At 35.9% G+C, this 60,908-nt stretch overlaps 5 protein-coding genes across 9 annotated transcripts; 2 read left to right on the forward strand and 3 right to left on the reverse strand.

Moving 5' to 3' along the window:
- Positions 1–26,178: 26,178 nt before the first annotated feature.
- Positions 26,179–35,391, reverse strand: LOC110440616. Of its 2 annotated transcripts, XM_021483772.1 has the most exons (3): positions 35,259–35,391; positions 32,412–32,519; positions 26,179–28,112 (listed from the first exon to the last, which is right to left on the reverse strand). In XM_021483772.1, exon 3 carries the CDS (start codon positions 27,665–27,667, stop codon positions 26,438–26,440), a length of 1,230 nt encoding a protein of 409 aa, XP_021339447.1. In that variant the 5' UTR covers positions 27,668–28,112; positions 32,412–32,519; positions 35,259–35,391; the 3' UTR covers positions 26,179–26,437. The 2 variants fall into 2 exon arrangements, with proteins under 2 accessions (XP_021339447.1, XP_021339448.1); XM_021483773.1 differs by lacking the exons at positions 32,412–32,519; positions 35,259–35,391 and adding an exon at positions 28,264–28,303.
- A 532-nt stretch (positions 35,392–35,923) lies between these two features.
- On the forward strand, positions 35,924–41,827 carry LOC110440598. 2 transcript variants are annotated; one of them, XM_021483745.1, is made up of 2 exons: positions 35,924–36,044; positions 39,578–41,827. In XM_021483745.1, the coding sequence occupies exons 1-2, from the start codon at positions 35,979–35,981 to the stop codon at positions 41,213–41,215; spliced, it is 1,704 nt and encodes a 567-aa protein (XP_021339420.1). In that variant the 5' UTR covers positions 35,924–35,978; the 3' UTR covers positions 41,216–41,827. The 2 variants fall into 2 exon arrangements, with proteins under 2 accessions (XP_021339420.1, XP_021339421.1); XM_021483746.1 differs by lacking the exon at positions 35,924–36,044 and adding an exon at positions 38,130–38,250.
- Positions 41,828–42,520: 693 nt separating this feature from the next.
- On the reverse strand, positions 42,521–45,951 carry LOC110440562 (maternal protein exuperantia-like). Its single transcript, XM_021483703.1, has 2 exons — positions 45,664–45,951; positions 42,521–45,402 (listed from the first exon to the last, which is right to left on the reverse strand). The coding sequence occupies exons 1-2, from the start codon at positions 45,860–45,862 to the stop codon at positions 44,654–44,656; spliced, it is 948 nt and encodes a 315-aa protein (XP_021339378.1). The 5' UTR covers positions 45,863–45,951; the 3' UTR covers positions 42,521–44,653.
- Positions 45,952–46,034: 83 nt separating this feature from the next.
- On the reverse strand, positions 46,035–49,671 carry LOC110440543. Its single transcript, XM_021483676.1, has 3 exons — positions 47,409–49,671; positions 46,483–46,742; positions 46,035–46,126 (listed from the first exon to the last, which is right to left on the reverse strand). The coding sequence occupies exons 1-2, from the start codon at positions 47,884–47,886 to the stop codon at positions 46,504–46,506; spliced, it is 717 nt and encodes a 238-aa protein (XP_021339351.1). The 5' UTR covers positions 47,887–49,671; the 3' UTR covers positions 46,035–46,126; positions 46,483–46,503.
- Positions 49,672–52,274: 2,603 nt separating this feature from the next.
- On the forward strand, positions 52,275–56,041 carry LOC110440615. 3 transcript variants are annotated; one of them, XM_021483770.1, is made up of 3 exons: positions 52,275–52,365; positions 52,925–52,992; positions 54,050–56,041. In XM_021483770.1, the coding sequence occupies exon 3, from the start codon at positions 54,068–54,070 to the stop codon at positions 55,703–55,705; it is 1,638 nt and encodes a 545-aa protein (XP_021339445.1). In that variant the 5' UTR covers positions 52,275–52,365; positions 52,925–52,992; positions 54,050–54,067; the 3' UTR covers positions 55,706–56,041. The 3 variants fall into 3 exon arrangements, with proteins under 3 accessions (XP_021339445.1, XP_021339444.1, XP_021339446.1); XM_021483769.1 differs by having other exon boundaries at positions 52,948–52,992; XM_021483771.1 differs by lacking the exon at positions 52,275–52,365 and adding an exon at positions 52,467–52,607 and having other exon boundaries at positions 52,948–52,992.
- Positions 56,042–60,908: the final 4,867 nt, after the last annotated feature.

The raw sequence follows: 60,908 nt of genomic DNA on the forward strand, positions 1-60,908 counted from the left end.
ATAGTCCAAATCGGAATCTGACGTGTTTGTAGTTAACTTCTCAGTTTGTTGCAAGCTAAGTTTTTTCAAAAGCTGATTCCATTCGATCTTGAGATGTGTTGATACAAAGCCGTCTGTTTCATGCTCAACTGTATCGAGATCTAAGGAAGCCCGAAATGAGAAAGGAAATAGATTAACTGTTTGTTCACTTTGGAGTTTAATGACAAAAAATAGCAAGTCCACATAATGCAATCACACATATGGCTACGACACCAACCACACAAGAGCACCATCTACGTCCAATCTTGGTATACGCGTTGTAAAAACACTGACGAACAGCTGAAAGGCAGGTTCTTGATCCTGAAGAAAAAGAACATTCTTGAGAACTATTATCATTACCTTAAACTAAATATTGTCTTTGAAATAATTTAGATTGAGTAAATACACAATGCATCTCAAGCACACACGCATGCGTACACACATAGGGAGATATTAGCCAGGTGGCATAGTACTAGTGTATAGCGACTGATAAGGCAGCTTCTGCGAATTCCTCAAAATTGTATTGATTAATGTTGTATATGTGTATTGTATTGATGGTATATATTGTATATCTATGTAATGTAAAGCGCGTTAGTGTGGCTTATTATAGCTAGATAAATGTTGTATATTATTATATTCATATGACTATTAATACATTTTTGAAAAAAAGAGACTTAATTGGTTTGTACTTGTAATACATCTTAAATGGGTTTTCAATTGGAAAATATGAAGCAATTTATAATGTTTACTTGTACCCTCGGGACGTTTCACATATCGATAGAGAGCGTGTGTACATTGTATAAAATAGGTTACTGGTAGGGTGTAGATCTTGCCCCAAATATACAGAGAAAAAATGAGACAGAAGAAAAGCGATGGGAGCCAAACCTTATGTAAAGGCTGGGTCACAATAACATACGTTATGGTACGTCTGAGGCGTTTGTCCAGATTATAAGGAAACACCATTCCAGGACCCCTATGAGACCATTGATAATACTAAGACAGTAGTCATACATTAAATAGAAACTAGAAGGAGTTGAGATACACAGATACACATCTGGAAGAACATCAAAAGGACATAGAGAAAATAAGCAACACCAAGTTTACCACAATCACACGCAAAACATACGCCGCATGATACAATAAATCGGCATTAACAGATCACAGGAAACACCATTTCTGTATTTAAGAAAATATAAAAAGTTCAGCTTAAATATGTAGCTAGAATAAAGAAACATACTTTTAAAAAAAGGCTATATGTTCAAACACGAAACCGTATATACATGTATTGTTAAGCCATTCCTCTATTTACACCAACCACGATTGTCATCGCTCAACGTCCATCGTCCGTACAAATGTGTGCAAGCAATAATCGTCCAGATTTCTATCGTTCCCACATCGTGCACACACCGTTCGCACATCGTGTAACATTGTGCGTTCCCACAACTGTATATTCAATTAAATTTAGCTTTAAATTACCATATATCTTGTTAAATAGTGCCTGTTTAAACAGATTTCGCTCTTTTGTTGGAGTTAAAATAGCAGTTCTTTAAATCTGCGTCATATCTTTTTTTTTATCGCCAGGTGTATGCAATCGCTGTCTAAATAAACTTGATCAACGAAATTAAAAACTCCACGAAAGTTAGTGATTACTCCGCCTACTTTGCATTAACTGAGTTATTTCCATCATTTTTATTGTATTTACTTCAATCCCTCTTTACATAGCAGACAATTCACGATTCATGTTCTTATTAAGCGTTTGGGTGATCACATCTTCCTCGTTGAAGGCAGGAGGCCTGGGAACATTGATGGACACACCTGACATTGACTGGTATTGTGCGCTTACGTGTATCTCGGGATCTTTTACCGAGTTCTCTTTTCAATCTGTGACCCTTACAGTGACTTAGTTACATCTACCATTTCGTTGATTGAGTCCCATCCTTCATACCATTCCTTTATACAGTAGGCGTTGCATGATCAGTGACCTGTCTATCATGTTACACAAAATCTTTTATAAAAATACTTTCAAATTCAATTTGTTTGTGCTCTGGCTTTATACATTTTTTTTTTATATATTTAGCTTTTGAACCGAAAGTTTGATACCACTTGTTAATTTACATATCTCCTGGAGTCAAATGAGCAATGTAACATGTAACTTTAAATATGTATGTTTCAGGAGAAAAAGTCAATTTATCCGGTTGCTCAAGTTTTGTAGTGAAAACAGTACGGCATGCAATGATGGCTGTGGCTATTCATCAAATCGCCTTATTTATATGATCCGGGTATGCTCTATCCATTTTTCTAGAAATACCCGACAACATTCTAGGTATTTGACATAACAAATACTTAACCGGATTATCTGTCGCGAGATCCGGCTTGGCTTGGCTTGATCTTTATTTCAAGGTTGACTATTGTGATATTGAAAAGAAGAGACCAGTTCCTTTGACGTATTTCCTGTAACAACCTGACATGTTCATTCTCAGAATCGTCTCAACTTTTGTACATGTATGATATATATTAGTTAAATAGCATTCAGTAAACTGACATTAAGCTGATTCTTAGTAGCCTGTGAAGCTTCAAGATGAACTCCGGTGAACACCCCCTCATTGATTTTTACTTGAACATTAAATCTTTCATTAAATTGTAATATGATACTATCTGCAAAACGTGTTATGAAGGTTATGATTTCATTTCATTTTTGTTATTCATAATATAAAGATACTTTTAAATTCAATTTTTTTGTACTCTGGCTTTATACATATTTTTTTATATTTGGCGTTTGAACCGAAAGTTTGATACCGTTTGTTAATTTACATATCTCCTGGAGTCAAATGAGCAATGTAACATGTAACGTTAAATATAAAGGGTTTTTTTCAGGAGAAAAAGTCAATTTACCCGGTTGCTCAAGTTTTGAAGTGAAAACAGTATGTCATACAATGATCGCTGTGGCTATTCATCAAATCACCTATTTATATGATCCGGGTATGCTCTATCCATTTTTTCTAGAAATACCCGACGACATTCTAGGTATTTGACATAACAAATACTCAACCGGATTATCTGTCGCGAGATCCGGCTTGGCTTGGCTTGGCTTGATCTTTATTTCAAGGTTGACTATTGTGATATTGAAAAGAACTAGTTATAATAGACCGGTTCCTTTGACGTATTTCCTGTAACAACCTGACATGTTCATTCTCAGAATCGTCTCAACTTTTGTGCATGTATGATATATATTAGTTAAATAGCATTCAGTAAACTGACATTAAGCTGATTCTTAGTAGCCTGTGAAGCTTCTAGATGAACTCCGGTGAACACCCCCTCATTGATTTTTACTTGAACATTAAATCTTTCATTAAATTGTAATATGATACTATCTGCAAAACGTGTTATGAAGGTTATGATTTCATTTCATTTTTGTTATTCATAATATAAAGATACTTTCAAATTCATTTTTTTTGTACTCTGGCTTTATACATATTTTTATATATTTGGCGTTTGAACCGAAAGTTTGATACCACTTGTTAATTTACATATCTCCTGGAGTCAAATGAGCAATGTAACATGTAACGTTAATTATAAAGGGGTTTTTTTCAAGAGAAAAAGTCAATTTACCCGGTTGCTCAAGTTTTGTAGTGAAAACAGTATGTTATACAATGATCGCTGTGGCTATTCATCAAATCACTTATTTATATGATCCGGGTATGCTCTATCCATTTTTTTCTAGAAATACCCGACAACATTCTAGGTATTTGACATAAAAAATACTCAACCGGAATATCTGTCGCGAGATCCTGCTTGGCTTGGCTTGGCTTGATCTTTATTTCAAGGTTGACTATTGTGATATTGAAAAGAACTAGTTATAATAGACCGGTTCCTTTGACGTATTTCCTGTAACAACCTGACATGTTCATTCTCGGAATCGTCTCAACTTTTGTGAGAAATGCAATGGTTGTTTATCGGTATGTGCTATTTTTGGGTATAATTCATAAATACCTCACGTACATAAATGCTCTCCGAATGCTATATAAGCTCTGACCAGGATAATGGTTTGTATAATGCACTTGTACACCATGGAGGATAAGGATAATACGCCTGTGACGGCAGATGAAAGAGAACAACCAAATATACCATGCAGTCAGAAGATTCGTGAAGACCAGCGACCTCAATGGAACGCTGGACAGGGGTGGAATTTGCTTAATATACAACCTTTGTATGTTTTGATAACAATAGTCATTGCTTTACTGTCCGCTATCGTGGTAGCAACAGTTACATATACCGACACATCGTCAAAAAAGCAGTTGGCAACACGAAATGCACTGAGCGTGTCCTTTAAAGCAACACTCGTCATACCGAGCCCGAACAGTAAGGGCAGGGTTAAAACTTTTCTCGATGTTGAATGGAACGCTGAATACAAGAATATCAGTTTTCAAAAAACGTCTGAATATCGTCAAAGCCATCAGAATAGCGTAAAGGAATTTTCAACAAGAGTCATCATTGCAGATAACAAAGCCGCTATGGGGATGTTACATAAAGACGAAAAACACTTTCACTGTTTTCAGCACGTTAAGCACTCGCTGTGGCTAAGTGTTTTTCAGTTAATATTGACAACTCCTTCATCGTTTGATTCGGTTAACAAGGAAAGCGGCTCTAGCGGGACAAGCTACAGGTGGAACGGTTCTGAAATATATACACTGCTGGAGTACTTCATAGAAGGACCAAGACTGAAATATATAAAATACAATGGTGCACAGGCAAATGTTACTGACTGGAGCATCAGCAAAGAACGAACCATATTTGTACCAGACAATACAGAAAACGGGCCTTGCGAAGAATTTCGACCATCAACGTCGCCGGTCTATCAAGATTTCATGTTTTCTGACCACAGCAGTTCTGTTGAAAAATACAAAGTCGAAAAGAAGGAAAAAATGAAAGAATCAAAAACGTGTTTGTTCATACACGGAGCCGGAGAGATCCCAAGTGGTGACTGGAACCTTACTAGCCTTCCAAGCTACTGGGGCGATATAAAACAGTACACGCCGGACTGTGCCTTCCATCGATTCATCCATTACGACAGCGTTCACAACGCCTGGGATGATGAAAAGTTACAAGAAAGGATATGTGATTTTGCAGCTACAAATGGCATCATTCAGGACAAGGTGATATTCACTCATTCTATGGGAAACTTAGTTCTTGCTGCCGCTCTGCATATGAAGAAATGTGAGTTTGATAAATCAAATAGTCGTTGGTATTCTATACAGGGGCCATGGAAAGGCAGCCGGGAAGCTGATAAACTAATTCAGATATGCAAATCAAAGAAAGAGTTCGACGAAATACTACGATTTATTTTGCACGAACTACATTATAACAATTACTGCAATAGCACGACCCTTCAGGCAATGCCGGCTTACCAATCTCTGACAAGCACATATATGAAATCGAATAAAATCGATTTTGCTTGTTTGACTCAAATAGCGAATTCGTTTATATCAGGCGTGATGTGTGGTACTAGTGCACTAGGACTGTGGCGGCAAGATGAATTCCATGCTGTTGCCCTAATGGTTATACAAAACTTTGCAGGACTTGAAGAACCAAACGATGGTATGGTGGCTTTTGAGAGCTGTTCTATAAAAGGCGAATTTGATAATGACTGGAAAAATAAATTCTACAAGGGGGATTTTAATCACGAACAGGGCACTTGTCGGTTCGGAAAGGTCAGTGATTCGTTTCGCAATTCACATAAATATCCCAATCCATGTATGTGGTTTTCTGAGATGCACTAATAAAGTTCGAATCTTGAAAATGAAATCTGAAAATGTCATGAAATACCAATATTATGTTCATGTTCAAAATTGCATTTCAAACTTATTCAGGATTGAAAAAAATGTGACAAGTCATGATTTTCTTGACGCCAAAACGCGTCAATGCTTTTTTAAATTTCTAAATAAACATGCAACTACGGTGACTCTTTTCGAAACTGTAACATTACATTCGGGTTAATATACGTGTACATTGTCTGACATGTCGTATGAATAAATACAAAGATATTCTCATTTATTCATAAGCTATGAATTCTGACAATACCAATTATGTTTATAACTATGAAATCATATATCTGGGCAGTGAATATGACGTCATTACAATGATGTATAATATTATGATAGCATTGGCTCTACTTTCTGTTGCTATTTCCATGCATTACGATGCCAATACAAACAATAACTTGTATATTTTGTCTTTGAAAAGTATGTTAAAAATATTGTAGATTGAAGACATCAATATAAAACTTGGCGAGACACATTATCACATCCACGGGCCTCATGTGGAACAATATTTGCTAAACGCTTTCATTTGATTTGAACATAAATTGTAATTAAAAACTAATTTTGAGAGCTTTCTAAAGTAGTCTGCTTAAAAGATATCTTTTAACAACAGTTTTATAAGTATGTTTTTTTTGTGTGAACATTTTATATCCAGGACAAACTTTTTCAGCGTTTTGGTATGTTTTAGTTATATTTTCGCGTTTTTGTGTTTTTAACTAACGTCTGTCTTTTATGATTAAATCTTTACTGCAGTTATAATTATTGTGTTGTTTAATTATTTATATTTTGACTATGTCCAGTATAATTTGAACATGGCACGGTAGTCTAGTGGTAGGACGCCGGGCTCGTGACAGAAGGGTTGCGAGTTCGAGTCACGGCACAGCACGGCACTGTGTTGTTCCAGTCTACTCAACTGTAAATGAGTATGTGGTTGGGCATTGCTAGAATTGTAGAATGCTGTGAGCGCCGAAATGGCAGCACCGGCTGAATGCTCCCCAGGGAGTTGAGAAAGAAATTGGCTATAACCACGGATAATAATTTGTGAACCGCTTTGAGACGACCTACAAACAAGGTTGTGATAAAGCGGTATATAAGAACCTCGAATTATTATTATTATTGTGTATTGTGTATTGAAATACTCTTTACGTGTAAACTGATACTTATGTTCTCTATCATACACGCAACCCTGGCTCAATACTTATTCAGGTGACATCAATGTATCTGAATACTTATATGTTAATCTTTGTATATATTAATCTTTGTATATATTATATTTGTAATGATATGGTACACCTGTACCAAGAATTCAGTTGAATATTTGTATATGTACATTGACATTGATGCTGCATACATCAACATTATTGTAAACACATGTACTCTTGGCTGGAGATCTATAACGCTACGCTGAATAAATATTGAATGGAATTGATTTTGTTTTAATTATTTTTGTGTGTGAATATTTTATACCCAGGAGAAATTTATTCATCTGTTTCTTATGGGTTTGTTATGTTTCGAATTTAAAATGAACAACACTTAATCCGAGCACGTACATATGGCATCATTTGACGCTATGGGAAAGATAAAGTTTCGCGGCAATCATTGATCATGTTTACAGTGCCTTAGATAATATCAAACAAGACTAACATGTGTTTCCCGAGATACATTATAACATAGGCGGCCCACATGTGGTGCAAACAAATGTTTACACTTCCGGAACAACTGTATTTGATTGTATTGATAAGTTTATATTTTTTATTTTTTATTTTTTGTAAGTGCTTTTTTACATATACAAAATATAGCACGTTCTCTCACACTCACATCTACACGTTTCAAAAAACCTTGTCATCATCCTTCACCTGATTTCATCATCATCATCATCATCATCATCATCATCATCATCATCATCATCATCATCATCATCATCATCATCCATAATATATGAATATCATCATACACCCTACTCTTACAGCATCGTCATCACATCACTGTCATCATCATCGATAGCGACATATTGTCGTTGTCATCATCCTCATTCAACACTATCATCAACTTATGATCATCATCATCATACATCATCATCTTACCTCCTCATCAACAATACATCATCATCATCCACACTATATGATTGTCATTATGATCATATACAATCATCTCAAATCCTCATCAATAACATATTGATCAGCAATATGTGATGATCATCATTATCGTCATCACTGACTATCATTTATCACCATCATCACCATAATCACCATCATCAACCATGTATGATCATCCTCAACATTATCTTCCATCATCTTTCATCATCAACAATATAACATTTCATCATCATCATCATCATCATCATCATCATCATCATCATATTCTCATCAGATGAACACAAATGCTTATATCTTTTAATGACATATATACAACAAAATCTTGTAGTTTTTTCACTCTCGCACCACACACTAGTACATCATCAGGGGCGTTTCTAGGATATTTTGAAATGCACTAAAGTAACGGTTCCTGACTTGGAGCATGTATATTTTATAGTTAAAGTGTCGGGGTTTGACATTTTTTATGCCGAATTCTCTCCATTAATTGTCTATGGTATATCAAAATGATTGAATGGATCTTGGGATGATTTTAAGGTCTTTTGACGCTTTGATAACGGAGAAAGACGAAATAGCTGTAAGATGCAGTTTTATTTAATTTGGCTTGCTATCTCTATTACCAAATTTGAAAGGTACTTGCTCAGTGGAGGATCTGGGGGAGGGGGCTCATCCTGTCGTAAGAATGGTAAAACTTATACCCCGGCTGCGCTGAGAACTGCAGAAATAGTTTTTGAGAACATTTTTATATCAACAAGCCAAAATATTGCAAGAAGGAGATATCTAGTCTTCAACCGGTTATGATATCTTTGTACAACTATCTCATGATAAAGACCACAGATGCGTACCTAATCTGGTTACTCCAGGTTGCTCCAGGTACCTCCCAAGATGTTCTTACATACCACATCTGGTTGCACCAGGTGAAAAAAGTATAGAAATTATGTCCAATGTTTACTTTTTCAAAGGTTGAGGTCAAAGTATAAAAGTATATGGTTTATAGGTCACAGTGAGCTTCTTTCTGTAATTGACACTCCGCCATCCCAAAATATACTTGAATATCAAATCTGGTCACTCAATGTGAAATGGTATAGAAGATATGCCTTGTTTTGATTTGTCTGAAACTCGATGGGATGAAAGATTTACACATAGAACACTGGCAATACATCTAACACATATACTACATGTATTTCAAATCGTCTAGCTGAATTGCCTCATTTTATTTTTTATATTTTGTAGTTGTTGTATACCTTACTTCATGGTTCTATCCTTTTAACTACTTCGTGTAACAGCAGCAGGGTTGAACAGGGGGCATTAATGACTTGCATAAAAATAAAAATAAAATTATAGCAATTTCTCTGTTTAATATATCATTAGGGCATCGCTTGCCTATTATTAATTATTTCTGATTGACTTTTTAATAAGAGCATTGTATAGCTAAAAATAGCAATTAAATATTTATATATGTTTTTATCTCCCCTATACCATCTGCTATATATGCATTGGGGGTTTATGCTATGATGAAATGAAATATGCCTTTGTTGCAGAGGTATAAAATTGTTCATTTTCTTAACCTTAAAACGTCAGAAGAAAAAAGAAATCAGCTTTGCTCTGTCTGACGACACATATAACATAAATTCTATAATTCTTAGAGTGAAACAGTACTTATTCAAAAAGAGCCAATTTCAGAGTTCATATATTCGTTTGAAAATGAGTGTAGAGAACAAAATTCTTTAAAAAAATAAATACATTAACAATAATACAAACAAAATACACATAATTTAAGTTTTGAACACTGTTGCAAGGGTTATAGTTTAAGATGCCTTTATATATACCCCCCCCCCCCCCCCCCCCCAACGAAGTTAGGTGTATACTGACTGCCTGCCTGACCATCCACCCACCCGCTTACCGAAAAACCAGGCGATTTCAACAAAACTTCACATGTATGATCGGTACATCATGTATTGTTTAGTTGCTAATATTCACGAGGTTATTTAATTTCGCGAATTTACGAAATTAAAACCTTCGGTAATATTTTGAGATCTTCGCCATAACGTCCCCGTTTCACACGTCCGTGATATCAGTTGAGCTGAGGCTACTTGGTGAAAACATCATTTTGAAGGAAGTACACAAGATGAAAAAAGTTCACTTATGAATAGGCATTAAAAAACAGTAATACACGATAGATGAATCCTTCAGTCTAAGTTTATTGTAGACCACAACGAATCTATGTATGCATACTATCAACACCGTAGGCATTAGTAAGTAAGCTTACACATATATACTTAAATAGGACAAGCATAACAAAGAAATGGGTACAGTTTAAATCCCGGCAATCGAGAAAGCCCTTTTCAGCGTTTCTTTGTCCTGCTAAAGTTTTTATTTTTCGAGGTGGTCCGAAACAGACCTACAGAAATTGTGATTCGCGAAATTTAACCCAAGAGAATAAGTTCCGGACACAAAATCGCGAAATTTTAATTCCGCAAAATTTAACATACTCACCTGACATAAACATTTCGATTTGGACTTTTTTCTAGAGTTATTTCCCTTAGTCTGTCTAGTCATTTATATAATTAAGCTCTGTCCACATTTATCCTCCAAAAATATGTTCAAAATGAAAAAAATAACACAAAAACACACTTCTGTGGTTGAGCGAGGTCATTGATGCCTATGGTTTGCATTCATAATTTTTTAAAGCTTCCATTTAAATTCTTTGGAAAGGTGAAATGTATGATGAAAGTGCTAAATTTGAACTTAATTTGTTATCCCATTATATTTGTTATTTGGCTTACTTTCAACGAAAAACTTTGATTTAATTTTTTCCACCGAGTAACATAAATATAATATGCTGGAATTGTTTATGAAAATTGTTTGTATCAATTAGATAATTTCTATTTACGAAGCTTTTCGTTTGAAATCGACATGTTTAATTCGTTTGAATAATTGTCAGATTGACTTATGCATTAACTATGTCCGTCGTATACCTTTTAACTGAATTATATTACGTAACAGGATTAACTGTTCTTATCGGGTTGATAGACTGCATTCAGTTTCAGACAAAGGACAGCTAAATTGGCTTACCTGGTTTGGTACGGCCTCGGTATGAATGTCACTCAAAAACTAATAACTCTGTTTTTACTTAGCGACATGATTATGTTTGTAGTATCAGTTAGGACCCAGGCCTCGGACTGTACGGGTGTGTGTTTTTGGATAACCAGAAGTCACTCAACGACCTAGAGAAACTTATTGTAATAACTTACTAATTATTAGGATTACAGCAGTGGTTTCATCTACCACCACAGTTATATAGGGCTACACTAGTGAGTAGGATTACAGTAGTGGTTTCATCTACAACCAGTAGTGTTATAGGGCTACACTACTCAGTAGGATTACAGTAGTGGTTTCAACTACAACCAGTAGTGTTATAGGGCTACACTATTGGGTAGGATTACAGGAGTGGTTTCATCTACAACCAGCAGTAGTGGTTTCATCTACACCTACAGTGTTATAGGACTACACTAGTGAGTAAGATTACAGTAGTGGTTACATTTACACCCACAGTGTTATAGAGCTACACTAGTTAGTAGGATTACAGCGGTGGTTTCATTTGCACCCACTATTATTATAGGGCTACACGAGTGGGTAGGATTACAGTAGTGGTTTCATCTACACCTACAGTGTTATAGGGCTACACTAGTGAGTAGGATTACAGTAGTGGTTTCATCTACCACCACAGTGTTATAGAGCTACACTAGTGAGTAGGATTACAGTAGTGGTTTCATCTAAACCCACAGTGTTATAGGGCTACACTAGTGAGTAGGATTACAGTAGTGGTTTCATCTACACCTACAGTGTTATAGGGCTACACTGGTGAGTAGGATTACAGTAGTGGTTTCATCTACAACCAGTAGGGTTATAGGGCTACACTATTGGGTAGGATTACAGTAGTTTCATCTACAACCAGTAGTGTTATAGGGCTACACTAGTTGGTAGGATTACAGTAGTGGTTTCATCTACAACCAGTAGTGTTATAGGGCTACACTAGTTGGTAGGATTACAGTAGTGGTTTCATCTACACCCAGTAGTGTTATAGGGCTACACTACTCAGTAGGATTACAGTAGTGGTTTCAACTACAACCAGTAGTGTTATAGGGCTACACTAGTTGGTAGGATTACAGTAGTTGTTACATCTACACCCACAGTGTTATAGAGCTACACTAGTGAGTAGGCTTACAGTAGTGGTTTCATCTACACCCACAGTGTTATCGGGCTACACTAGTGAGTAAGATTACAGTAGTGGTTACATCTACACCCACAGTGTTATAGGGCTACACTAGTGAGCAAGATTACAGTAGTGGTTACATCTACACCCACAGTGTTACAGAGCTACACTAGTGAGTAAGATTACAGTAGTGGTTACATCTACACCTACAGTGTTATAGGGCTACACTGGTGAGTAGGATTACAGTAGTGGTTTCATCTACACCTACAGTGTTATAGGGCTACACTGGTGAGTAGGATTACAGTAGTGGTTTCATCTACAACAGTGGTGTTATAGGGCTACACTATTGGGTAGGATTACAGTAGTGGTTTCATCTACACCCACAGTGTTATAGGGCTACACTAGTGGGTAAGATTACAGTAGTTGTTACATCTACCACCACAGTGTTATAGGGCTACACTAGCGAGTAAGATTACAGTAGTTGTTACATCTACACCCACAGTGTTATAGGGCTACAATAGTGAGTAGGATTACAGTAGTGGTTTCATCTACAACCAGTAGTGTTATAGGGCTACATTAGTGAGTAGGATTACAGTAGGGGTTTCATCTACAACCAGTAGTGTTATAGGGCTACATTAGTGAGTAGGATTACAGTAGTGGTTTCATCTACCACCACAGTTATATAGGGCTACACTAGTGAGTAGGATTACAGTAGTGGTTTCATCTTCACCCACTAGTGTTATAGGGTTACACTTGTGAGTAGGATTACAGTAGTGGTTTCATCTTCACCCACTAGTGTTATAGGGCTACACTAGTTGGTAGGATTACAGTAGTTGTTACATCTACAACCACAGTGTTATAGGGCTACAATAGTGAGTAGGATTACAGTAGTGGTTTCATCTACACCCAGGAGTAGTATAGGGCTACACTAATTAGTAGGATTACAGCGGTGGTTTCATTTGCACCCACTATTATTATAGGGCTACACGAGTGGGTAGGATTACAGTAGTGGTTTCATCTACACCCAGTAGTGTTAAAAGGCTACGCTAGTGGGTAGGATTACAGTAGTGGTTTCATCTACAACCAGTAGTGTTATAGGGCTACACTATTGGGTAGGATTACAGTAGTGGTTACATTTGTACCCAGTAGTGTTATAGGGCTACACTATTGGGTAGGATTACAGGAGTGGTTTCATCTACAACCAGTGGTGTTATAGGGCTACACTATTGGGTAGGATTACAGTAGTGGTTTCATCTACACCCAGTAGTGTTAAAAGGCTACGCTAGTGGGTAGGATTACAGTAGTGGTTTCATCTACAACCAGTAGTGTTATAGAGCTACACTATTGGGTAGGATTACAGTAGTGGGTTCATCTACAACCAGTAGTGTTATAGGGCTACACTTGTAGGTAAGGTTATAGTAGTGGTTTCATCTACAACCAGTGGTGTTATAGGGCTACACTATTGGGAAGGATTACAGTAGTGGTTTCATCTACAACCAGTAGTGTTATAGGGCTACACTTGTAGGTAAGATTATAGTAGTGGTTTCATCTACAACCAGTGGTGTTTTAGGGCTACACTATTTGGTAGGATTACAGTAGTGGTTTCATCTACAACCAGTAGTGTTATAGGGCTACACTAGTCAGTAGGATTACAGTAGTGGTTTCATCTACACCCAGTAGTGCTATAGGGCTACACTAGTCAGTAGGATTACAGTAGTGGTTTCATCTACAACCAGTAGTGTTATAGGTCTACACTAGTCAGTAGGATTTCAGTAGTGGTTTCATCTACAACAGTGGGGTTATAGGGCTACACTATTTGGTAGGATTACAGTAGTCGTTTCATCTACAACCAGTAGAGTTATAGGGCTACACTAGTCAGTAGGATTTCAGTAGTGGTTTCATCTACCCCCAGTAGTGCTATAGGGCTACACTAGTCAGTGGGATTACAGTAGTGGTTTCAACTACAACCAGTAGTGTTATAGGGCTACACTATTGGGTAGGATTACAGTAGTGTTACATTTGTACCCAGTAGTGTTATAGGGCTGCACTAGTTGGTAGGATTACAGTAGTGGTTTCATACACACCCAGTAGTGTTAAAGGGCTACACTAGTGGGTAAGATTACAGTAGTGGTTTCATCTACAACTAGTAGTGTTATAGGGCTACACTATTGGGTAGGATTACAGTAGTGGTTTCATCTACAACAGTGGTGTTATAGGGCTACACTATTGGGTAGGATTACAGTAGTGGTTTCATCTACAACCAGTAGTGTTATAGGGCTGCACTAGTTGGTAGGATTACAGTAGTGGTTTCATCTACAACCAGTAGTGTTATAGGGCTACACTAGTCAGTAGGATTACAGTAGTGGTTTCATCTACAACCAGTAGTGTTATAGGGCTACACTAGTCAGTAGGATTACAGTAGTGGTTTCATCTACAACCAGTAGTGTTATAGGGCTACACTAGTCAGTAGGATTACAGTAGTGGTTTCATCTACAACCAGTAGTGTTATAGGGCTACACTAGTCAGTAGGATTACAGTAGTGGTTTCATCTACAACCAGTAGTGTTATAGGGCTACACTACTCAGTAGGATTACAGTAGTGGTTTCAACTACAACCAGTAGTGTTATAGGGCTACACTAGTCAGTAGGATTACAGTAGTGGTTTCATCTACAACCAGTAGTGTTATAGGGCTACACTACTTGGTAGGATTACAGTAGTTGCTGTTTCACCCAGTGTCAGATGATCTTTAGGATATAATACAAAAACACTACAAATCAGGCGTTGCATTCCGAAAACATCTCATTCTTCACATTATCCATCTTTGTGTTCTCATACGGTATTTAGTTATTATATACTCAATCACGATCTTATTTGGAATCATACCATTTCCTTGTGCATTATGAATATCAACTTACCAACTTTATTTATTATTCTCATTAGCGTATTCTTTGAGGACATGACATTCTTGGATGTGACCGATGCGTCTATATACCAGAAGATTAATATCCTTCCAGATCATCTTCTCTTCTTACTCATTTACTTTTTCATCAGTTTTTTTAAAATAAAATATCGTATTTAAGTTTTAATTCGAATTACTTAACTTGCATCCGTATTATCTTGTTTTTTGAAAAGAGGATACGATAGAACGTATATGCCGAGGATGCAATGTCTTGACCAAAATATCATAAACGATCTTGCCTCACACCACCAAAAGATCATTATCAAATCTACAAAAGATGATCTTTTACCTTCATTGCTTTTCATTTACCTTTATATGTACTATTACATAGTCTCATGTTTTAGAAACTTTTAAACAAGAATACTGTGGTTTTTCCCCCCAAATAAAATGATAACTATAAGAAAAAAACATACCACCAGAGTTTATCTTTGGACTATTATTGATGTGATTTTGTTGTCGTTAAATCAAATTTATATCAAGTTCCTTAAAATTAACACGTCGTTTTCCTGACTTTGCTTTTTACATTCTATACAGTTTAATTAATTAAAATTCTCATAAATTTTATTTCATTTCAATATTTTTCTTGAAAAATCAAAAGGAATAGTCAACAGGTAACAGAGAACCTCTTCTAGCCAGAGATATGTACACACCTTTATACACAAATACTGATTCATAATATTCATAACGATCAACGATCCACCGAAGTGTTTAACTAAAACTTTATCAAACATCTAAGGATTCCGAGTCTTGTCCAAAAGAATCAACCCAATACCGCTTGATGAGCCTCATTGCAATATTTTGAACTTCGCCAATAGCAAATTTTAAAAGAAACACAACATTAATGTCTCTTATGAACTCAGGCGAAAGCCAGTAAACATTGACCGTGCAGGATATGTATATCGGATCCACTAGCATGGTCAGCTACACGTGCCCACACCTCATCCCCGACCTCCGGGTGTGCAGCGGCTGTTGCAGATCCTGCACCTCCGTAACCCGTGCCTTGGGCAATTTCCGCGGAACCAATAATGGCAATGATGCATATTAAATCAGAATCAATAAACTGATGCCCAGACACATATTTCAACCAAGAGAATACATGAACTCCAGACCTTGTACATGTAAATACTCCAGTGTTGGTGCTGTAGTGGGCGCCTCCAGAGTTTGTGATAAAGTGATCATAAATGACTGGTGAGTTTTGGACTGGATCGTAGATTGTGTGAGTTAGGATAATATGGAACGCCACAACGTTGTCAGACGGACCTGTTAAGAAAGGAAATTATTAGTTGTAAAGGGCAGTCGAAAAACTATATTATTATTACATATTACAGAGCTCAACACGTAGGCAACATAATTAATCACTGACCCAAAATTTTTTTACAAGTTTGTAATTTTTAAATCACTTCATTTAAATAGAATGGTGGTTACATGAAGAATGGAACACGAAAGAATGTTAATAAGCAACATTAAACTGCCACTACTCACTGACACGAGCAATCTTTCTGTGATGTCTCGATTGGATCCGAGTTCACCTACACGTCTCTTCAGCTCGTTCACATCTTTGGAATACAGATGCTCCAATTCGTCCATTCGTTTGGTCAGCTTCGCAAGTTGGTCATTAGTGGAAATGGTTTGGTCAATGGAAACAGGGTGAACCATTGGGTATTGGATCATGTAGGCAGTGGTCATTATTTCACTCATTTCTAAGATCAACATGCACAACATCCATATTACCGTTTTTGTACATCCCATGTTTGTCGTTAATGCACATATACACACTAATATTAAAATCCCCTTACTCTAGATTTTTCAATGGCTTGCACTGATAAAGGGGTCGTATTTATCTGTAAAAGAAGGGGAGTGGCATTTTCTCTATGACGTATACATTTCAAGATATGTCACTTGTCCTGGTCTCATGGAGATTAGTCAACTTTACCGTCGAATGGATAACTAGGACAAATGGAATCAAGACATGATCAACATGATAACCTCTCTACGTAACTGCGATCTTTTTATTGGATTGAGATAGTCAATATTGCAACAATGCTCTTGGTTCCAATTTGTATGGTTAAAGGATTTTAAACATCCAACGTAATGGAGATATTATCGAATAAAGTGTACAGCTTAACACTGGTAGAAACAGAATCACCCTAGTTCTAATTCTAGCCTTTCAATCAAAGTAAACACGTGCTTATCTTTGTGACCAACTGATATATCAGAGTTCATTCATTGCTTTAAGGAAACCTTAACTTTCTATGTAAGTGTTGAAACATCTTAACTTATCGATAACCTTGGAAATCAGTGGGCAAGTGGAGCAATAAAGCAAATAATGGTAGGAACACGATCAAACATATTTAGAAAAAATAATCGCAACTGACACTTTGACGTTGAAACCTAGTTTAGTAGTATGCGCATCGCAGTTCTGTTCGTTACTACGATTATTCAGATTTTTGAAGCTAGATTTTGAATCATTATTGAAAAACCAGTCTATGTTGTGTTCAGTGCTGATCACATGAATTTTACTAGCTTTCTGGAGTATTCATAGCATCTTGCTGGCTTTTATTTTCACCTCAATTTGCCCGATTTTATTATTATCATTATTTCCTAACCGTTCATAATTGACACCACTTAATTACTTAAGAATATCCATATGATTAAAACGGAATCATCACTACATGTGTGATAAGGTGTGATTTGAAGATTACAGAAACATATCTAGAAACCCAAAAAAGGCATTGACTATTTTGATTTTTGATTTTGATGCAAAAAGCCAAATAAAGTAAGAATTTAAAATGAATTTTTATATTATTATGGAGCCATATGGTAGTGATGCCAAATTAAATACCTCGACACAGGTTCAAAGCTTGGGTGGTCATTAACAATAATATGCTGGTTCTGTAAACGTAAGAAAGAAAAAATGATATAGATTCCTGTTAAAAGTTATATATATTTCATATATCAGATACACATATGTTACATACTCTTTAAAACACAGGAAAAATTATAAAACATTGCATAGTTTTTATATAATATCAACATTTCAGTGTTCATCTTTTCTATAAAAAATACATCGTTAATTTCACAGCAATGACATAACCGTTGCCTTATTAAAAAAGACCAACACAATCTTCCTGTCTGTAAGTGATCATTTGCAATACAGCTGATTGTAATTACCAGACGTTTCCTCGTTGTTCACATCGACACTTGAATATTTCATCTTGCATGTTTGTTTTCAGTCTAATGTGCTGATTTTAATGTGTTGTTCCGGGTAAGAGATAGAAAAATGAAACAGGCTAACGTATTCTCCTTGAGAAATAAATGTGTTCGTTTACATTAGATTACGTTGTTTTAACTGCCTTGATTTGTGTATTATCTGTAATTTGGAATATAATAGATGCCTTGTCGACTCGTAAGGTATTGCTACCTTTAATCTACAGTCATATCAGAGTTATTTCCGTTTTACTTTGTCAATGGAAATGATAGGTTCACTAGACTGGTTAGTTGGGTTTTGACGCGATGCCTTACGGTCGTATGTATGGGCAATAATTATTAATCTAACAATATTTAAGATAAGTATACGTAGGCCAAAAAACAATCTCCTTGACTCATGTGTCCCGAGTTAAAGAATTCTGTGCACTATATATGTCACATATGCTTTTGTCACCTTCACATTTGTTATTTTTATCTACGTTATGACAATAACATTTGCCTTAATACCAAACTACAATATGATGTAAGCGTTATTCATTTATTTCACAACAGCTTTAACCGCCCCTCCAGTGTTTAGATTACATGTCGTAGACAACGCATTAATTCAGCATTTGTTTAACAAGGAAAACACTCCGTAACGTTTTATCCTGTTGCCGGATAAATAAAGTAGCCATTGTTGTCTTATCAGAGAGACTTCAATTCACGCTGACTGAAGAAATATTACGTTCTTCATCATTAGCTGCTTCCAAACTTATCTCACATCATCACAGATAAGTTACTCTGACTCAGACAGTTATAGATACGCCATCTAGACTGGATTTGACACAAGAGCATATAACGGGTAAACATCGGGTTCAGATTTGTGCAAAACTTGATGTGCTCTAATCTTCGGTATTCATCTCACTAAACGCTTCTTTATTATTGGTTATCTATTTTATAGAATAACATATAATCTCCAAAACAATCCTGGTGACTCCGTATTTTCCCCATATGTATAGGCACTTTCATTTTATAGAACAAAATACTATATTACTTTTTTCCTGGAAAAAAAAGGTGTACAATACCATGAACTTTTTAATAAATTCAATCGTGAAAAACAAGGGCGTACTGTTAAAATACTGTTTTCACAGTTGGAACGCTTTAGAAATTTCAGTCGTTCACCTACTTTTTTAAAGTCATGCAAAACCTTTCCAACTTAAATATGCAATCAACCCCACTTATGCATATTTTTTTTAAGTATTGAGATCATAAACTGAATGTTTTGCAAAAGATAAACCTCAGACACCAGGGCAGTTTGCTTATGACCTCTATACAGCTAACTGTGTTGATAGTGCTGCTTGAATTTGAAGATATATCCTTGTGATAATGTGTTTCACTAGAATTTAATTAAGTCAACTTTTTACAAATGAGATACGCATTCTATTCTGATGCATGCATAATTTCATTACTTGGACGTTGAGTTATAGTTTGAATTGACTTTGTTTGGAAATTCACAGCTTGCCTGGACATTACTACAACTATTTTAGATATGAGCATATATTCTTCAAATCCAGCAATAGATTTGGATTCCAAAGTGTATTCAATTAAATCAGACGTTTGTTTTCACTGTTACCCTGCTGTTGTAAATGTGTTAAGAGATTGCGTCAATGAGTTGTTATAATGACTGCCTTATCCTTTGTCTAAATGTCTATACTAAGTAAGGAGGGACGTCAGTGAATTTGAAAATTTGATTCTTGACCTAAGTAGAAATTATATACTTTTTTTTATAGAATATCAGAAATAGCATATTAAGCATTTATTTTAAATATTTTTCAGGTATAATTAATCACTAAAATTCAGATTTTCAATATATCAATATTGTTTAATAATCAAATGTATAAGAACAATCGATTACACTTTAAGATAATCACTTTTTTGACTAAAACATATTTTGCAATATTTTGTCGTTGGTTCATTATATGAAAAATACATATTCAGTTTTTAATTATCACAAGTGCAACTCAATTAACGGTGACAATCAAGGCAGTATGATGAAAAGATTCATGTAGCACAACCAAAAAGTGTTTCTATGTGACATATCGATGATTAGTACGATATGTACTCTGTCACCTTCATCAGACAAATTATGAAAATGTGAAGGGTCAATTGTTGATTCTGTACCTTCACCACTTATTAGAGCACATCCAATGATAGCCTTGTTACATTTCTAAGTAGGATAGAATAGTCAGGATGTACATTTACAAATTTTCACAAAAACGATACGCTTACTCAAGCCTTGTGCAATGGCGCCTGATTTATGCTGTTTCGTCTCCTCGTTATTTCACGTTAAAAGGAAACGCAAGAACAATAAATACTGTTGTCTCGCTGCGAAGGAACGATACTTAGTGCCTCTTTTCACCCTCTGAAACATGAATGTGACGAGGCGAAATTTGTTTGTTCCTTCGCGATCGTTAAACGCGAAAAAACCAAAGAGACGAAATGACACAATAAGCCACCATTTTGTACAGATAAACACTTGGGAGTTTGTACCGTAGCAGACGCCTTCGATGTTGGTGTTAGGTCGGACGGTTCTGATGAGGTGGATTGATGCTGAACTAGTATGTATAGAACAGCACGCTGTCATCAGACGGATCTAAACAATTAGTGAACAAAGTTGTAGAACAGGTATAATTTCAGGGGGAATTATTTTTAAATGGCCACAATGAGCCCTTTTGAGTAATGACATGGTTCATAGTATACACACTATAAAATATTCATATCTTATTTTGAAACTCATAAATTAAGGAGTTTAACGCACCGTTTCAACAGTAGTTTAAACTTACTCGATTTCCAATTTATTTTTTGGCCTTAAGCATCACCGATGAGTCCTAGAAGGACAAAACAGCTGTATGATGCAGTGTAATTCATTTTGAAATATACTGTATCTATTACCAAATGTTTAAGGTGCAACGGCTGTGTGTGTGTTACGATCATCTTAGAAGATACAAGGTACACGTCCATGTAGTAGACTCTGCTGGTGGATACCACAGTGATCTCGTTTTTTAGTAGTGGCGTGGTTCATAATTTTCACATTATACAAATTGTTTTATTTTAAATTAACCAGCACACCTTTAAAATTTCAAAATTATAAAGTAACGGGTTTTACGCCTCTCCTGTTTCAACAGTGGTTTAGGCCTATTTGTAATTCCAACATTTTGGCCCCTAGCATTATCGATGTGCTCTAGAAGGACAAACTGCTGTAGGATACAGTGTCATTTATCCTCAGCATACTGTATTTAATACCTAATACCTATGTTTGTGTTATAGTCATCTTTCACGAGTTAAGTCAATTAGACATCCGATTCGAGTTCAAACATAAAAGTTCAGTAAGAATTTTTCTTGATACTAATGTCAAAGGGGTATTCATCTGATCGCCACCAGTATGCATTCTAAACGAATTCCATGACTGAAACTACATGAATGAAGAGTTCTATTGAATTATTTATACCCCTTTTCTAGAGACATTTAAAAAAACATGTATATGATCTGCACTAAATAATTTGGTGCATCCTATAACCCAACCTCAGCAGGCAGAGGGTTGAGGAAAACACTCCATGTAAGAGGCTACTAATGTGGAACGCCCTTACAGACTGGGAAATGTGCATTTGTGCCTTCTACTTGGGGACGAATAAGTGACCAAAAGCAAAGCTGCTGCTATTTAACAAAATATGGTTTCTTTGTTTTACAAACCATTAAATTATTGCGCTGAATTCCCAATTGAATAAAATTATCTCAACAATTTATCCTAAATTTACAGTATTTCTTGCGAACAAGTGATGACACTTAGGAGAAAGAAAAACAAGAAACTATATAATTGTCAAGTACTAATATGTTGTACATGTATTGATTACTTATAAAATGAACAACCCAAACATTAAGAGCAGGACCAGGTTTGGGTCGGACATTGGTCATCATCGGTATGGCATAAACGTTTACCGTGTTGTGGTTTCATTATAAATATTTGTGTTTGTTTGTTCGAGTGGTTTACGTCAGCTTCACAGCAGACGAATATAATATTTTGAGTTGGAAGGGTTTATAAAGAGACTATGCCCTATAATTGTCATAAACCGAGCTCCATACGATCATAATCAGCTCAGCTCCATAGACAAACAATGACGTAAGTAAGTGGACAGGTCAGAATGGCTACCAAGGGAGGTTTTGGATTCTCTTTCTTTCATATTAAAGACAAACGAAGGGGAATAGTTTATCGTTTATCCGTTTATCCCAAATTTAACAAAATCCTGTCATTCGTAAAGAAGATGAAAGATTTTGAAGAATATGATATTTTTCCGCTATTGGGCCCCGCCATTCCAGGCCTCAGGGGATCCACACCCACCATTTATACAAAATTGATTTCCCTTCCAAATATGATGCTACTGTTCAAATTTGGTCAAAATACCTTCATCCTCACGAAAGGAGAAAAAAAAAACCAAGCTATTCCTCTATATCACTTAATGGGACCCCGCCTCTGTGCCCCCAGGGGGGTCAGACCCACCGTTTATATAAAATTGCTTCCCCTTCACCCAAAGATGCTTCATACAAAATTTGGACAAATCCTGTCATTCCTCCAGAAGAAAAAGGATTTTGAAGAATTTGCTGTTTCCCCTATTTGGCCCCGCTCCTCAGCGCCCAGGGGGGCCACACTCACTGTTTATATAAAATTTAGTCCCTTTTGTCCAAGGATGCTCCAGACGAAATTGGGATGAAATACCTTAATCCCTATGGTAGAAGAAAGATTTTAAAGGTTTTAACTCTATTTCCCCTATTGGGCCCCGCCCCTCTGCCCAAAGGAGGGCCATACCCACCATTTATACAAAATTAAGTCCCCTTGGCCCAAGGATGCTCCAGACTAAACTAGGATAAAATCCCTTAATCCCTACGGTAGGATAAGGATTTTGAAGGTTTTACCTCTATTTCCAATATTCGGCCCCGCCCCTCTGCCCCAAGGGACCACTATTTATACAAAATTGATTTCCCTTCCAAATATGATGCTAATTCTCAAATTTGGTCAAAATACGTTAATACCAACGGAAGAAGAAGGAAATTAAAGCTATTCCTCTATATCACTTATTGGGCACCGCCTCTCTTCCCCCAAGGGGGTCAGACCCACCGTTTATACAAAATTGCTTCCCCTTCACCAAAGGATGCTTCATACCAAATTTGGACAATATCTTGTCATTCCAACAGAAGATGAAGGATTTTGAAGAATTTGCCATGTTTCCCCTATTTGGCCCCGCTCCTCAGCCCCCAGGGGGACACACTAACTGTTTATACAAAATTGAGTCTGATTTGCCAAAGGATACTCCAGACCGAATTGGGATGAAATCCCTATGGTAGAAGAAGGATTTAAAAGGTTTTAACTCTATTTCCCCTATTGGGCCCCGCCCTTCTGCCCCGGGGAGGGCCACATCCACCATTAATACAAAATTTAGTCCCCTTGGCCAAAGGATGCTTTAGACTAAATAAGGATAAAATCCCTTAATCCCTACGATAAAAGAAGGATTTTTAAAGGTTTTATCTCTATTTCCCCTATTGGGCCCCGCCTCTCTGCCCCAAGGAGGGACACACCCTCCATTTATACAAAATTGAGTCCCCTTGACGCAAGGATGCTCCAGACCAAATTGGAATCAAATCCCTTAATCCCTACGATAAAAGAAGGATTTTTGAAGGTTTTACCTCTATTTCCCCTTTTGGGCCCGCCCCTCTGCCCTTAGGGGGCCACACCCCCATTTATACAAAATTGAGTCCCCTTGAACAAGGATGCTCGAGACCAAATTGGGATGAAATACCTTAATCCCTATGATAGAAGAAGGATTTTAAAGGTTTTACCTCTATTTCCCCTATTGGGCCCCGCCCTTCTGTCCTCAGGGGAGCCACACCCAACCTTTATACAAAATTGAGTCCCCTTGGCCTAAGGACGCTCCAGACTAAATAAGGATAAAATCCTTTAATCCCGACGGTAGTAGGACTTTTAAGGTTTTACCTCTATTTCCCCTATATGGACTCGCCCCTGTGCCCCCAGGGGGGGGGCACACCTAACCTTTATACAAAATTGAGTCCCCTTGACCCAAGGATGCTCCAGATTAAATTATGATAAAATCCCTTAATCCTCAAGGTAGGAGAATGATTTTGAAGGTTTTACCTCTATTACCCCTGTTCAGCCCCGCCCCTCTGCCCCAAGGGAGGCTACACCCACCATTTATACAAAATTGATTTCCCTTCCAAATATGATGCTACTGTTCAAACTTGGTCAAAATACCTTCATCCCAACGGAAAAAAGGAAATTAAAGCTATTCCTCTATATCCCTTATTGGGCACCGTCTTTCTGCCCAAAAGAGGGTCAGACCCACCGTTTATACAAAATTGCTTCCCCTTCACCCAAGGATGCTTCATACCAAATTTGGACAAAATCCTGTCATTCCTACAGAAGAAGAAAGATTTTGAAGAATTTGCTATGTTTCCCTCTTAGGCCCCGCTTCTCAGCCCCCAGAGAGGCCACACTCACTGTTTATACAAAATTGAGTCCCTTTTGCCCAAGGATGTTCCAGACCAAATTGGGATGAAATGCCTTAATCCCTATGGTAGAAGAAGGATTTTAAAGGTTTTACCTCTATTCCCCTATTGGGTCCCGCCCCTCTGCCCTCAGGGGGGCCAAACCCAACCTTTATACAAAATTGAGTCCCCTTGGCCTAAGGACGCTCCAGACTAAATAAGGATAAAATCCTTTAATATACGGTAGAAGGATTTTAGAGGTTTTACCTCTATTTCCCCTATTGGGCCTCTTCCCTGTGCCCCAAGGGGGGCCACACCAATCATTTATACAAAATTGAGTCCCCATGACCTGAGGATGCTCCGGACCAAATTTAGTCAAATTCTACTTGGCCGTCCAGGACTAGTAGCGTTTTAAAGGAAAAATTGACAGACGGACGGACGACGGACGCTGCGATATGGCATAAGCTCACCATGGTCCTTCGGACCAGGTGAGCTAAAAACTAAATACTAACGTAACTGACAACAACGAAACAGTCTTATACTTTTGTCTTGTTTCTATTAGTTTACGATACATTTTAAACAAATAGGTATACCAAAGTGTGGAACAGTCATTTTGTTTTTCATGAGCAATGTCGTGTTTTCTGTGGTTAACATTTTCGTCTGACAAACAAACAAACAACTCAAATAAGAATTCTTCGAAGAATTTCCATCAAGGTTTTAATTTGATGTCATGAAACGTGGTCCCGATTACATTACATTTCGTGTGGCGGACATACCTGAACAAGTTTCCGATTGGAATGCATTCACAAGTAATATATGCCTCAGTGTTATGAATTCACAGCTACATTTACAGTTGAGAATTCAGACACTGTACACTGAAACGTAAATATTTGTTATTGATGCACGTGACACTACTGAATGTTACGACTGTAAACATTTCATTTGAATACAATAATATAACTATTTGAATGCGAACACTATACTTCTGATTGCAAATGACTTGTTTTTCAAGGCAAACGTTATGATTTGAATGAAAATGTAAATATTAAACAGTGCAACTCTTGACATATTGCATATGAATCTACACCCCCCACCCACCCACCCCCGGGACATAATCTGACCTGTATGGGAGGGAACAGTTTCCTATACTAAATATATTATAAACGGCGGGTGTAAAGCAATATATTTTGATCATAGAGTCAGGCAAACGTGTTTCGCAACACCAGAGCCAGAAGCAGAGATTCACATGATCTATTGTTAGTTTAGAAGAACTAAAATGTCACAAGTGCTGGTATCAAATGTCAAATTTGAAAAGGAAAAACACAAAACTCATCGAAAAACAATTGCCTTCCTTGATGTAGGTATTTTATTAAATAATCTATTAAAAGAGATCCGAGTACAAAATAAATAAAAGATGTAAATTAATTGACATTGTCATTGGTATTGGTTTTACCTATGAATCACAATATTATGAACTGATTCCAAAAGTCAGAACAGTAATCGTACATACACATAGAAAATTGCAATGAATGATATTCGAACTCTAATGGGATGTTAAAATGTCACAACCTTAAGTTGTCGACCGTTACATGTATACTCAATTTTTGGAGTACCATTGACATGGGTGTTGATTGGATGTCGTAAAACAACGCCGCTCTCCGAAACGACATGTTCCTTCGGCGTGATTGAAATGTCCACTGTAGTAGTTGGCGGTTGGTTTATTTTCAAAACTGCCTGTGATGTTGCAACTGTCGAACGCAACTAAACCGTCGTTTGGGAGTGGCAAGTGTGTGTACGCGGACACAAGGTGTAAGCGGGCACTCATAGAAAGAGACAGACCCATTCCGAAAGCGCTATTACCGCACACAGCCCCAGAAATATAACGTCGGGCCGTCCTTATAAGGTCTTTATAAGACACACCAGTCGGTGAAACGTACGAGGTGTTCATCGACATGTAGGCCTGTGCCGGGCGACTTTTGTTTACGTCACAATAATGTAGTTCCTTCAGCACAATGTAGGTTATTTTTGTTTCTAGGTTCTTTTTTGAGCAAAGGGAATAAAGTTCTTTTGAGACCTTACTCCCTCTCCAAGGCGCTTGTATAGAGTACCATTCACTAGTGCTATGGTCGAACTTACAAAAGCGTCTGTGGAAAGCCGCAGCAACTACCAGATTCCCCATAGAGTGTGTAAATACCATACTATGCGAAATAGGCCGACTCGAATTACCGATTGCAAATTCACAGAACATCTTATGTGATTCTGTATCGTCCCAGCCACGGTTAATACTGTTGTACCACATGAAGCGTCGTGTAAGGCACTGTGGAGTGTATCGTTCAATGTGCCCCCAGTAGTGCAGTAGTTCTGGCATGTCCATGTATCTGTCTGTTTCCGGGTGCTCACCTGCACCGTGAACGAACAAACAATGTTTCTTTGGTTTTCGTTTTAGGAGTGACTTTCCTGATTTTGTAGTAAAACTGTCTGCTAACGACATAGCGTCTTCCAAAAGTGATATATTTGGGTACACAGCATTGCACTTTTCTAACTGTTGAGGTAGTTTAATTACATTAAATGGACGTGCATTCCATTCCGTCACCGTGGCGCGTGTTCCAGCGTGGTCAATGTACACCAATCGCGAGTCTTGGATACAGAAGAAGATCGTTTGACCTGCTATCCTTGTATACAATTCGTTTCCGGTACAACTCTGATCATTTCCGCGACTTCCGGTGTATGACTTAGCCTGTTTCTGCAGAATGATTTGAAACACTGTGAGCCATTCAACCGACTCTGTGTCATTTTGACAAAACCATTGCTCTTCCTTTTCATACATGACGCCTAACACTGCTGAATTGTTGGCATAAATGAACCTGGTAATGGTTTTGTTCCCATGTTAAAGTGAATGTGATTCACTTGTTCGAGTTTCTTGATATGTAACAGAACGCGTATCGGAGTTCCAGTCAACATCAATCGATATGTTTGTATCTTCGGCTTCCTCCTGTTTATTTTTCGATAGCTTTAATTTTGCTTTGAAGGAATGTGAAAATATGTGCTGCAAAGTTGTATTTGTTGTGGCGCGTGTGTCAGTAACGTATAAGTGGGCAAAATGGAGACAGACGAGTATACCCACTGCGGCGACTCCAAGACAGAGGACGGCCAAAGCCAGTTTACAGTACGGTCGTCTGGAGGGACGTCTTATCTGCGTTTGTAGAAGCCCAATTCTTTCCGGGTCCGCCATTTTGATATTCTTCATGGCAAAGCGTCTTGATCCAATTTACCTTGAAAAGAAAAGAAAAAGTTTAGACAATAGAACTCACCTTCCCGCGTACGACATATACACCTGGGTTTTATTAAGAACAGTTTCTTATTTAAGTAATGAAGATCATCTCCAATGGAAGTATAACGTAACGTACATGTACCTGAACTTACGGAAATTAAAAAAACCCACAGATACATATGCAAGACCACACACTTGTGTTTTTCTTACGAATCAGAAAGCACGAGCTTATTGCGCGGACGAATATATTCACGAGTGCGCGGCGCGCAACGAGTGAATATATACGTCCGCGCAATAAATGAGTGCTTTCTGGTTCGTTAGAAAAACACAATTGTGTGGTCATGCTTTTATCACATACCTTCCTTATTTTGTAGAGATCGTTACAAAGATTTTATAAACTTTGATATTTTTTGCATATACCGGAAACTTTTCAGTTCGCCATGACAAGGAGATTCCCATAAAAAGTAGTTCCGGCTAGTAGGTAAATACAACATTCTGTATTGCACGTTGTATTTCATGGTCTGAAAATTGCTTGTATTACTATAACAAGATTAAACAGGTATGTGATAAATGTCGTATTTACTTATACTGTAAGTACAATGTACATATCATACACAATGTAGAACCGTTGTACATCTGTCAGCATCAACATGTTTAAAAACAAATGACATTCATACCATTACAAATAATATAGAGTAATGATTTCAATTCTGAAATTTAAGTAAATGGTACATTTGTTCATACAGTGTATACCATATAACGTGTTGAAAATGTCATAAAATTACTTTGTATGTATGTAGCCAACATGGAACATGTACCTGTACCAATATATCTCCTGTGCTACTATCCTCAATTAAAAATATTGATCTGTACAAGATATATACATTTATGTTCAGTGATAAAACAAAAAAATGTTAGTGTGTATCTGGTGTAAGATGTGCAAAATCATAGCTACACAGTACTTCCACACAGTAGGTGTACATGTACATTATATATATACAATGTAACATATTTAGCTTATGTTTTGTTCAGTACATGTACATACCTGGTACCCTGGACAAATGTAAGGAAGTTTTGTTTGTGTTTTAACACGGAAATTTTTTCAATCGGTCCTGTCGTCATTTTCCTTGTCTTTATAGTTAAGTTTCATATTTGACCACATGACTCACTTGTATTGACATGTCAAGTCATCCGACACGAGGAAATTGAATCACAGAATTAAGATATTTCAGGGCACTTTTAAACACTTCGATGACTTGTTAACACATATCACGTGAAACAATTTCTATGCTGATCTATCTGGTAGAGCCAATGAAATGGGTTGTTTTAAATGCGTAACAAAAGCAGGCGTGAATTTATATAACCGAGGTCCATGCCAACTACATGTACATAGTATACTGTTGTGTCAATATATTCATCAAAATCTGTTCAATCATTGATGTTGGTTTTAAGTAACGTCGGTTCGTTTATCAATATGTATTTTCCTTAAACTATGTAGGTTCGTTAAATAATTTAGTTTCTCGGATAACTAGGTTGATAAAATATTTAAAGCTATGTTTATTTTGTTCATGTTAATGTATATTAGACATATAAGCAATCACTTTGCGAATTTTCTACATGTACATGTCTATGTATGTATTCACTGTGTTTTACTATTTTTGCTTTTAAACTACTTTGTACTGTAGTTACAAATGTGCAAATAAATTTGAATCGAATTGAATAATACATGGTCACTAAATAAGGCCATACAAATAACAGACGTCGTTTCCGGTAACCCTACCTACCCTTACTTTTTGTGCCTATCTAGGCAATTTNGACCCAGGAATTAATTTTGGGTGTTGCCCAAAATTTTAAACTCAGTTTTAAAAGACTCCAAAAAAACTAATAAATTATAATTGTCATGTCGGTTGTACATGTATACTACTTTCTGGCACCAAACAATATATAGAACTTAATTATTTCTGAGATTATGACAATTACAATTTCCCTGGCGAGCAGAGCGAGGCAAATTTTTTTTCTGGAGATGTAATACTAAACTTGTTCAAGCACTGCCAAGCGTAGAAAGCTAGAATTTATCGGACATTATTTCCATTGTCAAACAGATCGAAATTCAAGGTTTTATTTTATAACATAGAGTATTTATATTTTTTAATGGCCGAGCGGAGCGAGTGTTAACAAATTCTCTGAAACAATGGTAAAAATGTAGGTTTTTGGTTAAAATGTTGATGTTTGTGTCATGCCTTTCATGTGCATTTAGTTTAGGCGAGCATTTTGGCAATTAAATATTGATTTATTTTGTCATTAATATGAATTATGATTTGACTGTTTGTCTTTTATTGTGAATCTTTATGCATGCATATGTACAAGAACAACACCTGGTAAAAAGGATATATATACATGCTAACAATGCTTATTATTCACCTGATAACGTGATGCTAAGGTGGATGCTTTATTGTCTTTGACATTTTTGAAATTTACATTTTTTAACAGGTATAATAAATCACTCCTGGTGATCATGTATGTGTACATGAAACCACAGGTCAAAATACAGGTTTATCTATCATGAAATGGACTCAACCTTTGAAATAACAATTAACATATATACCTAATTCCAACAGATGGTTTTATCCTCTCTCAACGGACAGGGTGATCACCACATGTACACCGTGACATTATAGAACAATACGATAAGGTAGACAGTCCGTTGAGCCTTCACCAATGACCTGTTTAGAGTACTCCTTGTTTGGGCAACTGCACCCTTAGGCATATATAGATAATCATAGTTCACAGGATGGTTGATATTAGAAGAAAAGCCCTATGAAAAAGATGAAAATCTTCAAAAACGTAAGTCCAGATTATTTTTGGACACAGAAAAAATGGTGTTGCCCGGGCAACTAGGGCATCACCCCTGGGTCCGCCACTGCTCTTCTACGATGTAAAAATGACATTTGTTGCCTGCCTAATCTAGATTTTTCAAACATGTTATTGGAAACATACATTTTTTTGTTTGGCCTAATGTAGGGTTCTCAAATGATATAGATTCATTAAATGAATGGAGTTTAATGATGGAGGTCAATCAAATTATTGTTTTATTATATTATTATGATCCTTGAAACAAGATTTATCTATTTATTTCGCTATTGTTTGTTCATTAAAAAATGCGTGTTCTTTAAATAATTCAAGTTCATTAGATGTTCAGTAACTATTGTAGGTTAAGAAAATAGTGATATACAGGTGTCAACATTTGATCAATATTTCAAGATTCCGCGGCCAAACAGATACACTTTGTACACGGACTGTACAAATGTGGTTAAAATGTCGTCAAAATGTCGTTCTTGGGTAAAATCATGCTGAACTCATCAATCTTGACCGTAGGAATGTGTCAAAGCGACATGGGTAAAGTGGCGAAGTTAGAAAGTTTGTGTACCGCAAAGAGTCAACGTCACGTCATACCATTAACCGGCAGGAATTCACAAGGTGGGCATCCATACGAATTGAACCGATAATGATAAAAGTTTGAGTTTGAAAATTTAAAAATATCAACGGGTTCCAAACAGTCAAAAACATTCCGATCTTTTCTTTTCGAAGGAAAATTGTTGAAATCACAATTGTTTGGTGTTCTTCATGTCTCGCGAATTCATTCGGCTGTTGGCGGTCCTCGTCGGAGTGACTGCCTTTAGCGTACACATTCTGCCGACACCGATGACCGATTCAGTCGGATTTGCAGACGATCAGAAAACTACTTGGAAAAGTGTATTTCATAACAAAAAATAGCAGAAGATTTATCCGTATATAAGATTGAATCTTTTCTGAAACTTATTGTTGTGAAAACAACATCGTAATATTACCTGTTCTGCCCATGCCAGGTGACCGTGTCAGCGCGTAGATCTCCCGTATTCGAGGTGTCGGTCAACGCTAACGTTATATTTGCGACATGCTTTCTTATTAACTTCATGTGTTGGCATGGCTACCTGAACAGCATGTATGTAGTTACACCTGGTAATTGTTTACCATTTTGATTGACAGGTGGAAATGTATCCGTTGTAGCTTGGTCAATGATTTATCGGAAAATGATCATACAGAATGATGGGATGACTTTCATGTCATTCTGACATATTTCTAGTTTAAAAATAAAAAAAATACTTGACACAACTAAAAGAGTCTGGAATAAATAGAGACAGTCAATCGGATGGCTACCAGCAGGGAGTATCAGGACTATTTGAACTGTCATATGAGGAACTGCTACAACATACAGAACTAAGAAAGACAACAAGAGACCCCATGGGCCTGTATTGCTCACCTATTCAAATGTCGTAGGTTAGACATCTCACGTCTGTAATCATTGAAGTAGAAAACTGATGTCTCGGGCAATCACACACCAACGGCACATCTTGGATTTCTAATCAGTCTGTAAATACAATAATAACTTATAAGTAATCATGACATGAACATTTGCAATAATTTGTGCTATTTTATTTAACTGAGATGTTTGCTATAGATAGTTTAAATCAAATAATGTTTTCATAATTAACTTAAATCAGTAAACATCGTTTTAAACAACAAATTAAAATATATATAACTGAACATTTCTTCATTCTCTTTCATTTCAGATTGAAACATGAATGATACAATGCACAGCAAATACGTGTAACAGAATATATAAATGAAACTTCACTGTAGGTTATAAACACGTGAAAAATATTCTAGTACATGTTGTTAAAGTTTTTATTAGGCCATTCAAGCCACATTTCTGCATGTACCAGTGAGTTTCATATAGGTACATGTACATATACAATGTAATAATATGTATATGACATTTAGACTCCATTGGCTGGGTCCCAGTTAAGCAGAACTCAGATTTGATGAAAAATACATCATAAGTTTGATTTTAAAACATATTTTCATATTTCTTATCTTTATATAGCTATTTTGAATCGAAAGACATGCAGTATATTTTTTTATGAACTCCGTTAGTTTGGAAAAACATAAAACCTAGCGAACAATTTGGCAAGAAAGTCATGGTTTGTTTCAACACCTTATATACGGTATTACGTGTTGTTGAGGTGACGAGGTCTAGTCATTATGGCTTACATCTCCCCTATTTATCACACCTCTCGTACAGACGTGTTAAGCTTGTTCGTTCACGCTAAAATTCTTCACTACAAAAAAACATTACGATCCATAAGTTCAAATACAAATTTATAAATTGCAAAATTGATCGCTTGATAACAAGTTGCTCATCACCCAAAAATCCTGATACAAAATAGCTGGTGTAAAAGATATCTATCTATACCGAATTTAACATGGCAGCTTTACTTTTTCTACGCATTCGGGTTGGTAAGTATGGATTATGAGAAGTTCTTTTAACACAACCAGTACAATTTTCTATGTGACGTTTCGATGACTACACTGTCACCTCCATCAGACAGATGACCAGTGAAGCGTATGTACACAAAGGTGTAAAAATGTGTACGATTTGTCCATAAAATCGACAAGCTTTACAATTCTTCATTGTGTTATATTTTCCCGAAATAACATCATTTTTCTGTTCAGCAGATAGTAATTAAACAAGCTACATAGTTCAAATACCACGTTTAAAAAAAAAATCAAAATTTCTGTAATTGTCAATTCAGTTTAAGGCAAACATCTATAATTCTACCTTCTGTCTAGTTTTGTTGAATATCTCTGTATTGCATGGTTATCGAATAAAAAGGAGGAAGTTGTTACATATTTGTACAATTACATATTAAGGGGCAGTCAGGTACCTTGTGGGTCGAGACCTTGTTTATTTTTTTATCTATTTCATTCGGCGGGGTGTTTTTTTCCAACTTCATTTTAGTGATTTTTTGTTGCTTCCATGCATTGAAAAACTTTAGGGCATGTTTAAAATGCAACGAGGTCCCGACCGCAGGTACCTCTCCTCGATACTCCAGGGGATATGAGGGGATACGCTGACTTTCGCTCTCTGCACATATCCCCTAGAGTATCGATGGTCAGGTACTTCCTCCTCAATACTCCAGGTGATACGCTCACTTTCGCTCTCTCCACGTTTCCCCTACATTATTGAGAATGAGGTACATGTGCAGCACAGACCAGGGTTCGTTACACATGTCTAGAATGTACATATGCTATATACTGATAGAGTCACAGCACACATATTGTATGTTTTGGGTGTGCTGTGACCAATATCAGTATAGCATGTGTGTATTTCAGACAGTATGTGCGCTGTGACCTATATCAATAAAGCATATGTGTATTGGAGACAGTATGTACGTGTGTTGTGACTCATATCGGACAATAAAGCATGTGTGTATTTGAGACATTATGTGTGCTGTGATCCATATCAGACAGTATATAGCATGTGTGTATTTGAGACATTATGTGTGCTGTGATCTATATATATATGTGTGTATTTGAGACATTATGTACGTATGCTGTGACCCATATCAGACAGTATATAGCATGAGTGTATTTCAGACAATTTTAACGGACCGTCTGTGAGGAATGGTCGGTTGTAGTAAATTTCAGAGTGAAATTAAGTACTGTAATTAGCGACAAAGGTAGTGACTTAATCACAGGGGCATGGATCGGAGATCCCTATTTTTTAATATTACAAGTAAAGCGATCCATGCCCCTGTTGACTTAATATTAATTCTCATTATTAAACATCATCATGTGATTGAGTAACAATATCATGGATTATGATATTGACTATGGATGGTGAAAACACTTGACTTTACTAAAACAGTCATCACACACGTTAGAAGGTACCCCATTGAAATTGAAAACATCGTGACTTTCTGGGTCATTCCAGGTAAAAAATGAACAATTAATTCATGTGACAACTGACACATGGACGTACATACTGACTTTATATAACATGTGTGACCCGATGCTATTGAAAATGTGGTGAATATACACAATGTATGTAATGTTGCCTTTTACCTAAATAAATAGTTCTACTATTATCATATAGTACGGTATTGCTACTATCATATTTCCATAAACACAAGATAAATCAGTATGTGTTAAATACACGTGTGACGTTCTTTAGGCTATATATTTAGTAGATACTACACGAGTGTACAAATACGTACGCTAGGCAGATCAGATTGAGCGGAAATCATACAAAAAATCAACCACTTACCTCTACATTTCAATTTACATGCATGACCCTTTAATGCAATCGTTAGGTCAGTTCTACCCAAGTACACCGGGACACATGTGGGTTAATGGATCGTACGATATACCGGATGTAGTGTGATGTTGCAAACCTGAATAACCAGTCGCTAGCCGTTACATTTAATCTGTTATATAGAAGTGTGAAAGGCGTAAATGAAAATGCAGCGTGACCAGACATTTTTTAGCGTCCCAATGTTTATGTGTCATTCGATTCATTGAGCTCGTAACTAAGGCCAAGCCTCAATTGAGATGTATACGTCATTGGTACATCATTTTGTGTACACAACAAGACACCATTATAATACCAAGTAACAGACTATACAGAATTAACTCATGTTAACCCCCGGGGCGTTTGAATTATGCTCGATACAGAATGTAAATAATTAAAAATTCACACATGTGTACAAACACAATATGGCTTAATTAATTATAGCACCCTTTCTCTCCAGTAAAAAAAGGAAACAAAAACACACCCTACCATTTAGCTTAAACAAAATCCACCACGGGAAGTTCCCACCAGATTAATAAAGCTGATTTAAAACGTATTATGTATTGTTATGATAATACAAACAATGTATATGGCTAGGGGGGTTAACTCTGTCGTCGTTGATAGTGTTGGCCAACATTTTGGGAACTTCCTGGACTACCCCCATTTAACCTGTTCTTTGATAGGAATGACACTTTAATGACGCATACCGGTGGAATTTTAATTGAAAAAAATCTGCAGGATTATGCACGCATCACGCTGAAGGTAAATAATCAAACCGATACATGCTGACACTGTCACATGACACTGAGTTTTGAAGATGATCCGTGTTTATATATATAATAAGTTCTGCAGTTGTTATAACAGTGGAGTATTTTTGTTAGTTTTTTATTGGCTCGTCTATTCGAAGAATAGAGGTGCTATACGTCCCACTTGGTTCAAGTTTTTGGGCAAGCAGTGTTTTGGTGTTAACTCAAATTTTAATTAATTTTACATTGGAAGTTCCTTAGCAACAAATTTGACCACATTTGTTCATTATGGGTCTAAAACAGAAATCTTTCAGAAATGTTTCAAGTTTTTGGGCAAGTTCTACAGGTTAAAGTTTTAGGGCAAGTTCTAGTTCTTTTGAAACCACTCGGCAGATGTCAACCAAATTTGGCAGGAAGCATCATTTGGGGAATGGGACTCATGGCCATGCTTGTACAAATTAGCTCCTTTTGGCCCCGCCCACCTGTCCCCTGGGGGGGGGGGGGGGGGGGGGGGGGGTCAATTTATAGAATGCCTTTAAAAGATATCTCCTCCTAGACTATTTGGCAGATTTGAACCAAATTTAACAGTAATTTTATCTTTAGGGAAAGGGATTCAAGATTGTACAAATAAAGTCCCTGACCCCCCAGGGGAGAGATGGGCGGGGCCAAAAGGGGGAAATTTGACGGTATGCCTTTAAACGACATCTCCTCCGAATTAGGAACTTTGAACTTTGAGACATGGTAGATTGGTGTATGGAGAAGTGCACAACACTTTCTGAGTATTTATTATCCCCGGGCCGGGGGGTCATGGGGATCAAATATTAAAAAAAAAGTATTTATCATATCAAATCAAATATTATTAACTTTTAAATAACTTTTTCTACAATGTTTGAAGAAGAACTTAAAACTTTTAGACATGGTAGATATCTGTATGGGGAAGTGCACCGAACTTAAAGAATTTTGATATGACCCCTAGGGACGGCTCAGAGGGGTGGAGTCATATATATATATATATATAGTCCTTTAGCATATCAAATCAAACATAACCATGAGTTCTACATTTTACAGTAATTGATTTTTGCATATGGTAATCGTGGGGGGTGTTACTTTGGGGGGATAACGAGAGTGTTCCATCGTTCCATCGACAATGTAGTTCTAGTTTCCTGATCTATTATCTAAGATGGTACATCCTGTAATGGCCCAATTACTATTAGCACTTTTTACAAAAATAATTTTAATAGACGAACTATGCTGTTCTCCTACAGCTCTTTTCATATTTTGTAGTCCGTCTCATAATCACACACTTTTCATGAATGTACGTATGTACATGTACACATACTATGAGTGCCCAGCTGCGACAGGTATATGAGCTTTATTAGTTACTTGTACATTTGTTCATGTTAGTTTTTAATAAAAAACCATTACCAACTCCATATTACACCTAAATGAGTTTGTAAACAAAACTAAAAATATAAGTCAGCTTTAAAAATACGTATAAAAAATGTCGGACGCTCGACCCTCTGTAAGCAAACACTCCGAAAAATGATTGCTACGCCACTGAGTCTAAACAGTAAGTGTTTATGGAGAAATCGAAATCNCCAACCCAAAACAAACCCCACCTACCCCACCCCCACCCCATATGTCTGATACATGTCGGGGATAGAATGCACGTTCAATGTTTTAGAGGAGACTTGAAAAAAAAAGGAATTTATTCTGTTAAATAATCATTAATATTTTAATGATCGGCCAATCAGAAATCGTCTTACATATTGTATATCTACATGTACTTCCTCATACCTGATACAAGTACCCGTTGTATATGTCTAAATGTACATGTGTACACGGCACACATGAAGTACTGCAAGTGTTTTACATATATTAACAGCAAGAAGGGAAACCTGTTACCGCCATATCTTCGTCATACCAATACAAATAAATCTAGATCTTAATCATTTATTAAAATTCTCTCACTTTTTTTAGCTAAGTAAAACTTCTTTATAAACGAACTGAACTTCCCTGACTGATATATCTCTTTATCCACTACGCTTCAATAAACCTATACTATAAAAGGAACACAAACAGGAAGTATTTTAGTCATGTGCTTTATTTGGAGTTTCCCTGATTGTTAGTTCCTCCTTGTTGATAAAGAAACAAAGACATATATAAAATCAACACTTTGAGTGAACATATCTATGCGTACCATAGCCTCGGGGCGTGTTTAGGTAAGTAACTGTAATATACACCTATAGACCATTTATAAGTTGACCGGTTGTGGCCATTTCGACTTGTCGTTGTAGCGACTTTGCTAGTAGGTCGCTATTACAGCAAAAGGCCTAAGGGCCTACGTCGGTCACCTCTGTAATATTACACTCATCGTGAAGACGTGAAATAGTATAAGTATGTAACGAGAGAATACATTGTAATACTGTACATAACTCGCCATGTAAACGGAGTGAAGGGAGACACTAAACTATTCAATTCAATCATTTAGGCTTTGAATGAGAAATAATAGTTTCTTAGTCATAAAGCCAAATTTTACCCGTTAGTCTATCCTTGAGGTAAAACAAGATCTTTATTTTTTGAAACCATCTATTACAATTTCATTATAATTTTTCCAACCAAAGTTGAATTATTTCCTGCTAAAAATGGACAAAATCGTATTGGCCACGCTTCTCTAGTCCAAAGTATGAGGATAGTTCATATTTCTTCATACCATCTACTGTAATTGTCATTTCTTCATATTTAATCCAGACACATGCTATTTCCCTTTGTTATTTCCCTTTGGTATTTCCCTTTATAAACTATAATAAACGACGTACCAGGAGTTTTTTTTCTCTCCATCTCATCCAAAATATTCCAATCCAGTTTGAATTATTTTTAGCTGTAAATGTACAAAATATACCAAAGAGTGTTATTTCCCAATGTAAATTAAGTTCAACTTTATCCCCTCCCCAAGGGAGAACAGTTGATAATGGGGTAATGAAATGTACAAGTTATTTGAAGCACACTATGAACTTTTTATCTATGAAAAGTGTTTGATCCTGTTTAGACTGAGCTTGAGGAAGAATATATTCATAATTTAATTAAGAGTGAGTATCGAACCTGGATGCTGATTTCATATCGATTTTCTTTAACATTTGTGCTTTTGAGATAGATAGGAAACTGTATATACCCAGTGACGATAATTAATAGACATCTTGACGAACTGACCATGAACATATTTTTGTAAAATACGTGTACAACTAATAAAATAAGAATACAAAAAAATAGATTAAAGATATTTCCGGCATGCAATCCCTAATATTGCCATGTATTTGCCTGTGACTGACACAGCAATCGGCAGATCAGAGACAATTGATGACCCTGTTCAAAGTAAAGTAAAAGTTTTGCAGATGTTTTATAGACATAATGCGCGCAGACATCCGGACCAGCAAGAATTATTGATATAAGTTGCAATAACCTGTTTCACAATTGTGGTAAAATAAGCAAAGCTTATATAACTCTTACTATTCTTCTTCTATATTTCATCTTTTTTATTCATTCTTTCAGAACTCATCACAACTCGGGATGCCGTTGGCCAACGAAACCGAAAGTCTTCTGAGACCACAACAGACAAAATGGCGATATCGGAAGATGTTTGTCATTGTGATTTTCTTGGTCCTGTTATGTGTCGTTGCCAGTCTTACCTTTGGCTGCATATACTGGATAAAAACTTTCAACAACAAAATCAATGTTGTTCATTTAAAAGATAAACTGCCCAGTTCGTTTGGAGTTTCGTTTAACATTCAAGCTGAAAATTCGTCTCTTCTTACGAGTACAAAGGACGTCACTGTCAGATGGGAAAAAGAGCCAAATCTCATGAGATTTCAACAAAAAAGCGTGGAAACGCCTTGGAACGAAAGCATCGTCACTACCGTCAGCATACTGGACCATAGAGCCGTAGTTTCGTACACTCTAGAAAACAAGACTAGCTGGATATGCGCTAACGATTTAAAAATCTTCGACTGGTTTTCAATTTTTCGCCTCATGATGATTTCCACTGAATCTAATCACACAGACGATAACTGTACCGGCCGTATATGGACAGTACCATACGAAGGACAGAGGGTATTTATATGTTTAAGAGGAAATCGAATCGCTTACATAAAGTATGATAACAAAGTTGCTGAGCCTCAAGAATGGGTGGTCCCCTCCCGATCTTCCATCAAACTGCCCAAGGATGCACCCGAGTGTAGAGTAAAATACCCACAGGTGTCTTCATTCAGCATACTAGAACAGGGTAGTGCTAATTCAACTAGAAACCAATATGATAATAGAAAAGGTGAAGTACTTTTGGGTCAACCAGAAATATTTGCTAGAAGTACAAAACCAGACTGTCTATTTGTTCACGGAATTGGTGTAGAGACGCCAAAAAGTGGATTCAGAACTCTCACTAGCTTACACTACTGGGGCCACATCGAAAAATACACCCCACAGTGTATATCGCACAAGTTTATTGAGTTCAACACAGTCGACAATGGCTGGGACTCTAAAGTTTTACATGAAATGTTCTGCGAGTTTGCCACTGGCTCAAAGTCAGGAGGAATCATTGTCAACAAGCTAATTATTTCCCACTCCATGGGAAACAACATCATTGCGGCAGCGCTTCACAGCAAAAACTGTATATTGGACAAGGCGTCCAGTCAATGGTTCTCCGTGTCTGCACCCTGGCGTGGAAGCAAGGTGGTGGACACGCTCGAAACTCTCTGCTCTGGTTACTTAAGATATAAGCCTCTCGGGAAAATGGTGGCATATATATTAAAGCACACAAAGTTTTGCACAGAGGACGGCAACATGTCTCCGGCCTACGCCACACTGGAGCCCACCTACAAGTCCAAAACAGGTATCACTTACGACGATCTTGTGTCCATAGCTAAACAGTATGTAAACGGGGCGTTGTGTGGCACATCGCCATGGGGTATCGGCCTGAATCTACCATTCAGCGGGGCTTTGGAGTTCATACAAGATTACAGTAAACTCGAGAAGCCAAACGACGGGGTAGTGGCACGAAAAAGCTGTGACATTTTTGGCGGAAAATTTCAAAACTCCTCCCATAACAAATTCTTTCTGGCCTCCGTAAATCATGGTGAGAGTTCTACCAAATTTGGCTGTTCTGTGAATCTTTGTTCGTGGTTTAGACACTTGTAAAGAGGGCTTCACTGTACAAGTGTGTTTAGATAAGTTAAAGCTACTTTGATAATTTATTCTTATTTACATATCTGTATTATCTTTTAGATTTTGCAATAAGTGTACACACAGGCACCGATCACTTTTCAAATTTGATTATAGACACAACGGACGTTTTGTCCATGTACAGCTACACCAAATATTCTGGTGACATGAATTGGCGATTTCCTAACTTGGCTATTTTTCAAATAAATCTTGGCAAAAATGACTTCTTACACAGGATAACTTAATGTCTATATTGTCACATTGATCTAAGTTCCTTAAAAATGTATAGTAAATACATTGTACATATATGTGAATTTCTAATTTGTTGTCTATTTGTTTCAGTGTTTTTGAAAAGTTCGTGTTCATGTAATAACAAACAATACATATTATTATGTTCAAACAACAAACGCAAATTAACTGATATATGTATTCTGAGTTTTAGACACACATTATTTATATAGAGTATTAAGCGTTTATGAGGAATACAGAATCAAAGGGAAGTTTGAATGGATAGTATATGTTGTATGTTACGGAGATTCAATTTTGTATATGTGTTTTCAATACCTTTTTTTGTGGTATTTGATGTTTTGGAAAATTAATAAAACATTGTGCAACAAGCTTACAATGTTTAACATAAAATACTGAATTAGAATATCTTTATTTGTTTACATATTTCTCTTATGATAAGATGTTTATTAAACTTGTTGACAACCTCTACCACACATGGAAACATTGTTGCATTGAAAAAAAAAATCATTTATTTTATTTTATAATAATATAATAATAATACTAAAGGCTTTATTTATTCTTGACATCATATTGAGCATGAAGTTCATCTTACATATGGTCAAGATACAATGTATGATAAAATGTACAATATTTACAGCTTTAAGAAATATACATGTATAAAATACAGGATAAAAGAGGAAATCATAAATCATTTCAAGTAAAATTGCTTTGCAGATCTCTTAAATTCTTAAAATGAAGTACAATTTCTAATGTGACTTGATAAAAGATTCTATGCAAGGGGTCCCTGATATTTAAGGAGGAACAGGGTGTTATTTGTAAAAAAATCTAGTCAATTAATATTTTTCATTTTTTCCACATACATACATTTAGTTGTCCTCTGTAACATATTATAATATTATGGTCACTTTCTTGATATATAAGGGAGGTAATTCAATTTTAGTTATCTCCCTTGTCACAAAATTTTCAATATTCACAACAAAGTCATTTTCAACTGTATAAAATTTATTTTTCAAAATTTTCAAACACATTTTTCGAAAGTTAGGACAGAAGACATATTTTTCAAATGCAAAATGATAAATTTGAGTTTTGATTTTGGTAAATCTACCAAAACAGGAAAAAAATGACAAAATTTGGCAAATTTTGCATTTTCTAACAGGGTAAACTGGCAATTATTTTGAATATATCCTGAAAATCTGTCATTTAATAGTTTTTGAAACACTAAAATTATAAAGTCATTTGTATTGTAAATATTTGATAGGAATATGAGATCATGTTTCTTTCTTACTTTTTAGTCTACAGAGTTGGGAATATAAAGACATGCTGCTGGAATGGTGCTATTTTTAGAACAGATTGTATATGAATGAGTTACAATTGTACATATGAACAAGATGTGTATTGCCAACACAGTCCCTTTCAAGGAGGACAAGTACTTCTGTAGTATATACGACCTTAAATCTTGAAATATGACCTTGACCTGATATAGTTTTGACCTTGACTTTCACTTGACCAAATTTGAAGTCTCTATCTCATGTATCGAGATATAACCTTAAACTTGAAATATTACTTTGATCAATATATTTGAAAACATGGTTCGCACACATTTTAATTATCATTGAAAAAGATGTCAAAATAAAAAAATTAAATAAAAACTATGTAAAAAGCCTTTAAAAACCTTAAAAATCAGTAACTGTCTTGACAAACCCTAAAAACTAATGAAAACACTGTTATATCAAGGTTATGATGCCACTTTGTGCATAAGATTTAAAGATATTTAAAAAATAAACGGTCGTGAAATGAATAAATGGTCGTAAAATGTATAAAACAAAATAAAAACAAACAAAAATGTGAGGGGGTATAATATTCCGGAAATCATCTACCGGCTTCTGTTTCCAATACTACTGATACTATTCCGGGTCATTATTACGTTTGATACCTTTGGTGTCCATACTTTAAATTTGAAGCTTCTTCGCGATAAAGATTAGGAAAAAACAATTGGACGAGCCGCATTCTGAACGAACAGTACGGTCAGAATAGGGAAAGTGTGCATTTAATCGGAAGTGGCTTGCGATCAATGGTTCGCCAGACCGACCAGAGAATTTAAAGGCGTCAAGGACGTGGCAAAATGTATCGTTCGCAACCTAGGCAAGATGGGGGAGCATGCATTACTGCTACAAACAAACCATTCTGTGGGCAAGCGATTCGAGCCCAGATTCGTTTTTTTTTTAAAGGAACACGCTAATACTCAGCCTACGAAAACCCCCGAAACTACAGCGAATGCTTTAAGTACGTTTCTCGGTTTCAGCTAATGCTCGTGCTGCTGGTGACAAAGTGATTTTGTCGCTCTTAATAATTAGGTCCAGTACACTCTGTCGGTTGAGCTATATAGCTATATCCATATTTAAATTATAGCTGCATTGTGCTATTTTTTGATTTCACATTTGAATTTTCATTAAATTGCAGCAAAGTCGCATAAAACATCTATTGAGGTTGCATTTCATGAAAATAGCTAAAAAAAAGCAGGTAGGACTTTACAGCTATATAGCTCAACCGACAGAGTGTGTAAAACCTGCTAATACTCAACATGTACGTGCTGAAACACTTTTGACTCTTGATTTGCAAACAGTAAAACAGTTCTTTGACATTTCTAAATTATTTCCCCTCATGTTTCCTGACGGTAACATTGCGAACAAATTCACATGTATATTATAGCTGCCTTCAGAACAGCAGAGCATTTGTTAGTGAATGATCAGAAGATAAATACTCAGTTCTTTTTGACAAATTGCTTGACTCGCAGGCTAATAAACACATGGTTATGCATGTAATGTTTGATTTTTGGATGAAGAGGAAAATTTTCTAAAAACAAGATATTTTGATTATCAATTTCCTGGTCATGCCACAGCAAATGACATGTAACTCAAGAAGGTGTTATTCATAGTGAACTGAATGCAACTGCAAGTAAGCTAGTGCAGATTGGAATGGATGGACCCAATGTAAATTTCATTAACTCATTTCTGACATGTTAAAAACTGATTTTAACAATACATTATTACAAGTGTACCATAGGATCATGTGGTCTTATTATAAACTATTCATAGCAGATTTCAAGCAGGAGGTGTAGCCATTCTTGAATTATTTGGGCTAGACACCAATATACATATTAGGTTATCATTCCTCTTTGTTTGTTAAGAAACTTGTGACAGCCTTGACAGTTTTTGCATTAAATCCATGCTCTGACAACACATATCTCAGTCCATTTTCAGTATCTCTCTTGAATGCTAACTGAAGGTGTCTCAGGCAAAGTCCACATTGTGCTAATCGCCTAGCTGTTGGTTTGGTGATAAGAGATGCTCTCATTAATGGGGTGAAAGTGTCCGTCAATGCTGTCACATTGAAAGCAAAAATATCTTTTTCAGAATAGTTCAGCTGTCCAAGAAGTTCATGAAGACTTGTTACATCAGCACTTGCATCATGTGCATCATATTCTTTGCCAAGTAATTTTGAAACAAGATTCTGTTGCTTGTAATTTCCAACTTCACTTTTGCTAAACTTTCTTCTCGCTAATTTCAATGTGTCAATGCAGCCTGTTATATGTTGAAGAAATTCTGACAGCAAATGACTTTCTTGTAACTTTTTCAGTAAAACTGGTACATCATAAGCTGCAATGTTATGACCAAAAAGGATTGGTTTCTTCTTCTTACTAAGGTACTCGATGAAGTCCAACAAAACAACACGAACATCTTTACTGATGACTGGTTTTCCATGATGATACATCTGGTTTGAATGGAAATCATAAGTCAATCCTGTTATAGAAGAAGCTGTTGCAGATACTTTTTGGCATGGCATTATGTACTGATTAAAAATGTCGCTGCCGTCGTATGCTGCCAGCTGAGTAATGTCAGAGTTCCTTGATAAACCTGTAACAGAAACAATGGAACATAAATTTGTTTTACTATGATAGCACACAGGGTAGGTTTTACTTAACAAGCCAGATATATATTATGGTGCCTGGTTTATATGCATGGTAAAAAGCAGTTTGGAGAGGGGAGGAGGGATTGAGAATGATTTTTTTTTTTAAATTCAACAGACAACAATAATGGATTGAATGTAATATAACTCACATGGTCCTTTCATTTATACAAATATGATAAAGCACAATATTTTGTCTTTATTATTACCTGTTGTTTCTAAATCAAACACTACTGCAGATTCTTCACCAGTAAGTTTGATCTTGGAAGGAATTGTCTCTGTATCTATTTGTCCTTGGACTTCGATTTCCACTCCATAAGTATCGCCCTCCTTCACAGATTCTCCCTTATCATGGCAAACCTTCTGAATCTTTGTAAAATGCAGAAAAATGAAACTTTGTTCAAACATTTCGTCAAAATAATATGCAGGAAAATGGTGTATTCAGTCTTGGTACAATTCACTCAAAACTAGACATTTGTATTTAACTATTTTGTTTGTTTGACAAAAAAAACACTTTGTTTTACAGGTCAGGCTGACTATTTTAACAAGTTTATTAGAATTGCAANGTTTAGAAGCCTGTCTGTTCTATCTTTGTATATCTGTGTCAGCTTTTGTAATTCCTCTTTCAACATGTCTCCAGATAGTGCCTTTCCATTTGGTAAATGTTTGTATCTGTAAGGCGTATTGAATATAACGATAGAGGATAAATTTGTTATTTCATTTCTATGAGTCAAGACCTATAAGTATATGTAAAGAAAGATGCAATAAAACGTTTTTAGACAAGCTAATACACTGATGATCCATCAATTACTGTTGTATTAATAATAACTGTATGTGTAATGTAGCTTTTGAAACGATTTTCAAATAACCATGTTCTATAACGTGGTGGCTATGTCATATATTGGGGGAAAAAAATGAATTTTTTTTAAAGGAAAGTACTGCAGAACCATTCAGAATAAATAAGATGTAGATAAATTCCTATAAAATGGTGTTACTATATAAAATGTAAACAATATAATAATTATTACCTGAACTTTGCTGGATCCTTATTATATGTGCACCAGGATGGTGAGCACAGAGAACACAAAGCTGACTTCCAATCCATCAGAGACTGAACAGTCAAGTTCCTCCTTCTGTGCATCATTACAAGATGTTTCTGCAGCACTTATGACTACTGGGGCAAGTTTCTTCTGTATTTTGCGTAGTGTAGAGGCATCTACAGGAGGTATGTTACAACCAGAAAGAAACTTAACCACTTGATTGGGTCCCATTCCTGCATTTAACATAGCTGAAAAATGGAAGGTTATATTAATTTAGTTCAAATTTAATCATACTGTAAATATCTAGAAGGATTATCAGCATTTTGAATAACATGCTTATTATGTATAAACAATTGTTATACTTATGTGTATATAATTATAAGGCCATACATAAAATAGTGTTTGTTTCCTCCTCTATCTATAGCTACATACCCACCAAAATAGCCCCTACAGAAAAATATTGTACTGACATTTTCCAGAAAGATATCTTTTTTATATTTGTTAATTGTTTAAAAAAAAATCTCACCATGTATTCTGTTTGAATTTTAATTACTTACAATATAAATAAAAATAAAATTGAAAAAATAAAATAATTTCCTTACCAACCTACCCATGATTTTATGATTTGTAGCTTGTATTTAATACCAGAGCTAAAATCAAATGCCAATGTTGTATTTGTGTACATAGTGGATTTTGGATTTTAGCTCAGGTATTAAATACCAGATACAAGTGCCAGCTGTGGTTAAACTAACTTATAATTTGAGTGGGGGAAACTCTTTCTCTCTCTCTGGGGCGAAATATCTTATAATAGAGAAGCTGAGGCCAAACTGGAAAAGGACCGAATCGTCTTGCACAGAAGATAGAAATCACATGAAAAGAAAAGAAATCAAGAAAGATTAGGTTTTGTTACTTACCTAGATACACTTTGGAGTTGACGTCAAAGCCTTTGTTTGAATTTCGTTTTCCTGTGGGTACCAAGTTGACATGCTGGCATGCACTGTTCGGACATGATATGTAAAGGTAACTTGCCATACCGTAAATTACCTCGTCAACAATGTCAACAAACCTAAGCCACGAATTGCATTTGGCACAATTCATATTTTCGGACAGCACTGCTAGCTCAACCACCCTTCGTCCCTGAAACCATGGTTTCGTTGGTCCGATTTCCACGTTCTCGCTGACATGAATATCTCGATCTTGAACGGTGTGTGATGAAATAGTACTGTCAAGTCTGTGTTGTGGAATCGCCACATAATCGTGGTCTTGGTTGCTGGTACTGTAACTCTTCTCGTTCAAAAAACGCATATTTTCTGACCTATTCACAGTCCCTTTCTTTGCCAGTCTTCCCTTTACCCTGATATAACGGCGACTACCGCATCTGTCGTCTGCCATATTTGTTTACCTCGGCTTCCTGACATTTGTACTTCCGGTTCTATTTTTATGATTGCGGTCACGTGATTTTTCAAAATCACGTGACCACTACCCTGCTTCCCCTTAAAAGATTTTCTAAAAATGTTTGTCTTATGACATGGCAAGTAAAACACATTGGTAGATGATGATCTTGTAGTTCTACCCTGAACATCAGACATATACGTAAAAATCATTCAAATTTTGTGGAGCTAAATTATTAAGTATCATGTACATAAAAAACTACTTGATTGTATAACAATTCTTTTTTGAAAGGTAACCAATTTAGTTTTTTGAACATATCACAGGAAGGTGTGGAAAAATCACATTTTAAAATAAATCTGGCTGTTCTCTTTTGCAGGCGTTCTAATTTTACAATATTATTTTTTGAACTGTTACACCAAACAGTTGAGCAATAATCCAGATGTGTGTTAACAAAGCAGTTAAAAAAGGTCATACAAGATGACTGGCTCAAATAGGGTCTCAACTTTTGAATCTGAATAATTTGACATGATATCTTTTTGCAGACATTTGTAAATTGAATGTTCCAAGAGAGACAATCATTTTATAATAACTCTTTTAAAATGGATAATATATTAGTATATTCAGAAACCGATGACCGCTCTAATTTAACCCTGGTTTGTAAATATTTTAAAACGCTGTTACACTTGTATAATTGTTATTTTGGGAAAGGGCCTAGTAAGTTGTAAGAACTTGTGCCCAATTCCTTTGACTACACAGCGTCAATAAACTATGGTTGAATGAATTGGATCAATATTTAACTGCCTGTTTACAGATGTGGTTTAGTCCGTCTTATTTGTATATTGGACAAGTTACACATTTGGTAGGTAGAAACAATAAACATATCTTAAATTTATTGTTTCTTATGACGGCAATAGTTCCACAAGCTTTGTTTGAGTTGTTTAAATTCAAATGCAACCTGTTTCAGAATAAATCTTTGTAATACCTTTTATTACATACCTGGAGAGGAGAGCATTATTATGTTGATACAGTCCAGGCCATGCATTAAAAGGTTATGCATTTCAAGCTGTGATAAAAAATACAATAGATTACCCCTGTAACCGTACTTCATTTTATGATGGAACTAGTCGGTTGTTGTCCACTAATTAAATCAACAAAATCGAAACAGTAACGAGATTCAAAAACATGAATCTCCATTTCAGGCCAAGGAAGTACAACGTGACGTCATTATTTCGTCCTCGACGTCATTTTGACCACTATTGTTGTTTGGTTATTAATTTTTTCGGACAGAAAATTGAACATTAAAATGAAGTGATGATTGATGATTTGAAGGAAATGTATTCATATGAAAAAAATTCTAAATATGTTATGAAAAAAAGCAATACATTTATGTTCGTCTGACGTCTAATAGGACACTCGTTTATTGTGTGAATGAACATACTTCTTTCGGGTTACAGCCCTCGTGAACACCCTCGTGGAATATATCCATACTCGCAACGCAATCGGGCGATCCGAATGTTTTGTAACTTGGTGAACATTCAATGATGCATTGTAACAGTTTCAAAATTGATATTCAACTGCACGTGACAATGTTCTTTTATGATCTCCAGTTAGTTTTATCTATTTTTGATTATGTTTATAGGATCTTCCTTTTCGTTGTTTCTATTTAAGCAATAACTGATATTACTATGCATAGCATATACTCTAATTCTGCTTTTTTTGTAAAAATCTATTCAACCAGCTTTAAATTGTTATACATTGTATGACTTGTTTCAGAATAAAATCTCTATAACCTATTTTTATGTATTGGTGTCTTCATTATTTTTTCACAGATTCAAAGTCAGAATTGCTTTAAGTCGCTGAACGCTTAATACACCATTGTAAGTCACCGTAATCACTATCGAAATACAATTAGTAAACTGCGCTTTAGTCATACCTTTATTTTACATATATATCATAAAAGAATTGAATAAACTTTAAATCTGCTGTGAAACATGAAATGTTTAGAGAATTTTTTCTTCGTTGATTGAAGTTATTTAGATCATTTCGTGGTGCAAACTTTCGTAGACACTCCAAATAAATAAACAGTGGCAAAGTTTATCAATTAATTATTTTGTAGTCATTTTCGTAGTTTGACAGCAACCAGGAAAACCGCGAATGTTTATTCACAACGAATAGTTCATGTTAAACAATGTACGGATTATTTACTACTGGTATAAAATGCATTTTTATAGTAAGACACATTTGAAATAAACAATTATACTGAAAAATCAATCTTAAGGTGGTATACCCATTTTCAAACAAAGTAGTGTTATCAACAATCACAACAAAGTGTAAAAATAAAATCTGAGTATAAAAAGACCAGTAAGTACGTAAAAGTCAGTGATGGATAATTGACGCATCAGTTGTTGACGTGATAACTCGCCTAAAAATGAAACACATGACCGATCGGCCAGACGTCTAGTACGTGTAAAGGTAGGCTTAGGTCCAAATACCGGAGTCGGGCTCCGCTTGTATTCGATACCGTACGGCAGGACATATCCGTGGGGATGACATTTCGCGATTTCGCCGGTCAAGAACGTGATCGCGAAAATATAATTCACAGAATAATAAGACAAGCGTTATAGCCGCGATAATGAACTACATAACCATAATTTCGTCGTGAAACAGCGAACATGTGGTTGTGACGATCTGTATTGATATAAAGTAATAATGTTTGAAAATAGGTTATATCCCACACCAAATGGTTTTGTTAATGATTGATTTAACAAAATACATTCACTTGTTGCTGATCAATATGCTGTCATAAAGCTTTATCATTTGAATACGTGACAATTGATATGCCGAGCGTCCACCAGTCCCTGTGCTGATAAACCAAGAGAGTGCAGTTCCTTCACAGGTCTAGATCGCGAAATTATAATCCCCGTAAATTTAATTTTCTATTTGTTTTTGTTAAACCCGTAAACTGAGTCTTACAATAATTGTAGAGACATTGTCAATCTCTGGATAACCTTTGGTAAGATCATTGATTTATTCATGTCATATTTACATTAATTAAACCATTTCAACCTTTTCACAAAAAGGTGGTTTTAGCTAAAAAAAGAAAACTGGCTGGAATGGCTGTATATGTTTGCACGAATTAAACGTATGTATCAATTAATATTTGTATTCATGTACATCATGTATATACACGATTGAATAATAGAAATTAAAATGGATGATAAATTTGGGTCTTCCAATGTTTTCAAGTGAACAATGGCAAAAAAGGTGACCATACAGATGTGCATTGAGGCCAGAATGCTTAACTCCGTCTATCCTATGGTGACGTTAGACGGAGCTACACGTACTTGCTAAGAAAAAAACAGCGCCAAGAGAATACCGAAGTGTCAACAGAACCATAATACGAACTCAACATTGATAAAACTAGGGCAATATATAAGCATAGGAAATAATTACAGGGATACCCTAGAAAAAGTACAAGGATAAATCACCAGGTGCTACGAAAGGGTTAACGTCTTCTGCTTCACCGATAACACCTGCCCTGTAAATCTATGTAAACTAACCTGATATGGGATGGGTCGCAATCATTTGTTGTTAGAGACAACCAAATGCAGTTCCAGTCCCAAAAGGAGAGCAAACGGATACATATGTAACAGAAAATCAAGACTGGCTGATACGAGTTTCGCACTCTGTAGTAAAAGCCTTATGAATACATGACCGATGATGATAACGTTTTGCGTCTTGACAGAAGATACGAACACGGTAATAATTATTTTTAAGTGAAGGATCAAGAACCACATTGATCTGATGAGGATGTTGATAAGCACATCTCGATACTTAAGTTGATGAAATACAGATTTGGTATACAATTATGTTTTATCTTAGAAAACGAGTTAAAAAACACGATAGATCAATATTTTCTCATTCTCTATTTATGGAGGAAATAATTCCAGAACATGGCCACACACCATTAGTCTTTAAGTGTACAGCTTTTTCCGCGACTGTAAAGCCAAACAAAATGTGAAAATAAGATATCAGGAAAGTGCTCACCAATTTATATAAAAAGGGTAAAACTTAAGGACATTATGTCCGCTTTGATCTGTTGAGGAATATTGTGGATTTAGTTTCGATTCTAGTCTTAGATGTTGAATTTGAGTTTCAATATGTGTATCAATAATATTATTCATTTTTGTATAACCCATAACTCCATTACGGATATGATAACGACACATGATACGCCTATCCTGCGGCTAATAGGAGTCGATCGTCCTGGAATACCAGGTGTACACGTTATGATACAATTTTCCAAAATAATAGGCCAGAGGCCATCACGTTTTACAGTTTGAATAAGTTCTTCCTGTATTTTTCTACCAAGGTAGCTAGATGTTTTTATGAAAAATAACGCAGTGATAACATGCTGTTGCTTCTGTAGTTATCTTTTGTTATAAGGAGAAAATTATAGCGAGTGGATAGGCCATGCAGGTAAACTATTTTCATTGGATTGAGTGTTTATACCAGACCTGGATAAGTTATTATTTGAACGGTTCAGAAATGAGTATTTCTGGACAGCAACTAATACTTTTTTTTCACACAGTTTGTATACACACATTTAGACGTGTTTTACTGAGAAACTACTGCAATGTGTCTGGGCTGATTTGTTGGAATACGTTTACGGGGACAGTTAATATTTCACAATTCAAGCGAGCCTAGAATTTAAAACTTGTGTAAGATTTTTTAATGTATTATATGAACGATTATAAGTTTTAACAGAAGATTATTCCAACTGTTTTTATTCGGCAGAATTTAACACCAGAATATTTAAATGAATTTCACGATGTTTTTTTGTTTTTATTCTGAGCTCTGCATGAGAAGTATCAGGAAAGAGTATCCTTAAAAATACAGAAAACAAAAAGAATACATATTACTGTATACCTAATTATTTTCTGTAAATCTACTGTTTAACTGGATGTAGATATGTTATACATACTCAGCAAAAGTAATATTTTTAATTCACTGATCTTTTTTCTTTTTTAAATCCAAGATGTTTATTCAAATGTTTAACAGGAACATGTTGACGAACTAATTGGAAATCGTCAGCAATGCTTAAAGGTAAGTCATATTTTAAGTTTATTTTGTTTATTGAGGTAAGTTGATTAATCATATTAATTAATGACATATATGAACTTGGTAACAATATACACGTACTTATGAAAAATAATCACTCAATGTAACATCAATACAGAAACCCAATAAATGTTAACATTTTTGCTTCACCTTATGGATATTTCTTCCATTTTTGACTCATCAGTGTTTCTTAAGATTAAACGATTGACAATTTGTGTAAAATATTCCGAAAGATGTTTTGGGGAAAAGGCGAAAGTTTATAACGTTATACATGAATATGGGTGCCTGCAACGATTTCTTAGTTGTAAGGTTACCATTGGTAGAACTAGTGCAATATTAAATGATACTTGTAGATGAAATAGCATACATACTATACCATAGAATGTCCATGGCATTACATAAAGTGTCTCTCTTACAACTGAAAATATGGAGAGCGAAAAGTGCGAACGTTTATGATTTGTACATATGTAAAACAGACGACTCTCTACCAATGAGAGATGACATGTATAATGTAAATATAAGATTTTTGTCCCATCCAAAACCACATGATCTACTTCTTTAAAATAACATTGTACTATTTATGCTTAATTTCGTTATGACCAGTTTGCAAATATTTATCAATTAAATACTTTTTTTTCTTTTGGTGAATATGTGGTTATATGAACTTTATCTCGGTTGATATATCGTTTTTAGGTCCATATAACCACATATTCACCGAAAGAAAGTCCTTTATTGTCAGAATATATTTTAAACTATGATGATTTTATTTTGAAATAAAATAAAATAGAGCTTCATGAAATCGTGAAGAGAGAAATTTTCTGCATCAGGCAGAAGACTTTGTGACATTATAACTGAAGTGACGTCATAAGGGGAATATTAACATGCTGTTGTTTTCTTTTTAAAAAGTATCTCAGACTCAATATCATATGTCACCGAATTCCACGTGACCATGATCCAACCAATGAGGATGTAGTAATACTTTGTGTCATCTTAAATTAAATTTTATTACTCATACTTAATCAATGACTTCCCATTTTATTAGAACTCATCATAACTTGATATGACGCATACGGACGAGACTATGGGGATTTTGGAACCACAATACACAAAATGGCGTCACTGGAAGATGTACTTCATATTAGGAGTTTTAGTTGCCATGGTCACGTTCTTAGTCGTCTTGTTAGGTATCACTGCTGGTCTGAATTTAGACGACATAAGTGATACAAGTAACTACAACAAGAACAATGTTATTCAATTGAAAGACATTCTACCGAATTCATTTTTTATCATGTTCAACATTGAAATTGAAAACTCCTCTGATTTTGAGGTCAGAGATAAAATCACCGTCAAATGGGAAACAGAGTCGAGTATGATTAGATACCAACAAGAAATCGAGGTCTTGATGTTAAACCAAAGTGTCGTAACCACAGTAAGCATATTGGACGAAAGAGCCGTAGTTTCGTACAGTCTAGAAAATCAGAAAAGTTGGAAGTGCGCAGAAGACATAAAACTCTTTGATTGGTTCTCGATTTTACAGCTTCTGATGATATCTGTTGAAGCTAATTACAGCGAAAACAATTGTCCTGGGCGTATTTGGACAATTCCATACAAAGGAAAGAGAGTTTCAATATGTATTAACGGTTTTCGAATTGTTTACGTAAGGTATGGTAACCAGGTTGCTATATCTAAAGATTGGAAAGTTCCATCGCCATCATCCATCGTACTTCACATGGAAGCACCCACTTGTACGGTGAAGTATTCCGGAGTCCACACGTTCAAACATGAGCAGATTGCGACCGATTCAACCAGAAACCAATCGATAAATGGAAATAACTTTGAAAACGATGTAGTTGTTTCTAGAAATGACAAACCCATCTGTTTGTTCATACATGGACTAGGTAACCAGAATCCTAAAACTGGATTTAAAACTCTGACTAGAATGGACTATTGGGGTCACATCGAAAACAATACCCCACAGTGTGCAGCACATAGGTTTATTCAATTCAACACAGTCGACAACGGCTGGGATTCCACTGAGCTGCACCAGATGTTCTGCGAGTTTGCTACAGGCTTAAAGTTTGGAGGAAATATTTCAAACAAGATACTATTTTCCCACTCAATGGGAAACAACATCGTTGCAGCAGCACTTCACAGCAAAATATGTACATTGGACAAGACATCTAGTAAATGGTTCTCAGTGTCTGCACCCTGGCGTGGTTGCATGGTGGCAGACAGGCTGCAAAAGTTCTGCTCTAGTCAGCTTAAAGATAAAGATGGTAACGTATCACCACACATAATATCAAGAATTTTCAGACATACAAAATTCTGTTCAGACAACGGTAACACATCAGCAGGTTACACTACGTTAGGAACAGCATATAAATCCAAAACAGGCATTTCCAACACTGACTTAGTTGCCGTAGCTCGACGGTTGGTGGACGGGGCGCTTTGTGGAACCTCGCCTTGGGGAATCGGGCTGAACCTTCGTTACAGTGGGACCATGAAGTTTATACAGGTTTTTAGTAAAATGAAAACTCCGAACGATGGTATTGTGGCACTGAATAGCTGCTCTATTTTTGGAGAGAAGTTCAAAAATTCATACAAAAGCAAATTTTACAAAATGTCCGTTAATCATGTCGAGAGTTCCACGAAATTCGGCTGTTCCAAAGATCTGTGTTCGTGGTACCGATATCTGTAGTTTACTGTAAAATAAAAAGTACAACTTGTATGCATATGCAACGCTTGTTTGCGATTCCTGTACAGCATAAACTGTACCTTGGATAAGATGTCCAGTAACATTATGGTTTAACGTTTGTCGGCGCAATATAAACAAACATGATGTCATTTCTGCTACAAGAGTATGTCTACAATGATGTTCTGAATCAAGAAGTTAATTACTAATTATTGTGAATTCTAAAATGATAATTATTATAACTGAAATCCAGAAATAACCTGATATTCACTGGTATGATTTATTATTTTCAAATAAAAAATAAATAATCCCAAGATGCATGTAATTTATTTTTCACATTTGTTGAAGCCGACTGAATCTTAATTATCTGTATTCATTTATAATAAAATGAAAGGACCGTTTACATACAGTAAACATGTATTTAGTTATACTTTTAAAAAAATACGTGGACGTTAAAAATAAAATTAAAATACCAACGCAAGTCGAGCCATTTAATGGTAATAATTTTGCTGTCCACGTCTAATAGCAATGTAATATACAAACATATGATGCTTATATATATTCTACCAAGTAAAATGTAATTGAAGCGTTTTCCCCCTGTTTACTTCAGTGTCGTTACGCATATATTAAGCAAGGTAACATAGATAATCTAATTATCTAAATAAGCTGTTCTTTTGCGCGTGCTAAAATTGATCACGTGATGTCTCCATTCCACAATTACCTGTGTGTTTTTGTCATTTCCGACCTAATGAGCGATTTTGTCTTTTGAAAATGGAAATACTTAGGAAGGATTTTTTATTTTAGTTTTAGTCGTCATTTGGTCGACACACGATAAACAATTGATGCTTTTTATTTCAATCAATTCAATCCACCAATTTATCAACATCCCTTGTTTAGACACGAAATCAGCATTCGATAGATTTACAATCCCCATGTTTAAGTCACCTTTACGGTAAGTTCAGCGGATCATTCTGAACTTGAGCTGCACAGGTTTTAAGTAAATTTAGAGCGTCATTGGAAACTTTGTTTGTCCGATGGCAAATCTACAAATACATGCAAAACTAAATGCGTGGACCCTGATTCGACAAATGAAACCAATCATGCGACTCTAGTTTACATTTGCATGATAAATGTTTGAAAGACCGCTGCATATGCATGGTTTAGTGGAAAATAGTACACGCAAGCGAATGGTCTATTGTCAGATAATACATGGTCATTAACCAATACGCCGTGTCATTACATCGCAGGTGAGGTATGATTCTTGTTACTTAACAAAAGAACATAGTACATAATGAACACTTTATAATTTGGAACAAGAACAACATAATTTTTAATGACTTGGCACTCTGTCTAAAGGAGAAAAAGATGACGATAACATTTTCAAGCACATGGCATTACAGAAATAAAACATTATGTCTCAGATATTGAAGCCAGGAGCGTATACGTAACATTGATTCCGTTACATACACACAATCACACTATATATAATTAAGCAGTAGACGCTTACTCTTCTGGAACACCTGGTCTTATTTGCTTTGTATATTTTCAAGGGTCTCCGCGTTAATCTTTCTTTTGTTCAGTTTTTGCCCTCGTTTTATCGATTACGAGTTCGAATTATGGCTTTGTTGACATTATTTTTCTTCACTTTAGAAATGAGGAAATACATAAACCTTTTGCGAGGTCTAGTTATAGGTGTGTTGTTTTTCACTTAAACAAATGTGACTAAACGGAAGACAATTCAGACTTGGTTGGTATTCAATATATGAAAAGTTTCCAGGGCTGTATAAGCACCCACTTGACGTACGCTTTATTGCACAAACACTCTTTATTGTACCATTTTTGTCTATATTGAATTAAATCATCTCTAACGTAAGTATAACATTTATATATAGGATCTTACAGCTGTACTTGAGTTTCCGTTTCATATGAGATTTATGAAACGAGTCTAAGAATGTTTCAATAAATGACAAATTTGTGGCGAGTTTCATAAATTTCATATGAAATGAAAACGAGTGTAAGATCCTTTTTATCACACAATCAAGATTTGTGGCATTTATTCGTGTAAAACGACAATTATCATGCAACATTGAAATGTAAAATGCCACCATTTTGACTCCAGTGCGTAGGTCTGTGACGTCATGTACTTGTCCTAGGCGTGCCGTCACATTTTAAACAATTGAAACTTACAGGGCTGATCATATTACATGGGTTAGTACGCAAACAAATATGACATAGGTATATTCACTGGATAAATATAATCATTACATAAGTGTTATATAACACAAGATGTTGGCTATCGACCTATATCAGGCTCACGGCTCTTGAGCCCTGGGCCTGATATGGTGTAACTATTATAACGTTTTTGTGATGAACATTTATTGTGCGTTATGCATTAATGATAAACACAGCATCATATAAACGAACCATGCTTGTTGTCGTTTTCCATAATATCTACGGTCACTCTTTCACCTGCCATTGTCTACAAACCTTGATTGGACAAACGTTCGGAACGAAAAATACGACAATGCGGATGGTACATGAGATGCTTTGTCGGTAATGACGTCACAGGAAATATACTGCACCACTTTAGTAAACAATAAACTTAATTCGTAATACAACCATTATGAAACAAGTAGTTTTAACTTATATTAATCCTTCTTGTTGGCCCGAATGTTAGCGCGCGGGGGATTTAATGTAGGAGGAAACCGAGGGACCCAGAGAAAACCCGCGTGGTCGGGCAGGTGATCCCATTCCTTTTCACTTCCGATCAGTAAATCGAACCCCGGAGGCCTTCGTGAAGGGCGAGTGCGTTATGCACTGTACAACTCGACCAAAATCAGCCTATTGCCATAGTTCAAACTAACAAAAAGAAGCTATAATGCGCGGGGGAGAAGTGGGTGAGGGGAGGGGAGGGGAGGGGAGGGGAGGGGAGAGGGAAGATGTTAGAAAAAGAGCTGAGACAACAGGAAATGCCGGATGTTATGAAATGAGATCAACAGGAAATGAGATTTCCTCACAATGAGTTAAAAGAGATGTTGTTGGTTTAAATTGTAAAGGTAGGGTCAACGCCTATGGATATTTAACATTAGCGTCGGCACCCACTTGGAATTTCAAAACAAGATAAATCCAAAAAGTTATGGGTATAGGAAGCTTAATTCAGGAACAGTTAGTTTCAGAATTCATTTTATGATAAATGGGACCTCATTGACTTACAACTGTGTATATATTAAACGTGTGGTAATACAATTCCTCCTAGAGCATTTAAATGACATAATTACTATAAAATTATATCATCATCGTGCGCAACATATTCATACTGTTATTTTGATACCGAATACTACATTATTTCAAGAAAGAATTATTCTTTTTATTGAAGATTAAAGCAGAAAAGTATGTGAAATTTTATTACTAATGAGAAAATTTCCATTTTTGACACGTAAATTTAAATAGTTCTAAAACTAGTCTATTTTTCATACTTGATTAAAAGTTGACTACCAATAATATCTTTCAACATCAGGAATTTCAAAAAAAATGACAACCGGTAAATTTGTCATATAACACTTTTGATTCCAAAAAAGAAAAACAGAGCTTTCTTTCCACCTTTTCTTTAACTTGTGTTTCTTCATGACCAAAGGTCTTTGGATCTTGATATTTGGCAAGTAGGTTGTTCATGTGAATGGATTTAAGTTTTGTAAACGGTGATGACCTTGAGCTTCGTTCAAGGTCACAAACATCAAATGTGCTAAAAATATTTTTGTATGGGAAGTCGGACAAGGATATCTTTCCCTGCTTTATTTGTTAGGACTTAACGATATAAATTAATGTAATATTCCTTCATACTTTGTTTAATGAATGGCAATAAGCAAAAACAAAGAAGGAATAATAACTAGAACTGTAAGGACTAACTAATATCCCAGCTCCTATATAAACCAGAAATGTAAGCTTAAGGCTAACTAAAAGCATTGCAAAGCAATCCATAGTCTCCCACCAGTAATTATTTAAATATATATGTCACTTACATACTTCCAGTATTCCCTCTCTATGCCAAAACATACTTCCATACCAAATCTTGTTAGCAGGCCAGATGAACCAGTTTTGCTGAATCGTCCTGGTAGTTAAGGAAGAGTTGTCAAGTCAAAGATTCTTAACAAAGGATCATAACTCCTTAAAAAGGGTCTAAATGAAAAAAATACTCCCCTGATGCACGTACCCTGATGCACGACATCAGGGGGTAACTACCATATCTGTAAACATTCATTGAAATCGGCCCCATAGCTTTGGAGGAGTTGACTGGACAAGTATTTTTTCAACAAAGGGCCATTACTCCTAAAAAGGGTCAGATTGAACAAAATAATACCTGGATGCACACCATCAGGTGGTAGTTACCATATCTGAAAATTTTCGTTGAAATTCACCCCTTAGTTTTGGAGGATGTGTCCGGACAAGGATTTTTCAACAAAGGGCCATCACTATGTAAGAAAAAGGCCAGATTGAAAATATAATGCCTGGATGCACAACTGCAGCTGTTAGTTATCATATCTGGAAACTTTCGTTGAAATTGGTCCACTACTTTAGAAGGAGTTGTCCGGACAAACGTTTTATACGGACGGTCAGGTGGACGGACAAGCTGATTCCAATATCCCCCCTCCCTAACTTCTTTGGGGGAAGGATAATAAAGTGTATCATAGTTTTAATATTAAGATTATTTATTGTTTTTATATAATTGCATATCTTTGTCTATAACACAATTATAACCTTAAGTAGTTCTCCAGAGGAAAGATTACTTTGGTTGAATACATATTCATGAGTTATTACTGCTGCACATAAATTTAAAACATGCGTAAAATAATAAAGTGGTTTGGTATGATACAAAAACAGAAAATGTATTGGTATTTACCATAATAAACCTTGATAATCAAATCTTCAAGATTATGTGAAATTGGGCATTGATCATGTTTGGCATGCTAAAAATGTACTTTACCGGTTTTGATATTATATAAAAATGATTCTGTAGACAGAATACATATATGGGTAGTTTTTTAAGAAGTTTGAAATATAGACTACCATTGTAACTATATATAGGCAAGTTGACAATGTTGGTTATATCTTAAATATTGTGAAACTTTTGCATACTTTTCTTATTAAAAGTATCACTACGCTTACTTCACCTTCGCCTGTGACATTTATCTGTCATTTTGTTAGGTAACCC

This window comes from Mizuhopecten yessoensis, unplaced genomic scaffold, assembly GCF_002113885.1.
Source record: "Mizuhopecten yessoensis strain PY_sf001 unplaced genomic scaffold, ASM211388v2 scaffold11185, whole genome shotgun sequence".
Classification (NCBI taxonomy): domain Eukaryota; kingdom Metazoa; phylum Mollusca; class Bivalvia; order Pectinida; family Pectinidae; genus Mizuhopecten; species Mizuhopecten yessoensis.

Excerpts from the sequence above, each read along its gene's own strand:
- LOC110440616 (XM_021483772.1), bottom strand. The coding sequence starts at position 27,667 with ATGTATGAAAAGGAAGAGCAATGGTTTTGTCAAAATGACACAGAGTCG.
- LOC110440562 (XM_021483703.1), bottom strand. The coding sequence starts at position 45,862 with ATGTTTGAACAAAGTTTCATTTTTCTGCATTTTACAAAGATTCAGAAG. Across the intron at positions 45,403-45,663 it reads GTTTGATTTAGAAACAACAG|GTTTATCAAGGAACTCTGAC; the intron begins GTAATAATAAAG and ends TTTCTGTTACAG.
- LOC110440598 (XM_021483745.1), top strand. The coding sequence starts at position 35,979 with ATGACGCATACCGGTGGAATTTTAATTGAAAAAAATCTGCAGGATTAT. Across the intron at positions 36,045-39,577 it reads ATGCACGCATCACGCTGAAG|AACTCATCACAACTCGGGAT; the intron begins GTAAATAATCAA and ends TCATTCTTTCAG.
- LOC110440543 (XM_021483676.1), bottom strand. The coding sequence starts at position 47,886 with ATGGCAGACGACAGATGCGGTAGTCGCCGTTATATCAGGGTAAAGGGA. Across the intron at positions 46,743-47,408 it reads CAACTCCAAAGTGTATCTAG|CTATGTTAAATGCAGGAATG; the intron begins GTAAGTAACAAA and ends TCCATTTTTCAG.
- LOC110440615 (XM_021483770.1), top strand. The coding sequence starts at position 54,068 with ATGACGCATACGGACGAGACTATGGGGATTTTGGAACCACAATACACA.